Below are 72,089 nucleotides of genomic sequence, written 5' to 3' on the forward strand. Positions count from 1 at the left end.
GAAAAGCACTCTTATATGTTTTAATCCCATCAATTTCAATGTGGTGAAGCACATGCTGAAATGATTTCTTCTTACATAAAGATGCTTTCTCGAATTAGTCCTCTATCCCATACTAGAAAGCACCACTATTTCTAAGACCAGTCATAGTTAACTTACATATTTGGCATTTGAAAGGGACAAAAAACAAAGTTCTGTTTCACCTTTATGAGAGCCAGCTATAAAGAAAAGTGGATCTCAGAGAGAGCCAAGTGAAAATACTGTAAAACCTCTCTGCAGGCATTTAAAATTGTGGAAATGTATTAATTATTGCAATTATCATTAGTTATTATGTGTTATTAGCAACAGATGTAAGGAGTTGGCAGCAGATGGTGGGAGGGGATGAGAAAGAAATTAATCTCATACATTTCTTCCTGGCGGCCCTTCTCTCCAGCTGTCCCATCTGTGGCACTCTGGAAAGATGAGAAGCTGTGCCACACACTTTGCAAAGCTGTATGAGCTACTTGATTATCTTCCCGGCCAGTCCAAAATCTATTGATTATTTATGATCATGGAACTTTAATGAAGTAATTTTTCATCACACATATTTTTGGCCCATGCTCCACTGCTGCTTCCAAGGTATCTCTCATAAATATAGCAGCACTTTTTAATGGATTAGCATACAATGACATCTGACAAAATATAAGTGTGCTTATGACATTATCCTGCTGCAGTCTTCTACTCAGGACAAACATCCATTGACAGCCATGGGAATTTGCCATTAGTCAGCACTGTGGAACTAATCCCTTGCTGTAGTTTCTGATTCATTTCTAAATGAAATTTAATAATCCTTTAAAATTAATACAGAGTTTATTAATATCAGAACTGTCCAGGGGATAATAATTTCTTTTGTGACAACAGTAGAGGTTTTAATTTATTGTTGTTGTTATAAACTGGAACAAAAGCAAAACATTTTTGCATATTTCTGCAAAATGGATTTTTTGGGTTAAACAATGGTTTTCTTGTGGTAAACCTGAGTTTTTCATCTCAGGGTTCTCTCTCCCTCACTCTCATACCATAGATACCTGGACCACCAAAAAATTCCTAATGAAAAATTCCCTGTGAAATAGATCTCTGCAAAACGTTCCATTTGACAAAACAGAATATTTACTTAATTTCATCACTATTCATTGTTTTTAAAGTTTTGTCAAGCATGTGTTGATCTACTTAATATATTTGTATATACTTCATTGAATTTCATTAAACTGACATCATCATATATATACATGGGTGTAACAAGTTGGAGAGACAAGTTGGAGAGACAAATTGTCATCATCTGAAATGCTACGCTTTAGCCTATTCACTAACTTTTATGGAAAATCAGAAACCATTTTTTGGAATTGTATGTCTTTACTATGTTCATAGATAAGGATATCTTTTTTTGTTTTTCTCTAGACTCTTCTTTTTGTGAAATTTCAATCACAGATGAAAAGATATAAGAGGCTACATGAACATCCAACTTGGCATTCTCCTGGTTATTTATGCAAAAAAGATTTCACTGTGTCATTTTTATGTGTCATGGTCTTTTGCTTTTGTATTCAATCAGCATGCTCAGTTTGTGTCTCTCTGTGTATGTGACACAAAGGATACACTTGATATTATTTTCCTCAAGGTGATTCCTAATTGAATTTAAGCAGTGTATTTGTGACGTTCATATTATCAATTTTGCCAAAACCCTGAGACAATGAGAGAAACCTCTATCCATTGTTATAAAGATGCCAATGTAAAGATTTTCCTTTTCCTCCCTAGGCCCACAAAACATATTTGGAAACTAAAAATTAGATAATGAAATAACATATCAACTCAAAATCTGCTGGATTGTGGCTTTTCCCTGTAATATATAAGGGTATGTCTACAGTACCACCCTAGTTCAAACTAGAGTGGCTAATGTAGGCATTCTAACTTGCAAATAAAGCCCGGGATTTAAATATCCTGGGCTTCATTTGCATGTTCCCGGGCGCTGCCATTTTTAAATGCCCGTAGATAGAACTACCTGCCCGCGACTGCACACGGCACAGATTGAGTAGTTCGAATTAAAGCTCCTAATTCAAACTACAATTATTCCTCCTGCAAGGAGGTTTAATGGTAGTTCAAATTAGGAGCTTTAAGTCAAACTATCTAGTCCGTACCGCGTGTAGCCGCAGGCAGGTAGTTCGAACTGTGGGCATTTAAAAATGGCCCCTGCCCGGGAACATGCAAATGAAGCCTTGGATATTTAAATCCCGGGCTTCATTTGCAAGTTTGAATGCCTACATTAGCCACCGTAGCTCGAACTAGAGTGGCAGTGTAGACATACCCTAATCTAGCTAGAATAAATTGATCAGATACTATAATTGAACATTATTTATATGCTCTAGCATAGATTCTGATTTTGCACTGCTCCCAGTAGTATGCACCACACACAAGCCATTCATTGTCACAATGGTTTGCAGTAGTAGTTAATTAATTCTGTTTAGAGCAACTATACACTTGTTTATATAGCCCTGACATGGACTATGGAGGGTGTGAATTACAGCATGCAGGAAAATGTTGCACTGCATTTGCCCTGTGCAGACACTGCTAGTGATGCATAATGTTTGTTTAAACAAAAGCTCACAGTTGCAATAATTATTGCTTTGTCTCTGATATTTTCCTGTTAAAATTTCCTTAAACACATGGGGTATGTCTACACTACCCTCCTCGTTTCACGAGGAGTACCGGTAGTTCGGAATAGGACCCTAGTCCGAACTACCTAGTTCGAGCCCCGTGTAGCCGCGCTACACGGGGTTCGAAGCAGCGGGGATTTAAAAATGGCGGCTCCCCGCTTATGCTAATGAAGCCCGGGAAATTCAAATCCCGGGCTTCATTAGCAAGTGCGGTATGCATACATTACCCTCCTAGTTCGAACTAGGAGGGTAGTGTAGACATACCCATAGTTGTTTTGAAAGAAAGCAACAATGACTGAGAATTGCTCTAGTTTTCAAGACATCCAAATTTCCATTTAAGGTAAGTAGACTTGGGAAAAATCTAAAGATAGGAAGTTGAAGGGCATCTGAAGGAAGGGAGAAATATCAGACTGGAAAAAAACAGGTTTTTTTTAAAGAAACATTTCATGACTTCATTATGAGAAGGAAAATAGAGCTAATAAGTGGATTATTGTTCTAGTCAGGGCTAACTACAGTCTTGGGCACTACAATGAAAACTGAAAGCAAGCTAAGACAGCAAAGAATATTATTAAAAAAAACCCAAAGATTTTGTCAAATCCAACCTTTTTGGGGTGAGGGTATGTCGGGGGCCCCCCCTTGACGAGGGTTGCCCCCCGCCTCTGAGGCATCATCCAACCAACCAGGGCCTCGGCCCCAAAGCGTGATGCCCCCTTCTGGGGGAAATACGGCCTCCCGGCCTAGTCCACAGTTTACAGGCCCAGATGCCTAGTCCACAGTTCAGTGTCTGTTACCCCGGTCCCCACTTGCCAGGGTCTCGGGCAGCAGGGGGAGGGGGGCCCGGGCCCTCCCTCTCCACCGGGCCCCCGACCCAGGGCCCTAGTAGTGGCGGGTGGTTCCCACCACTGGCTCGGCGGGCTCCTCCCCGCAACGCCCCGAGCCCTCAGGGGCTTCTACAGCTCCCTGCCCTGGGTCACTTCCTACCCCCTGCTCTCGGCCGGCCGTGGTCCCACCTGTTGGCATCGGTCGACTGGCTGTAGTGGTACTTCCCCTGGCAGCCTCAGAGTTGGCCGAGTCCGGTCCGGTGCTCGGGTCACGGGGGGTCGGTCGGCGGCTCCGGCGTTGGGGCCGAGCCCGGCGGAGGCCCGGCAGCAGCACGCTCAGCTCCCTTGGTGACTCCCTCTCTGGCCAGTGGTTACTAGCTCCAGCTCGGGTCACAGTCTGCCCTTTCTGAGCAGGCCAGCAGCCTTTTGTACCTGTGCTCCCTTTGGAGCATGCCCAGTAGGGCTATGTGGGTGGGGCCTTCTCCGCCCCCAGCCCCAGGTGGTTTCCCTGGGCTTGAGTGCGGGGCGGGGCCGCCCCGTCACAGGGTATCTGGAATGTTAGGTACTGAGGGTATGTCTACACTACAGCACTAATTCAAACTAACTTAATTCGAATTCCAGGCAGTCCCCGGGTTACGTACAAGATAGGGACTGTAGGTTTGTTCTTAAGTTGAATTTGTATGTAAGTCGGAACTGGCACATATTGTAGGGGAAACTCTAGCCAAACATTTCTCCAGAGCTCAGTTTTATTCTCCCACACCTCACATCCCTCAGTCCTTTATTCTCAAGCTGAGGTGTCTGCTGCGAAAAGCCGCTCCACGTCTCCCTGGTCTGCTGGGGTGAGGGGAGGGGGGTGCTAGCTTCGCGTCTCCCTGGTCTGCTGGGGGGAAGCAGCTAGTGCGGGGTTTCCTCACCCCGTTTATAAGTAGGGATCCGATGTAAGTCGGATCCATGTAACCTGGGGACTGCCTGTAGTTAATTCGAACTAAGCTAATTCAAATTAGTGCATCTAGACCAAAAAACTAATTTGGATTAGCGTTTTGCTATTTCAAAATAGCATGTCCACATTGAGTGGACCCTGAGCCGAAGTTAAGACTGGCTGGAACCAGTGCCGGCAGGGCATCAGGTTAGGACTTAGGGTATGTGTACACCCTAGTTCGAACTAGGGTGGTAATGTAGGCAACCGGAGTTGCAAATGAAGCCCGGGATTTGAATTTCCCAGGCTTCATTTGCATAAAGCCAGGCGCCGCCATTTTTAAATGTCCGCTAGTGCGGACTCCGTGCCGCATGGCTACACGTGGCATGGACTAGGTAGTTCGGAATAGGCTTCCTATTCCGAACTACCATTACTCCAGGTGTAATGCGCGGCACGGAGTCCGCACTAGCGGACATTTAAAAATGGCGGCGCCCGGCTTTATGCAAATGAAGCCCGGGAAATTCAAATCCCGGGCTTCATTTGCAACTCCGGTTGCCTACATTACCACCCTAGTTCGAACTAGGGTGGTAGTGTAGGCGTATCCTTAGAATGTGGAGCTGCTGCCTCAGGCTAGCGGAGGGCTGTGCTTAAAGGGACCCGACCCCCACCCTGGACAGACTGTTCTCAGGGTTCCCCACTTGCTTGTCTACCTTGATGAGGGACAGCAAAGCAGTCCTGTCTTGGAGTGCCCTGAATGCCCACACTCGGCACATCACAGCACTCGGCCATCAGCCCGTCTGCACTTGCCGCAGGCTGCCATCTGGGGGCTGTGGTGTGTCAATCGGGGGGCTGTCAGGATCCAGGAGGCCCTGCAGGAGAGTTTCCACCTGAGGATCCCACAGACCCACCCCAGTCCTCCCCACTGGGGGCTCATGCCCCATTCCTCCCTCACCTCCTTCCACTTACTCCTCCCTAGCCCCTTTCCTGATGTAAAAAATAAAGGACACGTGTGTTCAAAAATACAAACTCTCTTTATTTAACAAAACTGGAGGGGGGGGGGATTAACCTCTGGGGAGACTGGGAAAAGGAGGTGGGAGAGGGGAAGAGAGAGGGTGGAAGAGGGGAGGGGGAAACCTGGGAGGAGGGAGCTGGGAGGGGGAAAGCCGGAGGAAGAAGGAGGAGGGGAAGTATAAAACTATGGTACGCCATATCTTCAGTACTGTGTATAGAAGTGGTCTCCTCATCTCAAAAAAGATATTTTGGCCTTGGAAAGGGTTCAGAAAAGGGCAACTAATATGATCAGGGATTTGGAACAGGTCCCATATGAGGAGAGGCTAAAGAGACTGGGACTTTTCAGCTTAGAAAAGAGGAGACTGAGGGGGGATATGATAGAGGTCTATAAAAGCATGAGTGGTGTGGAGAGGATGAATAAAGAAAAGTTCTTCATTAGTTCCCATAATAGACAGACTAGAGGACACCAGATGAAATGAATGGACAGCAGGTTTAAAACTAATAAGCGAAAGTTCGTTCTTCTTTACACAGCACATAGTCAACCTGTGGAACTCCTTGCCACAGGAGGCTTTGAAGGCTAGAACTATAACAGAGTTTAAAGAGAAGTTAGATAAATTCATGGAGGTTGGGTCCATGGAGTGGTATTAGCCAGGGGGTAGGAATGGTGTCCCTGTCCTCTGTGGAAGGCTGGAGATGGATGGCACGAGACAAATTGCTTGGTCATTGTCTTCGGTCCATCCCCTCTGGGGTACCTGGTGCTGGCTGCTGTTGGCAGGCAGGCTACTGGCTAGATGGATCTTTGGTTTGACCCAGTATGGCCATTCTTATTTAAATCCCAGGCTTTATTTGCAAGTTCGAATGCCTACATTAGCCACTCTAGTTTGAACTAGGGTGGCACTGTAGATATGCCCTTATATATTAAGGTTTTATACAGGGAAAACCACAATCCATCAGATTTTGAGTTGATATGTTATCTCATTATCTGATTTTAGTTTCCTAATATGTTTTGTGGGCCTAGGGAGGAAAAAGAGGGGAAGCTCAGGGCTCAGGGTTGGGGGTCTCACTGGACCAACTTGATTTTCATGCAAACCTGTTCCTGTGTTCGCATATGGCCTTTGGTGGCCAGGCTGGCAGCTATCCTGCCCTAGATGGCCGCATTCCTGTGCCCAGTGCGGAGGTCATGGACGTTGGAGTTCTCCCCCCAAACCTCGATGAGGTCCACGATCTCTGGACTAGACCAGGTGGGCACACGCCTCTTGCGGCCCCGGGCAGGCACCTGGGAGCCTCCAGACTGGTCCTGGGAAGAGGAGGCCTGGGTGGCAGCAGGTGGCTGGCTCATGCCGTGCCAGGTGCAGGGTCTGCTGGCTGGGTCCTGGCAGGCTTGCAACTGGCATGTGCACTGTAGCCAGACTGTGCCCCTTTAAGGGCTCCGGGGCCTGAAAGGAGACAGAAAAGTTTCCCTGGTTTGTCCCAGAGTGGTCACCAGGGCAAGCTAGGAAGGGCTAGCCTCCAACTAGTTTGAATTAAGTGGCTACACAGCCCTTAATTCGAACTACTTAATTCGAACTAGGCGTTAGTCCTCGTAGAATGAGGTTTACCTAGTTCGAATTAAGCACTCCACTTGTTCGAATGTAATTGTACAGCATGTATAGCCACTATTAAAGTTAATTCAAACTAATGGCTGTTAGTTCATATTATCTTTGTAGTGTAGACATACCCTCAGATATGTATTCCTAACCACAAAATGATCCCAGCAGGAGTGCTACACCTGGAAATTCTTTGTAGATGACAATTCAAGGGATGGTGTTAAACAATGTACAGTATCATCAAATGAACAGAGTGCTGGTTAGTTAACAAAACATTCCTACTTTCCTGAGGCAGGGGATTTTTGAAAATAGATGAGCTGCAAACTAGAGATGGGCAAAAATCAATCTGGTTTTGCAAGCAGGCAGAGGAGCTGACAAGATTTGTATCATCTGCAAATTTTGCCATTTCACTGGTTAGCCTTTCTCCAGATAATTTATAAGTATGTTGAATGGAATTGGTCCCTGTACAGAGCCCGTGTAATTATTAATTACCTCTCTCCATTCTGAAAACTGACCATTTATTCTTACCATCATCCTATCTTTTACCAGTTATCACTCCATGAGATGATCTTCCCTTTTATCCCATGACAGCTTGCTTTGCTTAAGAGCCTTTGGTGAGATACCTTGTTAAGGGATTTGCAGAAATTTAAGTACACCGTATCCATTGGATTCCCCTTGTCCATATGCTTGTTGACCCTCTCAAAGAACCATAGCAGATTAGCAAGGCATGATTTCACTTTACAGAAGCTTTTCCAACAAATTATTCTCATCTATCTGTCTGACAATTCTGTTCTTTACTATTGTTTCAACTAATTTGCCTGGTACTGAAGTTAGTCTTAGTCTGTGATTGCCAGGATCACTTCTAGAGCCCTTTTGAAAATTGAAATGATATTAAATACCTTCCAGTCATTAGGTACAGAAGATGATTTAAAGGACAGGTTACAAACCATAGTTAATTGTTCCACAATTTCACATTTGAGTTCTTTCAGAACTCTTGGGTGAATGCTATCTGGACATGGTGACTTGTTACTGTTTAGTTTATCAATTTGTTTCAAAATCTCCTCTAGTGACACCTCAATCTGGGACAATTCCTCAGCTTGGTCACCTAAAAAGAATGTCTCAAATTTGGGAATCTCTCTAATATCTTCAACCATGAAGACCAATGCAAAGAACTCATTTAGTTTCTCCGCAGTGAGCTTATCATCGTTGACTGCTTCTTTAGCATCTTGATTGTCTAGTTGGACCCACTGTTTTTTTAGCAGGCTTCCTGATTCTCATGTACTTAAAAACATTTTGCTATTATTTTTGAATTTGTGGCTAGCTATTTTTCAAATTCCTTTTTGGCCTTCCTAATTATATTTTACATTTAATTTGCCAGAGTTTATGCTCATTTCTATTTTCTTCACTAGGGTTTAACTTCCACTTTTAAAACAATGCCTTTTTATCTCTCACTGATTCTTTTACTTTGGTGTTAAGCCAGAGGGGCACTTTTTGATTCTCTTACTGTGTTTTTTAATTTGGGGTATACATTTAAATTGAGCCTTTGTTATGATGTCTTTAAAAAGTTTCTATGCAGCTTACAGGGATTTTACTTTTGGTACTATACCTTTTAATTTGTGTTTAACCTCATTTCTGAGTAGTTTTCCTTTCTGAAATTAAATGTCACAGTTTTGGGTTGCTGTTGTGTTTACATTTAATTAAATTATGGTCACTAGTTCCATGCAGGCCAGCTATAATCACCTCCTGGACCAGATCCTGTGTTTAGCTAAATCAAGAACTGCCAATCTATTGTAGGATTCAGAATGAGCTGCTTCAAGAAGCAGTTCGTTCGTTCTCTCTCTCTCTCTCTCTGTATATATATATATATATATATATATAACTTTTCCTGCGGGATGACAGAGTGACACCATCATGTGACTCTGCATCTCCAGGAGCCCTGACCATGTTACTTCTCTGTGAATTGGGGGTGGTGGTGGCTCCATTCTCATGTGCCCCCTGGACCAGTATCTGCCTGCCTCTAGGTCTCACCCTCAGCCTGCCCGACCCATGGATCTGCTGTGAAGCTTTGCTTTGTGTGGCCTGGACCAGCCACAGCACTTGGGGACAGTGCTGCAGGTCTCCCCCCAGTATGTGCTGGTCTCCAGTGTGTGCTGGTCCCTTGATGCTAAAAGAGGAGTCACCAGCTGAGGCATGCTCTCCCGGGAGCTCTGTCTCTGCACAGCTCCTGGAGCAGTGTCTGCCTGCCTCTGGGCCCTTCCCCCAGTCTGCCAAGCCTACTCATCTACTGCACAGCTTTGCTCTGTGAAGCCTGGACACATCTCAGGTCTGCCCTGAGTGAGCAGCTCTGGCATATACCAATGACCTGGGCCAGGGCCCTGGCTCAAGTATGCTCTCCCGGGCCTACCGTGAACTGGGAAAGTCTTGGCACCCGCCAGGCCCTTTGGGGGTGGGGCAGTTATACTGTACCCTGACCACTTTCCCAGCTCTCTCAGCCCATTCTGCATTCTGCGCTCGCCACAGAGCAAAGCTGCCCCAATAGGCTCGTTCAGATAGGCGGGGCTGGAGGTGGGCTGTGGTTTTTGCTGCAGTGTCCAGGGCTGTGCTGCCCAGCCTGGTGATGCTCTTGGAGGGGAGGGGCACGCAGCTTGATGAATTTGGGAGAGGGGGGAGGGTGTGTGTATGGAGGGAGGAGAGGGGATAAGGTGTATGTGGGGACTGGAAGTGTGGTAAAGGGTGGATGCTGGGGATGAGGGAGATATAGAAATGGAGGCAGGGGAAGGGAGAGGTTAGGGAAGGATGTGGGGATAGGGATTGTCAGTGTGAGGTGGGGAGGGATTAGGGAGGATGGTGAGTGCATTTCACAGACACTATCACTATCCCGGTCAGGTGGCCTACTGCTATTTTCATATTATTAGAGAATATCCCCCTAATACCCGCCCTTCATCACCAGGTCTTAAGTTTTGAAAATAAATTGTGGATCCAGCTGCCAATTCAAAAGTTTGGTATGTGGAAGGAATGAGCATTTCAGGTAAAAAAGTGTTGATTTTGGGTCATGTCTATTTTAAACACACATGCTCAATGGACCTTTCTTTATCCCATCTATGTGTAAGCAGAGTCTGAATCAGTGCTTCCATTACAGCCATCTGGAATGGGAAGGAAATCCTGGGTGTGGTTATGTAAATACTGTTCACTCAATTTGTTTAAGCTTGCTAGATATTCAACTGTTATAAGGTGTTTTGTCCATTGTAATCAAATTGTCTGTTGTGGGGTCATAAACTGTATTAACATGAAATGTAGGAAATGTAAGATATGACCCCCGATGCTTGCAGTTATTGGGGGAATGCACAAAAGTCAGACTACATTTAATTCAGTTCAAAGGTGAGACCCTGTCAGTGTAAATACACGTAAATGGATACTGGCTCATCTTCTAGATCCCTATAGCTTAAGCTGGGGAGAGATGTGAGTCAGCTAGCTGCTTTCTCTTCCCCCCCTACCCCCACACACACAGCTTATGAGCTGTAAGACTGGTTCAACCTGTTTCTCCCCACTGTTTCAATTACAGAGTTAAAGAAAGAATCCATAGGGAGTCTCTTTGTATGTAAATTCCCTCCAGTGGAATTTCTTGTGGCTGGACAGTGCTTTGGACAAAGAGCTGAAATCACTGAGGGTATGTCTACACTACAGCACTAATTTGAACGAACTTAATTTGAATTAGTTAATGTGAACTAAGCTAATTCGAACTAGTGCATCTAGACCTAAAAACTAGTTTGAATTAGCGTTTTGCTAATTCGAACTAGCATGTCCACATTGAGTGGACCCTGAACCGAGGTTAAGGCTGGCCAGAAGCAGTGCCGGCTGGGCATCAGGTTAGGACTTAGAGCATGAAGCTGCTGTCTCAGGCTAGCCGAGGGCTGTGCTTAAAGGGACCCGACCCCCACCCCAGACAGACAGTTCTCAGGGGTTCCCTGCTTGCTTGTCTAACTCGATGAGGGACAGCAAAGCAGTCCTGGCTTGGAGTGCCCTGAATGCCCACACTCGGCACATCACAGCACTCGGCCATCAGCCCGGCTGCACTTGCCGCAGACTGCCATCCGGGGGGGGGGGTTCAATCGGGGGGCTGCAGGAGAGCTTCCACCCCAAGGAGCCCAAAGAGCCACCCCAGTCCTCCCCATTGGGGGCTCGTACCCCATTCCTCCCTCACCTCCTTCTACTTACCTCTCCCTAGCCCCCTTCCTGATGTACAAAATAAAGGACACGTGTGTTCAAAAATAGAATCTCTCATTATTGAACAAAACTTGGGGAGACTGGGAAAAGGATGTGGGAGAGGGGAAGAGAGAGGGTGGGAGAGGGGAGGGCAACTAAAATGATCAGAGGTTTGGAACAGGTCCCATATGAAGAGAGGCTAAAGAGACTGGGACTTTTCAGCTTAGAAAAGATGAGACTGAGGGGGGATATGACAGAGGTCTATAAAAGCATGAGTGGTGTGGAGAGGGTGCATACAGAAAAGTTCTTCATTAGTTCCCATAATAGAAGGACTAGAGGACACCAGATGAAATGAATGGGTAGCAGGCTTCAAACTAATAAGAGAAAGTTCTTCTTCACAAAGCAAAGCGTCAACCTGTGGAACTCCTTGCTGCAGGAGGCTGTGAAGGCTACAACTAGAACAGAGTTTAAAGAGACGTTAGATAAAGTCATGGAGGTTGGGTCCATGGAGTGCTATTAACCAGGGGGTAGAAATGGTGTCCCTGGCCTCTGTGGAAGGCTGGAGAGGGATGGCACGAGACAAATGGCTTGGTCATTGTCTTCGGTCCATCCCCTCCAGGGTCCCTAGGGTTGGCCGCTGTCGGCAGACAGGCTACTGGGCTAGATGGACCTTTGGTCTGACCCAGTACGGCCATTCTTAAGTTTTTTTTTCTAAGATCAGGGCTCAGGGTCGGGGTCTCACTTGACCACCTTGATTTTCATGCAAACCTGCTCCTGGGAGGCCAGGCTGGCAGCTATCCTGCCCTAGACGGCCACTTTCCTGTGCCTAGTGCGGAGGTCGTGGATGTTGGAGGCTTCCCCCCAAACCTCCATGAGGTCCACGATGTCCGCTCTAGACCAGGCAGGTGCCTGCCTCTTTCAGCCCCGGGCAGGCTCCCGGGAGCCGACAGCCTGGTCCCGGGATGAGGCGGAGGGCTGGGTGGCAGCGGGTGGCTGGCTCGTGCAGGCAGGCTTGCACCTGGCACGGGCACTGTAGCCAGACCGTGCCCCTTTAAGGACTCCAGGGCTGGGAGGGAGGCAGACGAGTTTCCCTGGTGGTGCCCAGAGTGGCCACCAGGGCAAGCTGGCGAGGGCTAGCCTCCCACTAATTCGAATTAAGTGGCTACACAGCCCTTAATTCGAACTAGGCTTTAGTCCTCGTAGAATGAGGTTTACCTAGTTCGAATTAAGCGCTCCGCTAGTATATGTGTAGCGTCTATCAAAGTTAATTCGAACTAAAATCTGTTAGTTCAAATTAACTTTGTAGGGTAGACATACCCTGAGAGCGGAAATCACTAGGTTTGGACCAGAGCCAGCTCCACCACAAGCCAGTGGAAGATGCGAAGAGCAGCAGCAGGGTGGTGATGGAGAGGTGAGAAGCCGGCAGCAGAGCAGTGGCAGCAAGGGGTGATAAATGGAGAGGCGTGAGGAGAGTCCAGCAGTGAGGGGCAATGAATGGCCAGCAGAGCGGTGCCAGAGTACAGCGAGCAGGTGGATGGCAAGTGGCCAGCAGAGTAGGTGAGATGCCTCCTACTGTCTCCCTCCCCTCCCCCTGCACAGTCAGGGTGAGAGGTAAACTCTGCAAATCATCTCTGAACTCTGGCCTGCCCTAACCAAGGGCAGACCATGTGAGTGAGGTGTAGAGAAGGGTTGGGCATGTGAAGGGCACATTTACATTACTGGACTTGAGAGCATGAGAGGAAAAGGGCATTGCCCAACCTACTTGAGTTGAGACGTTCATGGTTTTGGTATGAACTCCGTGTGTGGTGTTTTCCCAAATTAATGCCATCTTACTTCTTTCACCTTTTATTAAAAGTTTCTTTTCCACACTCATCCTTTGTGCTTGTGTGTAGCGAAGCATTGCCTCCCAGAGGTGACCAGGGGTGAATTTCTCATGGTACTAGGTGGGGGCCTGAGCCAGTTCTTTGAGGGATGGATGGATGGAGAGGAACCCCTAGAAATTGAACCCAGCCTTGGCTACTGCTGGTGCTACAAGGCAGAAGGGTTATGTATGACATAAGCTTTTAATGTCTTGATTAATTTCCAACCAGTATCTCCATATTTTGAATGGTTTAAGTTCTTATTTATGTGTTTCTCACATTTTCAGCTGAGATAAAATAGGAGCTTGGTGCTTTCTCGATGCTTTTCCCTGTATAATTTCTTCATATATGATGATGCATTAGATATGTCTCAGTAGAATGTTATGAATGATTATGTGAGCTTCTGGAGAATAAACTGCAAATCATAATAGAAAGTGCTATCTTTATTCCCAACATGCATTGGCAAGGGATTGGCTCACAAGCCATAATAATTGGGAAAAAAGAAAGCGGGAGGAATTTGCAGTGATGTATGACCAACTTGCACTCCTTTAAAGAAGATTCATTTTCCATCAAGTTTAAAAGTCCAGCACAAAGACAGGATTAAAGTGTCCCCCCCCCCCCCGTAAGAAGATACAGCATTCTGATTCAATGAAACATGACCTATCTTCCTCCTCTGTTCCCTTTCACAGTTGTAAGTAACTCTTCTCTTGTACAACAGCGCGGTCACTAGATAACCATTATTGTACTTGGAATATTATGCAATCAAGTGGCAGCCTTTGTTCAAGAGAGTACCCACTTAATCCTGCTTCAGAGCATGTTCCAGCAAGGACAGAAATGCCAATATTGATATGAGATTCATGAAAAAATAGGAGAAATTAAGAGAGTTGTTTGGAGCTCTCTCTCCCCTCAGTCCTTGTCTAAATCCAAAGTGATATGGGCTGCCCCTCCAACTGTTGCATCGAACCTGCACACCAAATGAGGAGAAAGAAAGGATTGGCATTAGGGAATACAGCACCCTAAAACCCAAAGAGAAATCTGAGCCTTGTCTCCTACATGTGCCACTTGAGTGTTAGAGAAGAACCCCCTGCTGCCACAGCACTATTTGCTATGTTCATCGGATCTGAATGATGGTGCATGACACACACATACATATACTTGTATGTGTGTGTACGCATGTGCATGTTTGCAAAAAGCAGTACTTTGAAGATTGAATTACTAATTCTATAATTACCTGTGAAAAGGGGAAGATACTGAAAAGTAGGGAGGGTTGGCATCTCTTCAAGGACCTCTTTTTTCTCATTTTTCTCAAAATTTCTGATTTTGAAAGCCACAGTGATGTGTGTATTTTTTTTTTTTTTGGTGTATCAAAACAATCATATGCTGATTTTTTTGTAGCATATTGGGCCAGGCTGACATATGCTTCATCACAAACAAAAGCACAATGGCTAGATGGAAAATATACACCCCCCAGAATAGCTAATAGCCCAATTGTTAAGACACTTCCATGTGATGCGGGAAATCAAGGTCCAAATTACAGGTCAAACATTCTTCTTTAATGGTGAATGAAATAAATAATAATAAAAAGTATACCTTAATATGCAACAGGTAACAAATGCTTAGAAACATATGTAAGGACTTCAACATATTATTTAAATCAGATACTAACCTGTGAGGGTATGTCTACACTACCCTCCTAGTTCTAACTAGGAGGGTAATGTAGGCATACCGCACTTGCAAATGAAGCCCAGGATTTGAATTTCCCAGGCTTCATTTGCATAAGCGGGGAGCCACCATTTTTAAAACCCTGCTGGTTCGAACCCCGTGCAGCGCGGCTACACGGGGCTCAAACTAGATAGTTCGGAGTAGGCTTCCTATTCCGAACTATCGGCACACCTCGTGGAAGCCTAGTCCGAACTACCTAGTTTGAGCCCCGTGTAGCCGCGCTGCACGGGGTTCGAACCAGCAGGGTTTTAAAAATGGTGGCTCCCCGCTTATGCAAATCCTGGGCTTCATTTGCAAGTGCGGTATGCCTACATTACCCCGCTACTTCGAACTAGCGGGGTAGTGTAGACATACCCTGAGAGACTAAATGTTTCCCAACTAAACACTTTGTGCTTCTCTTTCTTGTTAACAAAATGTTTTCCTTAGAAATTGGTAAAACCTTGGATGACTGAATTGTTGTTTCAGTATCCAGGGAAAAATATCAGGGTGGTTGTTGTACTTCCACTAGGCTGCAACGTCAGCACAAAAAAGTCTTATCAATTTATTTCTCATATCATAATAGAATTTCATTGTCATGTCACGTGTCTCTTTGCTACTGGCTCCCCAGACATAAATAAAAATGAACCTGACCTACATGAATAATTGAGTTTGACACCACTGTCCTAGTCCATTACATTGACATTAGGTTTCTAGGCAAAAGGGAGTTTTGTTCAGATAGTGCATGACCTCACCAGACCTCTATACTCTATAAAGATTAAATAAACTTTACTCATACAATGTGCATATTTTAGGGCCTTGTTTTCAGTCTCCATCACAGAGCAGTCAAGTATTTTTGTTCCCGCACTTGTAATTACAGTTGGTTTGTTTTTCCAAAAGTTCAGTAAGGACCCATCCCCACTCCCTGCCATAATCCCAATCCCATTTGCTGTTTACTATTCTTTTAGGAGGGCTGTAGTTAGCTGAACGGTCTGGATACTAGTGACTGATAAAGAAAGTGATTGTTTTTAAAGGCACCAAGGTAAATGTAAGACTATTTTTTTAATATCTTTAATTTATTATTTTGAACAAATGATCTTGCCCTACATGTTCCACAGTCAAATCCAGGCAGGCTGAGAAGGGCATAGGGATCTCATAGACACATAGACGTTAAGGTCAGAGGGGACCATTATGATCATCTAGACTGACCCCCTGCACAATGCAGGCCACAGAATCTCACCCTCCCACTGGTAGAATAATCCTCTCACCTATATCTCAGATATTGAAGTCCTCAAACAGTGGTTTAAAGACCCCAAGATGCAGAGAATCCTCCCACAAGTGACCCATGTCCCATGCTACAGAAGAAGGCAAAAAACCTCCAGAGCCTCTGCCAATCTACCCTGGAGGAAAATTCCTTCCCGACCCCAAATATGGCGATCAGCTAAACCCTGAGCATGTGGGCAAGACTCACCAGCCAGACACCCAGAAAAAAGTTCTCTATAGTAATTCCTATCTTCCCGTTATTGGCCTATTTACCACTAATAGTGAAAGGTCAATTAATTGCCAAGATCATGTTACCTCATCAAACCATCCCCTTCATAAACCCATCTAGCTTAATCTTGAAGTCAGATAGGTGTTTTGCCCCCACTACTTCCCTTGGAAGGCTGTTCCAGAACTTCACTCCTCTGATGGTTAGAAACCTTTGCCTAATTTTGAGTCTAAACTTCCTAATAGCCACCTTATATCCATTTGATCTTGTGTCCACATTGGTATTGAGCTTAAATAATTCCTCTCCCTTCCTCCCTCTCTTCCTCCCTAAGACCTAATGCAATGAGTTCCTTCCTACAGACCTCCACTAACCCTGCCCTCATTTTTTCTCCCCTGCTAGGTCAGTAGAGGTAACAATGCCTTGGGACTGAGGTATCAGGGCACGTCTATACAGCGGTGCTATTTTGGGATAACACCTTGTCATGGTCCGAGCCTCCCATAAGATCTTTAGGCATCATCATCGGGGGGGATAAAAGGGGAGGTTTGAGGTGGCCGTACCCACCTCACCTCAATTTTCAAACACCCTTTCCCTCCACCATGTCCCGATTTATGACCTCTCTTAGGGTATGTCTACACTAATGGCTTGGTCATTGTCTTCGGTCCATCCCCTCCAGGGTCCCTAGTGTTGGCCGCTGTCGGCAGACAGGCTACTGGGCTAAATGGACCTTTGGTCTGACCCAGTATGGCCTTTCTTATGTTTTTATGTTCTAAGCTCAGGGCTCAGGGTCGGGGGGTCTCACTGGACCACCTTCTTTTTCATGCAAACCTGCTCCTGGGTAGCCAGGTTGGCAGCTATCCTGTCATAGACGGCCACTTTCCTGTGCCTAGTGCGGAGGTCGTGGATGAGGTCCACGATCTTCGTGCTAGACCAGGCGGGCGCCCACCTCTTGCAGCCCTGGGCAGGCTCCTGGGAGCCGACAGCCTGGTCCCGGGATGAGACGGAGGGCTGGGTGGCAGCGGGTGGTTGGCGCATGCCGTGCCAGGTGCAGGGTCTGCTGGCTGGGTGCTGGCAGGCTTGCACCTGGCACGGGCACTGTAGCCAGCCTGTGCCCCTTTAAGGGCTCCGGGGCCAGGAGGGAGGCAGATGAGTTTTTCTGGTGGTGCCCATAGTGGCCACCAGGGCAAGCTGGGGAGGGCTAGCCTCCCACTAGTTCGAATTAAGTGGCTACACAGCCCTTAATTCGAACTACTTAATTCGAACTAGGCGTTAGTCCTCGTAGAATGAGGTTTACCTAGTTCAAATTAAGTGCTCTGCTAGTTCGAATTAAGTTCGAACTAGCGGTTTGCATGTGTAGTGCCTATGAAAGTTAATTCGAACTAACGTCTGTTAGTTCGAATTAACTTTGTTTTGCAGACATACCTTTAGTCCCTTCTTGCCCCAGGCTTCTAGTGTTCCTTAGGTCCAGGAATACCCGGCGTCGGCCTGCTTTGGGCCGTGTTTGCCTAGGCGGTGGATGGAGGGGAGGGGGACCTGAGCCTGCTCTCACTCCAGGTCCTGACCCAGGACCCTAAGGACAGGGACATGATTCCTTGCCTGGTTGGTGGGGCTGCGACCGTAACTCAACAACCCTCAAGTGTCCTCTGGGCTTTGCTGCTCAGTCCTGGGTCACTTCCTCTCCTCCGCCATGTCCTGTCTCCACAACTGCCGCTCCAGCCATCAGGAGTTCCCTCTGGTGAACCCGGCTCTCCTGTCAGCCACTGTGTGTTCCCCTCTCCGGCCTCTCCCCTGCTCCCCCTTCCACACCCTTAGCTTCCTCCTCCCTGGCTTCCTCCTCCGCCCTTCTCTTGAACCTCTCAGGGCTTGCTTTATGCTGCGCTGGGTGCTGGTGCCGGCCATGACGTCATCTTGCGCCTCAGGCCGCCTCCGTGAAGCGGCCCCAGAGCAGGCCGTGCAGGTCTGGTGCGCGGTTACCTCCTCCTGTGGGTTACCTCCTTTATGTGGTAAAGCCACCTCGGGGCCGGCCAAAGTGCGGGAGTCAGGGACCGCGGTGGCGGTGGCACCGGCGGGCTCCACAGCCCCGTCACACGCCTGTTATCCTGAAATTGCAGTCTGTGCATCTTACCAGCATATCCATTATTTCAAAATACCTTTGAAATAATGGGGTACTTATTCTGTCTTTCTGTAAATCTTGTTGCACAACTATTAATGAAGATGCTGGAATAGTAATTTATTTTGAAACTAGCCAATTAGCCCCTCATAAGACGGGATTTTCAGGTCTTCTCTCCTGAGCTCTCTCGCTCTGTCTCTCTCGCTTTCTCTCCTCCTACTTCCTCCCCTCCCACCTCAGCTCTCCTCCGCCTCCTGCCTCTCTCTCCGTCTCTTTCTTTCTCTTCTCCCCCTCCTGTCTCTCACTCTCCCTTTCTCTTCTCCTCCTCCTCCTGCTTCTCTCTCCCCTCTATCTCTCCCCACCTCCCTTCTCCTTCCCCTTCCCTCCCGCCGTGGCGCTTGGCTGAGTGCTGTCTGCTCAGCCGGGATGCCATGAGGGAGGGGGGCGGGGTGGTGATGTACATGGCCAGGGGGTGGGGCTGTATATGTCACTGCCTTCCCTTCCCCTCCCATCCCGGAGGAACCCAAACAGCCCCTTGCGCTGCTGGCTCACCTGGCGGCCGGGCTGAGGGGTGCAGCACTCAGCTGAGTGCCACAGCAGGAGGGGAAGGGGGGCAGTGATGTACATGGCCCCGCCACCTGGCCATGTATGTCACCGCCCCGCCCCCTCCCCCTTCCTCCGTGGTGGCTCAGCTGAATGTTGCACGCTCAGCTGGGCCGCCGCGGGGGAGGAGGGGTGGGGCGGTAACATACACAGCCGGGGGCGGGGCTGTCTACGTCACCGCCCCTCCACCCACTCAGTGTCACGGCAGGAGGAGGAAGGGAAGGCAGTGACATACACGGCCCCGGCCCCTGGCTATGTACATCACAGCCCTGCCCCCCTTCCTGTCCCACCGGAGCTCAGCTGAGTGGAGGGGCACAGCGCCAGCACCAGCGCCACTCAGCTGGGCCACAGCTGGGGAGCAAGCAGTGGCAAGTGGCTGTTTGGGGTCCAGCTGTGGCCAGTGGCTGCATCCCTCCGCCCCACCAGGTCTGCTTCCCACCCCCCTCCTCCCGTCCAGCCCCATGGCCCCCGATCCTCCCCCAGCTCTGCTTCTCACTGGTCAGCCCCACGGCCCCCCGTAAACACCCCCCCACCAGTGCTGCTTCCCTCCCCCCTTCCTCCAGGCCCCCCCATCTTTCCCTCTAGCCCCACAGCCCCCGATCCACTCCAGCTCTGCTTCCCACCCTGCTTCCGGCCAGCTCCGCCCCCTTTCCCTCCCTCTGTGGCAGGCTGCGCCACTCAGATGGGCCCAGCTGAGTGGCTGCTGCTTGCCGCCCTGGGCCTAGCTGAGCGGCGGCGCTCCTGCCGGACCCAGCTGAGAGGTGGCTGCTTGCCGCCCCGGGCCCAACTGAGCGGCGCTCCCGCCGGGCCCCAGTGGGGGAGCAAGCGTCGACAAGCGGCCTTTTGGGGTCTGTGCTCCCTGCGGAGCGTGGACCCCAAAAGGCCGCTTGCCGCCGCTTGCTCCCCCGCCGGGACCCGGCGGGAGCGCAGCTCAGCTGGGCCCGACGAGAGTGCCACTCAGCTGGGCCTGGGATGGCAAGCGGCCGCCGCTCAGCTGGGCCCGGCAGGAGTACCACCACTCAGCTGAGCAGTGCAGCGCGCCACGGAGGGAGGGAAAAGGGGGTGGGGCACCACGCAGGGAGGGGAAGGGGCCGTCTGCTCCCCCGCCGCTTCCCCTCCCAAATGGCCGCTTGCGGCGCAGCGCTCGCCGAACTGCTATGAAGGTAAGGGAAGGGGGGCGGGGTGCTGACGTACATGGCCAGGGGGCATGGCCGTGTACGTCAGCATTACAGAGTCACAGACAATGGGCTACTATATATTTGAAATTAGCACTGTGTAGATAGTACCAAATTTTGAAATAAGCTATTTTGAAAGAAGCTGCACAAATTGCATAGCTCAAATTGCATAGCTTATATTGAGGTACATGCTACTGTGTAGATGCACCCTCAGTCACACCCACGAATCAAGTATTTTTATGGAAAGTTTGGGGAACAGTGTTCCGGAATAAGGACTTATGCCCGGGTGGGAGCAGAGTAGTTTTTCCGGAATAGCGGCTGATTTTGTACAGTAGAGCATCGTTGCTTTTCCGGAAATTCAAGGGCCAGTGTAGACAGCTCGCAGCTTATTCTGGAAAATCGGCTGATTTTCCTGAATAAGTGGCCCAGTGTAGACACAGCCATTGATTTCCTCCTGTGGTTTTTTGTCTTTGATCTAGCTTCTAAAAACCTGAACACAATGATCAGAGAAGTGAATGTGAATGGTGAAAACTGTGAACTCATAGGAGATCAAAATCATCTAAAAAATAAGCACTAGCTGTAATCTATTAAGGCCTTTGATTTTCTAAACAACACCAACAAATGGAGTTGAACCTAACCCCTAGCATATTGGCTCTTTTATAATCTTTAGTTCCCTCATGGATTTTATGATGAAATTTCAAAAGATCTTAGTTTTATCTCAGTGTAGAATGGGAACATTTTTGAAAGCTGAATTTTCCTGGGGCCAGAAAATTGTTACACACCCACCTTTAGGTAAAAATTTAATTTGGCAGAGTTCTTGCTATTGGGTGTTCAAGCATTTAAAAGAGTGAGAACAGGCCAAGGCTAAATTTAGGCTTTATTGTTTCCTTTGCATATGACATTCTCACTCATCATGAATTTTCACACCCTCTCTTGCAAGCATATTTCAGAATTTAAGAAATTTTATTTTTACGAAGTTTTTCCTATTATTGAACCTGAATTTCTGTGTCAGAAGATTAAGTCCATTACTTCTTGTTCCTTTAGTGGATGTAGAGAACAACTGATTGCCATTCTCTTAACATGTTTGAACATTGTTACCAAATTCTCCTCCGGTTTTCTTAAGACTTAAAAAGTCGAGGTTTTTTTAAACCTTTCCTCATAGGCCTAGAGTTTTAAACCTTTATTTCCCTATTTTTGTTGATCTCCTCTGCGCTATCCACAACTTTCAAAGCTTGGCTCCTAGAACTGGACACAGTACTCCAGATAATGCTTCATTGGTACATAGTAGAGAGGAGCAACTTCTTTAATACCTTACATAAAGATTCAGTTAGTAGACCCTAGAATAATGTTAGTCTTTTCCACAGTTGCTTCACATTGTTCATTCATATTCAGCTAGTGATCCAGTATTTATCCTCAGATCTATTTCAGCAGTACTCTCTAGCCATTTATTTCTCATTTTGTAGCTGTGCATTTGATTTTCCCTGTGGAATTGAATTTTAACTTGCAGATTTCAGTCCAGCTTTCCAACTTGTCAAGGTTGCTTTGAATTCTAATCTTGTCATCCAAAGTGCTCACAACGCCTCCCAACATCATTTCATCTTCAGATTTTATATTCATAAAATCCACTCTATTATCCAAATCTCTAATGAAAATATTGTCTGGGACTCATCTGTGTAGAATCTCAATATAAGCCCTCAGGGTATGTCTACACTACAAAGTTAGTTCGAACTAACGGACGTTAGTTCGAACTAACTTTAATAGGCGCTACACTAGCGCTCCGCTAGTTCGAATTTAATTCGAACTAGCGGAGCGCTTAGTTCGAACTAGGTAAACCTCATTTTACGAGGATTAAGCCTAGTTCGAACTAGCTAGTTTGAATTAAGGGCTGTGTAGCCCCTTAATTCGAACTAGTGGGAGGCTAAGGCTTCCCAGGTTTCCCTGGTGGCCACTCTGGCCAACACCAGGGAAACTCTATGCCCCCCTCCCGGTCCCGGACCCCTTAAAGGGGCACGGGCTGGCTACGGTGCCCATGCCAGGTGCAAGCCTGCCAGCACCCAGCCAGCAGACCCTGCACCTGACATGGATCGAGCCACCCCCCGATGCCCCCCAGCCCTCCCCCTCTTCCCGGGACCAGGCTGGCGGCCCCTGGGAGCTTGCCCGGGACCGCAAGAGGCGGGCACCCTCCTGGGTTAGTGCGGACATCGTGGACCTCGTCCACGATCTCCACACTAGGCACAGGAAGGTGGCCGGCTAGGGCAGGAGAGCTTCCAGCCTGGCCACCCAGGAGCAGGAGTGCATGAAAATCAAGGGGGTCCACTGAGACCCCCAACCCTGAGCCCTGAGCTTACAATGGCTGTCCTGGGTCAGACCAAAGGTCCATCTAGCCCAGTAGCCTGTCTGCCGACAGCGGCCAACCCTAGGGACTCTGGAGGGGATGGACAGAAGACAGTGACCAAGCCATTTGTCTCGTGCCATCCCTCTCCAGCCTTCCACAAACCTTGGGCAGGGACACCACTCCTACCCCCTGGCTAATAGCACTCCATGGACCCAATCTCCATGACTTGATCTCACTTCCCTTTAAACTCTGTTCTAGTTGTAGCCTTCACAGCCTCCTGCAGCAAGGAGTTCCACAGGTTGACTCTTTGCTTTGTGAAGAACTTTCTGTTACTACTTTGAAGCATGCTACCCATTCCTTTCCTTTGGTGTCCTCTAGTCCTTCTTTATGGGAACTAATGAAGAACTTTTCTGTATGCACCCTCTCCACCCAACTCCTGCTTTTAGAGACCTCTATCCTGTCCCCCCTCCATCTCCTCTTTTCTAAGCTGAAAAGTCCCAGTCTCTTTAGCCTCTCTTCATATGGGACCTGTTCCCAACCCCTGATCATTTTAGTTGCCCTCCCCTCTCCCAGCCTCCCAGTCTCCCCCAGTTTTGTTCAATAAAGACAGATTCCATTTTGGAAGAAACATTATCTTTATTTTGTACATCAAGAAGAGGGGCTAGGGAAGGGTAAGTGGAAGGAGGTGAGGGAGGAATGGGGCACGAGCCCCCGATTGGGAGGACTGGGCTGGCTCTGTGGGCTTCTGGGGGTGGAAGCTCTCCTGCAGCCCCCCAATTGCCTCCTCTCCCCAGATGGCAGCCTGCGGCAAGTGCAGCCGGGCTGATGGCCGAGTGCTGTGATGTGCCCAGTGTGGGTAGTACAGGCACTCCAAGCCAGGACTCCTTTGCAAGCGGGGCACCCATGAGAACTGTCTGTCCGGGGTGGAGGTCGGGACCCTTTATGCACAGCCCTCGGCTAGCCTGAGACAGAATCTCCACGCTCTAAGTCCTCCTCTGATGCCCTGCCGGCACTGCTTCCGGCCATCCTTAAGCCCGGTTCAGGGTCCACTTAATGTGGACATGCTAGTTCGAATTAGCAAAACGCTAATTCGAACTAGTTTTTTAGTCTGGATCCGTTAGTTTGAATAAGCTTAGTTCGAATGAACTAATTCGAACTAAGTTAGTTCGAATTAGCGCTGTAGTGTAGACACTGAATCATTAAAATTAATTAAAATTCCTAATCTGTTTGATGGAATTGTCCATAGGAACATACTTGAGAATAATCAGCAATCCAAGCATTAGGAACCTATCTTCACCTACCTATTTTAAATAGTTCCTACTGACATTATTTCGTTGGTATATATAGGGGATATTTTTCATATACAGAAGTCCTGATTCTAATATAAAGGATCCTGCTCATATATCAAACATTTATCAACCCATAAAGTCCAAAAATTGACCCCTCTTCTCCGACTCTTCTGACTTTAGTCATACTATATTTAAAGGCTCAGGCTATGTTGATGAAGTTAACTATCCTTTAAAGCAGCAAATGTATGAACTTACTATCAGTTTTCAGAGACACACAGACTCATTTATTTGATTCACACATTTTAGTTAGGCTTTCTTTGTGATGGATGTATTCATATTCTAAACTTTCTATTATTCAAGAGCTGGCCTATAGTCTACAATATGCTGCACTTACAGTGCCCATTAGCAGACCATGCCTAAAATAAAATTCATCCATCAGAAAAACGACTGACCTAAAACAAGGGATTCCCAGGACAAGTATTACAGAGAGTCATCAGTATTCTGACAATATTCCCTAAGTGCTTCAAAATATTTTGCCTGCATCAAATCTGTTTTTCAGAAAACAGGGTAGCTCTTTATTTTAAAGGACACATGTACTGTAAGTCTTTGTTTATATATCTGCTGATCTCTTCAAGTGGCAGTTTGTTTACACAGTTTCTGCATAATAATTTCTGTTTTCTAGCATCACCTACAATACAAAGACAGCAGTATGTGGAAAAACATAATTATTTGGATATTTATTATATTTGCATCAGATGTAGTCTTCAAAGACATTTGTATGTGTATAGTATTTACTTCCAGTTTTAGTCTTTTGTTCAGAAAAGGCAGCCTAGGTGGAAGTTACTTGATGCTGCTACATCATAGAAAAGGGATAGGTCATATGGCCATGTCATTTACAGGTGACTTGAATTATTGAGTGGCTTGGGCGATGAAGGAAGACACTCAAAGACCTGCCATTGACAAGCAAGAGAAACAGATGGTAGCGCAAAGTAGGATAGTAAGCTCCCAGCCTATCTCCACAAAGGCCACACAAAAGGTGAGAAGCAGAGCTGGAGAGGAGCATCATGGGTCATCATTGGGGGAGTGGCTCAAAACTAAGGTCATATATAAGAAATAACCTCCTTAATTGCTCACTTCATCCAGCAGATTGACTAATGCTCTCACAGGCTGCTTACTTCAGATAGACATAAAATTCTTCTTATTTTTATTCTTTAGGATGTTTGCTCTTTACATTTCACTGAATTCACTCTTCAAATTCTACTCCCATTTCCAGTTTTCACTTTACTTCCTTACTTTATGTCATAATCTAAATGAATATGATAGAAAGTATTTCAACTTTTCTAAAGCACACAGTTTTGGGACCACAGTTTTCCTTTACAGGCCCTTTTTTGTTTAGAGTCCCTTTCCTTTATGGTCCCTCTTTTGTTTCAGGATAAACAGAATCTATTACTCTTTAATGGTATGCTTTGGTAGCAGCTATTACGAGTTTAAGGTTTTCAATTTCTTCTGTTTTGACATTAGGATCTTTTTTATTAGTTCCATCATATTTTTAAATTCTTCTTTCCCAAATTTAATCTCAGAGTACTAATTTTAGCCTTACTCCCTCTTTTAAAGATATTAAACTATGTTTAGTTATTTAAAATTTAATCTTAGAGGTTTTTTTGTTTTATATTTGTGGGGAGTGAAATAGGCAGAGCCTATCAGAAAAAGCACAAGTGCTCTGATGGCCATTCTGTGAATGGCCATCAGAACTTTATTGCACAAGAGTGTCCATGCAGTGTGGATGCTTTCTTACACAAAAGCACATCGCTTTTGCGATATGGACATGCTTTTGCGCAAGAAGTTTTTGTGGAAGATCTCTTCTGCAAAAAGCTTCTTGCGCAAAAACCCTGCAGTGTAGACAAAGCCTCAGAGCAAAAGAAGGGTTAGGGCGATCCCCCCTCTGAGATGCTAATGGAACCAGATATGTTTCACACAGTTCTGATGAAATTATTGTGCAGCCAACAGACTATGCAGTCTCTGCCCTTGTGTGATATAGTGAGGACGTTTTGCGAAGCTTATCAATATGGTGGCTCCTAAAACTGCTCTGTCGCCTAGTCCATGCAAGTCTCCTTTTTGTACAGAGACCTATGACAAATGAGATAAGGAAGCTAAGGAATCAGTAGCAGCAGCGCTGATCTGAATCTGATAAACTGTAATGTAAAGGAAATATGAAATCTTATTATATAGCTGAATAGGAAATTAAGAGGGGATTCTGGCTTCCTTGCTTATTTTACAGGCTCCTCAACATCACAATCAACATAGTAGATAGCTTGATGAATTCTTGCTGCTGATTTCCTATGGCAAGTGAGTATTTTTCACTGTGAAGAGTTTTTATTGTAATTGAAAAATTACAATATCATTTCCTAGGTTGCTGAGTTTCAGATAATGTCTAGGAAGTAAGCTATAACATTCCTACTGCCTCTTCCTTAACATATAATTTCTTTCATGTATTATTGCTACTAGTCTTTCCCAGACTTTTATCCTTCAGTCTCATCAGCAGCAAGACAGCTTGGTCAGTTCTGGAATTGATTCAACTTCATTATACCATTGCTCTAATTGGAATGGCAGAATGGAGCAGTGTAAGCAGTTCTCTCCTAGTGAGAGAGAGATTCAGTGGGGAAGAAACCAAAGCAAGTGAGCCAGCTGTCAACACTGCCCAGAATAGTGAGTTAGGTTCCAGAGGTGTCATGAGTGACCTGTCTACGTGCCCCCTATTCTTTTGTATTTTCACTTTTCCTTATGTGCATTTTATTTTTATCTCTGTCTTAAAAGCAGGACAAATTTAACAAACATTTCCTCTTTCCCATGATGGATATGTGATGTTATCACAAAAATGTAAGTGAAAACTCTGCTTAAATGACTTTATGTGAATGCAAAAGCAAGAAATGGAAATTTTCCCAGTACGAATGTACATTTAATGTCGGCTGCTATATTTCATAGATTTTTAAAGCAGTTTTGAAAGGCTTTTTGGATTTGGTTGTCTCTTATAAGAACGCCGCTTCCAATTGCAAAAGCTATTGAAGACCCAAGTTAATTGACCAATAAATATCATTTTGCCTACTAGCACAATGGGGATCTGATCAAGATTTCTGTTTGTATGTGCCCACAGAAGCAAAAATAAATACGCAAACAATAGTAACAATAATTCAAAAGCATGCCAGATTGAGTTCGTACAATAGAACTTGGACTCTGGATTCCCAGTTCTCATTAATTTGCCAGACCCCACAATTTCAGGCATGCTTCAAGGCTCATCTCTTTCCCAAGGGTATGGGTGTGTTGAAGGAGGGACGGGTACAAAAGAAAGACCATTTAGAAACAGTGCTAGAATTTTAAGTTATGGGATCTGGAACGTTGGGGCCCATTTCTTAATTATTATTTTTTTCACATTTCACTGGATAGGTGTATGTTGAGAAACCTAAATCAAAAGGTCTTTGGTTTTTCTGGAATAGCACTGGGTGGTAAATATAGCTTCTTCACTTTCCCATATCTCCCTCTTTCCATCTATCAATAAAATAACCAAGGCTGATGGGTTTGGTTCAGTCCTCTGTTCAGCTTAGAACATGTTTACACCAGAGTACTTACAGCAACATAGGTATACTGATGTAGCTGCACCACTGTAACTCGCTCGTGAAACTGCTCTGTACCAGTGGGAGAGAGCTCTTCTGTAGATCTACTGCTGTGCACAGAAGCCCTTATGCCTGCATTACTTATGTCACTCAGGGAGGGTGTGTTCTTTTCAGACACATGGGTGACGTACATTTTGCTGACATAAGTAATAGTGTACACACGGCCTAATTAGATTAGCTTTAGAATGCTCTATATTTTTTTGGCTTGTAATATCCCTCCAAATCAATCAGAAGTCAACATGAGCAATACCCTCCTCTACCCCTCTTGCTCAAACATCTTATTGTGTGGCTTTATACCAAGTTGCTTACCTGGGAACACTATACACCACATCATGCCACCACTGAAGTTCAAAGGGGACTTAGTGAGGCTGAAAATCTGCTCCCAAATCTTTACATCCAAATAAAACATCTTATCAAATCTTTCACATACTGTTCTCTGCCTCATACAGCACACTGGATAAAATACCACAGAATTATTGAATTAGATAGATTCATTTTTCCACAGAGCTAAAAAGAAACTATATTGTTATTGAATTTTTCACTTTATACTAATGCTGCTTTTAATCTCCCCCCCCCTTTTTTTTACAAAAGAGCAGATTTTAACTCTTGTATTTGACGTCAAGAGCTCAATACAGAGGCATAACATTTAAAAGACAGTATCTTGGAGATCTGAAACAAAAAACAGGACTATGTAGCACTTTAAAGACTAACAAGATGGTTTATTAGATGATGAGCTTTCGTGACCCACTTCCTCAGATCAACCAGTGGAAGAAAATTGTCACAACCATATATACTATATATATGGTTGTGACAATTTTCTTCCTCTATTTGATCTGAGGAAGTGGGTCTGGCCCACGAAAGCTCATCACCTAATAAACCATCTTGTTAGTCTTTAAAGTGCTACATAGTCCTGTTTTTTGTTTCAGCTACACCAGCTACATTTCTATCACAATTGGAGATTTGACTTATTCCTGATAGTCTGAATTCAATACCAGAGTCACCCATACATAAATCCTCCACTATTAAAGGTGACACAGAATTAAATGGATTCCAGATGGGTTGAACTTCATATAAACAGAAAAAGTCAGAAGCCTAACCATATGATAGACCTAGAGGCAACTCTAAAGCTGCCAGTAACTGTCTATGGAGTCTGTCAAGGAGACAGCTGCCAATGCCAACAGTGCATAGATTGGCATCATTTGTATCACATCCTATTTTGTGCTATCTGTGTGCCATTATGCAAAGTACCATTTCAGACAGCTAATATTTAGTAGAGAGCAATCACACAGTATATATTTAGATCATTGCCCACTCCATGTTGTCCACATTAAGTTCACTCCTACCTTGATTGCATCTTAAAATCCAGTGTCTTGTCAATGCACATTCAAGAATTTTCTACGTAAAGCAGAAGTAGAATTTTTAGTCTGCTATAGAATTTATAAAATTGGATCCATAAAATTTGGATAATGTTTTAAATAAGTTGAATTTAAGGATATATCTACACAGCAAAGTTATTTCGAAATAACAGCCCTTATTTCGAAGTAACTTTCCTAGCATCTACACAGCCATTTAGAATTTGGCTTATTTCGAATTTGATAAACCTCATTCTACGAGGAATAACACCAAATTTGAAATATCTATTTCAAAATAAGTGCTGTGTAGACACTTATTTCGAAATAGGGGGCCTCCAGCCTTCTCAGGGTGCCCTGGGGACTACTCCAGCCTCAACCAAGAACACTCCTCTCCCTTCCCCGGAGCCTTTAAAGGGGTTGACTCTGGCCACAGTGCCTGTGCCAGCTCCAAGCCTGCCAGCCCAGAGCCAGCAGTCACTGCCCCGATCCAGTGGACCCAAAACATAAGCCAGCAAGCCACCGGCAACCAGCCCTCTACTGCTTCCCAGGATCAGTGTGCCAGCTCCTAGGAGCCTGCCAGGGCCCGGAGAAGGCAGATGCCTTCCTGGTCCAGGGTGGAGATCATGGACCTTATTCAGGTTTGGGGGTAATGCCCCCAATGTCCATGATCTCTGCACTAGATGGAGGAACGAGGCCGTCTATTTCAGGATAGCTGACAGCCTGGCCACCAAAGGCCACATGTGAACCCAGGAGCAGGTATGCATGACAATCAAGTTGGTCCAGCGAGACCCCCAACCCTGAGCCCTGAGCTTCCCCTCCCCCTTCATCCCCTTGCTTCCCCCTTCCAGCTCCCTCCTCCCATGTTTCTCCCTCCCCTCTCCCACCCTCATTTATCCCCTCTCCTGCCTTCTTTCCACAGTCTTACCAGAGTTTCATCCTGCCCCCCCCCCAGTTTTGTTAAATAAAGAGAGTTTGTGTTCATGAAAGTACGTGTATTTTATTTTACATGAGGAAGAAGGGTTAGGGAGGGGTAAGTGAAAGGACGTGAGGGAGGAATGTGGCACAAGCCCCCCATGGGGCAGACCAGGGAGACTCTTAGTGCTCCTCAGGGTGGAAGCTCTCCCACAGGGCCTCCTGGATACGGACAGCCCCCCAATGGACCTCCCGGATGGCAGACTGCAGAAAGTGCAGCCAGAATCACAGCAACGTGTCCAAGAGAAGCACCAGAATGCCCAAGGGCAGCTTTGGCTCCATGTTACAGAGTGTTGTGGTATCCCAAATGAGGGCAACCAGAGCTCGCAGAGGTAAAATGCTTTGCTGTCCCTCATCGAAGTAGACAAGCAAGCAGGGAAACTGAGAACTGGCTGTCCTGGGGAGTCCCTTTAAGCACAGACCTCAGATGGCCTCAGGCAGCAGCCCCACACAGTAAGTCCTGACTTGGTGCCCTCCTGGAACTGGTTCCAACAGCCTTAAATGCAATTCAGAGTCCACTCAGTGTAGACATGCTATTTCAAAATGCATTTTGTGTGTAGACGCGTTATTTCAAAAAAGCTATTTCGAAATAACTATTTTGAAATAAGATATTTCAGAATAACACTGTAGTGTAGACATACCCAAATATATAAACATTTGGAAATTATTAGCTAAAATAGTCCTAAGTCTTGATTTTCTATATCTTTCAACAGACTATATAGTTTTAGAAGAGTGTTAATTTTGAATTTAAAAAAATAAAAATGTTTGCTCTCTGACCTAATGGCTGGCAGCTGTTAAGATGTAAGGTCAGAACCACTGACAAACAGAGAAGAGCTGAAATTTCCCCAAGTATTTCTAACTAATATTATGATTTTGTTATTGTAACTATATTAGTTAGAAATACTTGGGGAAATTTCAGCTCTTCTCTGTTTGTCGGTGGTCTTGACCTTACATCTTAACAGCTGCCACCCTATAGGTCAGAGAGCAAACTGACACCTTACAAGTAGTACTGCAACCTCTCCTCAACCTTCCCACAGTATTCGAGTCCACAGTGAATGAGAGGAACTGGAAGGAAAGATGTGTGTAGTGGATCGCCTGTGAGAATTTCAGAAGGGAGCATCACTAAAATGTCAGTGGTTCCAGGCTCCATTTAGTGTTCAACATGTAGGCGCAACTAGGTTTTTTGTTTGGATGTTACCTGCATGCAGTTGGGGTATTTTAATAATTTGTTCTGTGCTTATAAATATTAAGCAAAAGTTTAGCAAAAATAAAACATGGTTTTGAGACGGCTCCAATAGTGCTTCAGATCACTACATGATATATGTGATAATTTGCATGATGCTGTTGCTCACCAGGAACATACTTAGTCATAATCATCATCATAACAGAACTATTATTCACTTGAAGGAACACCAGTTCCGGTGGCTCAAGGGTTTTATTGTCAAGAATAATTGGGAATTCTTCTCTGATGGACTGCAACCTTATTCTGATGGGGTACGTCTACACTACAGCGCTAATTCGACTAACTTAGTTCGAATTAGTTAATTCGAACTAAGCTAATTCGAACTAACGCATCTAGAACTAAAAACTAGTTCTAATTAGCGTTTTGCTAATTCGAACTAGTGCGTCCACACTGATTGGACGCAGGGGTGCATTTAAGGGCAGCTGAAACCGGTTCTGACAGGGCATCAGGTCAGTAATTGCGTTGTGTGGCTGCTGTCTGAGGCTATCTGAGGCTCGTGCTTAAAGGGACCCCCCCGGACAGCCGGTTCTCAGCTTTTCCTGCTTGCTTGCCAACCTCACCGAGGGACAGCAAAGTGTTGGTCTCTGTGCCCGTCTGTGTCGGTGCTTCCCTTCAGGGACACCGCCGCAGGTGGCAACATGGAGCCAGAGCTCGCCCTGCACGTTCTGGTGCACTTTCTGGACTTGCTGCTGCAAGCCTGCCAGCAATGGCTCGAGGCTGCCTGGCACCACCTGGTGCACGTCAGCCCCCTGCCTCTCCGCCTGGCCGCCCTGGGGGCCGTGGAGGAGCCGCGGCAGTGCCCCGGTTCCGGCGTGCCCCGCCGCATCTGGTGTCTGGACACCAGCAGCGACTGGTGGGACCGCATCATCCTGGAGCGCTGGGAAGACCGACAGTGGACCCAGAACTTCAGGATGAGGAGGGACACCTTCCTGGAGCTCTGCGAGTGGCTCGCTCCTGCTCTGCGCAGAAGGGACACTCGCATGAGGCCCGCCATCCCCCTCCAGAAGCGGGTGGCCATCGCCCTCTGGAAGCTCTCCATGCCGGACAGCTACCGATCCGTCGGAAACCAGTTCAGCGTGGGGAGATCCACCATCGGAGCGGTGCTCATGCAGGTATGGCACTCGTCGGCCACTGCGCCGGAGGAGGAGATAGGCTGCAAGGAGGGCATGGGCCGCACCAGGGACAAAGGCGGGGCGGGAGGAGGCGCAAGCGCCCCGCACTGGAGGGGTTGGTCTGTCCCAGCCGTACTACACGCCACCAGGGGGGTTGCTTCCGGGAGTGGGGCGCGGGGCACTGCCAGGGCACAAACGCTCCCAGCCACCCGGGCGCCCCACTGATCGGCGCTTTGCTGTGTCTCTCTCCGCAGGTGGTCAAGGCCATCAACCGGGTGCTGCTCCGCAGGGTGGTCCGCCTCGCCAACCTGGACGCCGTCATCCGGGGATTCGGTGCCCGCGGCTTCCCCAACTGCGGGGGGGGGGGGGAGCCATCGATGGGACGCACATCCCCATCCGTGCCCCGGAACACCAGGCGTCCCGTTACGTGAACCGCAAGGGGTACTTCTCCATCCTCCTGCAGGCCGTGTGTGACCACCGGGGACAGTTCACGGACATTAATGTGGGCTGGCCCGGCAAAGCACACGACTCCCGGGTGTACCGCCACTCCTCCGTGTGCCAGAATTAAGTTTGTTCGAATTAGTGCTGTAGTGTAGACATACTCTTAGTTCTTTGAAATCTTTTTGAAGCTTTTCACAGTCTGCTTTGATCTTAACTATCTTGAGCAGTTTGGTATCATCTGCAAATTTTGCCACCTCACTGTTTACGCCTTTTTCTAGATCATTTATAAATAAATTGAGTAGGATTGGTCCCAGGACAGACCCTTGGGGGACTCCACTAGTTACCTCTCTCCATTCAGAAAACTTACCATTTATCCCTATCTTTTATTTTCTGTCTTTTAACCAGTTATCAATCTACAAAAGGACCTTCCCTCTTATTCCATGATAACTTATTTTGCTTAAGAGCCTTTGCTGAGGGACCTTGTCAAAGGTTTTCTGGAAATCTCAGTATACTATATCCACTGGATCTCCCTTGTCCCCATGTTTGTTGACCCCCTCAAAGAAACCATGTTGACTTTCCTCCAACAAATTATTTTCATCTATGTGTCTGACAATTTTATTCTTTACTATTCTTTATTCTCATATTATGTACAATAAGGCCTAGAGGCCAAAGAGCATCCACAGGTCCTTATAGCCAGGATAATACAATCTCGCGTCCAGAGTCTATTCCTCAGTCTCTCTCACTACAGGTAACATGGCCCAGAGGCCAAAATCCGTCCGCAGGCCCTTATATCAGGGTTAATACAGTCTTGAGGCCTAACTCATGGCTTGTAGGCACCTATAGCCAGCTACAGAACTGGTACAGGGATCCGGGCCCTCCCACTCCACTGGGTTCTAGCCCAAGGCACTGTAGGCAGTAGACAGTAAATAGCACGCTTAGTGGGGAATCCTGCCACAACACACTGAGCACTCTGGGGTGACTCCCCCACACTGGCTACTTCTTATTGGGGTCTGGTGGATGTCTCCCCTGTTGCCTCCTCACAATCCACTGGCCCTACAGGTACTACCACTAGGCCTGACTGCTGCTGGAATCTCTGGTGATTCTTCCACTCTGGGGTTATCCCAGTGGCTCCTTCCCCATCAGCACTCAGCCCCGACTGAGCTACCCCAGGGCTTTTAATAGACCGGTTCTACTAGGACCATGCCCAGCAGGGCTGTGGGGGAGGGGCTTTTGCAATCAGTTGAATGGAGCTCACTCCCTGCTCTCCAGTGAGGAGTTGATACCTTCTAGAGGACCTTCTAGTAGTCTGTGGCTGTGAAGATGGATGAGGGCTGCTGCAGAAGGGAGGCTCCTCATTGTCTTAGTTCTCCTTACTAGTGGGTCAGAGCTTTCTTCCTGTCAAGTTTTGCGTGGTTACTGTCTGTACACTGGTTCCCTTACATTAAAAGATTTCACACATAGGCTTCCGCCAAATGGTTCAAACCTGCACAATGGATGAGTGCCAGGGAAGACAGGAACAGTGACTAAGCAGTCCTTTCAAGATCCCAGTAAGGTTGAGGAGGAGCTTTGTCCCACACATTAATAATTGAATCAATTAGGCTTATTTTTGTCCTTTTCCTGAAGTCTATATGGGTATGTCTACACTAGCCCCCTAGTTCGAACTAGGGAGGTTAATATAGCATTCGAAGTTGCAAATGAAGCCCAGGATTTAAATATCCTGGGCTTCATTTGCATCTTCCCGGGCGCCGCCATTTTTAAAAGTCCCTTAGTCCGAACTCCGTGCCCGCGGCTACACACGACATGGAGTAGGTAGTTCAAATTAGGATCTCTAATGGAACGAGGTGTACCGGTAGTTCGAATTAGGATCTCTAATTCGAACTACCTACTCCGTGCCGCGTGTAGCCGCGGGCACGGAGTTCGGACTAAGGGACTTTTAAAAATGGCGGCGCCCAGGAAGATGCAAATGAAGCCCAGGATATTTAAATCCCGGGTTTCATTTGCAACTTCGAATGCCTACATTAGCCTTCCTAGTTCAAATTAGGGGGCTAGTGTAGACATACCCTATAATAGAACAAAAACTCCCTCACTTCCTCAAACCAGGGATAGAATAGCACTTATTTTTTACTATAACTCTTCCTCTCATTAGATTTTCAAAGATTGCATGTGAAATATTCTTTTTGAAATTGAACAAAGAGGCTTTCACAATCATTTTAAAAGTAATTTTTCTTTTGGACATATACTTTGTTCCTAACTGCATGTCTGAGTCCTTGGAATACCTTTCCATCTGGCCCTGTGTTGCTCTCCATATGCAGCATCAAGACCTACTATAAGTACTAATGGCACAGAACTGTACAGATGTGTTAAACTAAATATAGCATCCATATTACATGATGTGTCATGGCACTAGAAATAACCTTAATCTGCTTCATGCAATTGCTGATTTAGATGTACACAGATAGTGGCCATTGTGCTTTTAATACTCAGCCCCTGACTTCATCTTCCATTAAGAGTGCACTGGTTCTTTTTTCCTAAGATGCCTTCTTTTAAAACTCTAGCTCTTAACAATATGAATGTAATAGTCATGAAAAACATGAACACCCTGAAGTTGAGTTATCTTGGTGTTTCTTTGTGGGGAGGTGAATTTAACCCCTAAATGTTTTTAACATCTGTACTTTTCTGGGTCTAAGCCATTGCAGCATATTCGAATTTCTTGCATCTATTGTCATCCAAATGTTTCCATTTCATTAAGAATTTCCCTCCTGAAAAGCTGAGAGCCATGGAGTTAAAAAAAATAACAACTTGGAAAGCGTTTGGAGAGTCTAGTAGTGACATTCATTCTTTTTACTTCACAATTCACAAACCCAATATTTCTACAGCAAAGGTCATGATAATGCAGAGCTGGGCTGGCTGAGACAGGTGGATACCACAGTGAAGATAGTTTACTATTTTAGGATTCATTATCAATGTGGAAAAATCATAAGATCTTGGAAAAATAAATTAGACAACTCTCTCAGCTGTTCCCTAAACAAAAACCTTGACATTGTTCAAGATGGATACACTCAAATATGTTCCTACTGCCTGCTGTTATTTTCCATCCCTTCTGCTGCAATACAGAACCATTTTTGTCAAATACTCAGAGGCTGCATCTACACTGGCATGATTTTGCGCAAATAATTTTAACTGAAAAGTTTTTCCGTTAAAAGTATTTGCGCAACAGAGCGTCTACACTGGCGTGTGCTTTTGCGCAAAAGATTTGCCTTTGCACAAAAGCATCCATGCCAGTGTAGATGCTCCCTTGAGCAAGAAAGCTCCGATGGCCATTTTAGCCATCGGGCTTTCTTGCGCAAGAAATTAACGTTGCCTGTCTACACTGGCCTCTTGCGCAAGAATACTTGCGCAAGAGGGCTTATCCCTGAGCAGGAGCATCAGAGTATTTGCGCAAGAAGCACTGATTTTGTACATTAGAACGTCAGTGTTCTTGAGCAAATACTCGTGGCCAGTGTAGACAGGTGGCAAGATTTTGTGCAAAAGCGGTTGCTTTTGTGCAAAATCTTGCCAATGTAGACATAGCCAGACTCTCTGATTTCCAGTGCAGCATGCATTTTTATACTGAATTCCAATCCTTCCCTCTTGCAAATAAGTGCCGACCCTCATCAACTACTAAAATCCTCTGCTACCACTCTTATCTCATTGAGCAACATTCCAAGTTGTCCCCCTCCCAAATCTTTCCTCACCCCCACTCCATGCTAGGACAATTTTCCTTACCTCAGATCCATAGTCTCAGTTGCTAGACTACGTAAAGATGATTTCATTATCAAACTTCCATTCTGACCTGAGCAGAGATCTTGCAGCACATAAAAAAATATGACCCAGTCTGTCCAACTTACTTTATAGCCACCTGATTTACATATTTAAAAGGTAACCCACATTATAAAGAAAATTATTTGAATCAACATGTTCCATATAAACACTAGAAGTATCAGCAATCTGCTTTACAATTATGACTGTGATACCCTATTATGTATTTTAAAAAGAATTTCACAATTCATCTTATTTAATCCAATTTGCTTACATTCTAGCTTATAATGTGGCATGAGGAATAAATGAGTGATTTAATTCTTCCCGTGTTAATATTTTCTTCCTTGTTTATACTACAATCTTAAAGAAACACAGGATTACTACAAATGACAAGACCTTAACTACCCCCATTATCTGTACGATCTGTTTTCTGTGAAAAATGTGGTATTTTGCATTTTAGAAAGTGTGCTGTCTGATCCTATCCATACTTGCTAATGTATTTGATTTTGTTGCTGAATAATGGGATTTAAAATTACAAGCACCAATGATGTATGGGTTTTTACATTTAAACATTTTGCAAATTATAGCTTATTTGAAATTAATTCAGTATCAGCTGAAAACCAGAAGTCTAGAGAGCTGAAAGAAAGGATGCAATGCACAGCAGAAACCATGAAAGAAGTATACAAAATAATGTGCAAAATAAATTGGGAGCTCCCATTTATCCTCTTTTATAATGCAAGACAAATGGAATGGTAAATAGAACTGATTTTAATTTCAAACTAAATTAAAATATAAACTTTTTATAGAAAGTCTAGTTTACCCTTGGAACTCAGAGTCCAAGTGCTTGATATGCTAATAGTGAGATTGCACACCCACAAACACATACACATACCGTTCACAGTTTTATCAGGTATTATGAAAATAATTCTAATAATATAAACTCATGTCTTCAGTCATTAGAAGAGGTTTTGGAAGAAACTGATACATTTAACAGTAACAAGTCACTGGGACCAGATGGCATTCACCCAAGAGTTCTGAAAGAACTCAAATGGGAATTTGCGGAACTATTAACTGTGGTTTGTAACCTATCCTTTAAATCGGCTTCCGTACCTAATGATTGGAAGATAGCTAACATGACACCAATATTTAAAAAGGGCTATAGAGGTTATCCTGGCAATAACACACCAGTAAGTCTAACTTCAGTACCTGGCAAATTAGTTGAAACTATAGTAAAGAATAAAATTCTCAGATACTTAGATGAATACAATTTGTTGGGGGAAAGTCAACATGGTTTCTGTAAAGGGAAATCATGTCTTACTAACTTGCTAGAGTTCTTTGAAGGGTCAACAAACATGTGGACAAGGGGGATCCAGTGGATTTAGTATACATAGATTTTCAGAAACCTTTGACAAAGTCCCTACCACAGGTTCTTAAGTAAAGTAAGTTGTCATGAGATAAGAGGGAAAGTCCTTTTGTGGTCTGATAACTGGTTAAAAGACAGAAAACAAAGGGTAGGAATAAATGGTAAGTTCTCTGAATGGAGAGAGGTAACTAGTGGGATCCCCCAAGGGTCTGTCCTGGGACCAGTCCTATTCAACTTATTTAAATGATCTAGAAAAAGGGGCAAAAATTTGCAGATGATCTCAAACTGCTCAAGATAGTTAAGATCAAAGCAGACTGTGAAGAGCTTCAAAAAGATTTCAAAGAACTAAGTGATTGGGCAACAAAATGGGAAATGAAATGTAATGCTGATAAATGAAAAGTAATGCACATTGGAAAAAATAATCCCAACTATATATACAATATGATGGGGACTAATCTGGCTACAACTACTCAAGAGAAAGATCCTGGAGTCTTTGTGGATAGTTCTCTAAAAACATCCACTCAGTGTTCAGTGACAGTCAAAAAAGGGATAGAGAATAAGACAGAAAATATCTTAATGCCTCTATATAAAGCCATGGTATGTCCACCTCTTGAATACTGCGTACAAATGTGGTCACCTCATCTCAGAAACGATATATTGACAAGGTTCAGGAAAGGGCAACTATGCTTAGGGGTTTGGAATGAGTCCCATATGAGGACAGATTAAAGAGACTAGGATTTTTCAGTTTGGAAAAGAGGATACTAAGGGGGGATATAATAGAGGGCCATAAAATCATGACTGGTGTGGAAAAAGTGAATAAGGAAAAGTTACTTACATATTCCCACAATATAAGAACTAGGGATTACCAAATAAAATTAGGAGGTAGTAGGTTTAAAACAAACAGAAGGAAGTTTTTTTTTCATTCAGTGCACAGTCAATTTGTGGAACTCCTTGCCAGAGGATTTGGTGAAGGCTAGGACTTTTACAGGGTTTCAAAAAGAGCTCGATAGAGTCATGGAAAAATAGCTATTAGCCAGGATGGGTAGGAATAGAGTCCTTAACCTCTGTTTTTCTGGAGGTGGGTGACAAGGGAGAGATCACTTGAGAATTACCTGCTGTGTTCCTTCTCTCTGAAGTATCTGGTATTGGCTACTGTTGGCAGACAGGATACTGGGCTGCATGGACCTTTGATCTGACCAAGTATGGCTGTTCTTATGTTCTTAAGAGGGGACTGAGGAATAGGCATTGACTGCCTGTCTATATCAACCCTGCCATTAGTGCCTGGTATGTTCTTATGTTCTTATGTAATGAGTTAGAATTACTCTGGGGAGTAATTATTTTGAAATAGTGGCACTGGAGCATACATACTCCCATTACTTCAAAATAACTATTTCAGAATTAGCATTACTCCTGATGGAAATCTGTGGGAGTACAGATCTCGAATTCTGAAGTTCATTTTTTCAGCGTGTGACCAGCTCACTTATAAATTCAGTCTTGGTTGGATTATTTCGAAAAAAAGTCCTAGGCTACATCTGCACTGGCAGTTTCTTGCACAAGAACTGTTTTGCGGAAGAGTTCTTGCACAAAAAGTCTTCCACAAGAGCGTGTCTACACTGGCATGTGCTTTTGCACAAGAAATGTGCTTTTGTGCAAGAGCATCCATGGCAGTGTGGATGCTCTCTTGTGCAAGGAAGCTCTGATGGCCATTTTAACCATAGGGGCTTCTTGCCCAAGAAATTCATGTTGCCTGTCTACACTGCCCTCTTGTGGAAAAGCTCTTCACAAGAGGGCTTATTCTTCATGGGGAGAGGAATAACTCTTCTGGAAGAAGCCCTGTTTCACAACGCTATACTGTAAATTTACTTGTGCAAGAAGACGCGTGCAGTGTAGACAGCAAGTAAGTTTTTGTGCAAGAACGGCTGTTCTTGAGCAAGAAGCTGCCAGTGTAGATATAGCCCTAGTGTAGACCAGGACTTTTGCCCAAACGGGAGCAGCATAGTATTTCCACAAGAACACTGACAATCTTACATGAGATCATCAGTGCTTTTGTGGAAATTCAAGCGGCCAGTGTAGACAGCTGGCAAGTTTTTCCCGAAAAGCGGCTGATTTTCTGGAAGAACTGGCCTGTCTAGACACAGCCAAGATGACTAACAAGCCTGTAACAGTGAGAAAAAGATTGGGAAAGTACAATCAAACTAACTATTATAATAAAAGAGCATGATCTCTTGCATAGTTAAAAAACAATGACTAAACAATTGGCAAAGTGTGTAGTGACCAATCAAAGCTACAGTGATGAAAGGAAAGTCATCTTGCTTATATTCAGACTGATGAAGGGAAAATCTTATGAGGAAACTGTAAGTAGCTCAAGATAACGATCATCTTGGCTATGAGAAGCACAGAGACAGCAGACACACAAGGTGAGAACAATTCACAGTTTGACACTGTCATTAACCAAGACACTGAGTTGTCTGTATATACAGGGATTTGCATAATGAGAATTTGAAATATCGTAGACTGGGAATGTAACTCCCTTTTTCCTTCCTGAATTACTCAGGAGCAGGTCACATTCACAGGTGTGCCTGGGAACCTGATGTTTTTAACATAAAAGGAGATCCTGACATAAAAGGAGGCCCAGTGGTGCTGTTGTTTAGACGGGGATTCCCTATCCATCCTCTTGCTTTTAACAGATTAAAAGTGAACACTGTCGTACCTCGGTGTTCTGTACCTCGGTACCTCCAGTGGTCTGAACTGTCAGCGTCAGCGTCAGCATCAGCGTCATCTGGTCAGGGTCATCCTGGCGTGCTCCTGACGGGACCTCTACTCTGTTGGTGATGATAAACTTTTGGCTGTGTGCGTAACAATCGGTACTCCCTTCATCTAGTGTGTTAGACCCTGTGCACTTGGGTCAACACAGGAGATCTCTGAGAGGCCCCAGAAACGATAGATGCAGGCAAAGTTTGAAATCAGTCAAGCAGGTTTATTGTCAAATGCGAAGCTCTACCAGTTGGTGACAGAGATCACTACAATGTTACACCACTGCGCACTATGGCCCTCATTGACAAGGTACCAACACCAGGCAGGCTATTGCCATATAACAGATATTAACAGCAGTTAGTCAAAGTTAAGCTACTGTGCATTCTGTAAATTTAGGCAATGACACCTGCCATTCAGGCTCCTAGTGCATCCCCCTCCACTCCCCAAGGTTGGCTGGAGAGCACCCTTTGCAGTGTCCTTTTATAGACAGATACAAACAACTTACATCATTTCTTTACGTACTAGGTTACCACCCTCTGTTGCCTATTTACACCCCTCATCTTACAGAATGGGAGCTTACCTTCTATTTGTCATCCTGTCAGTTCCGACCTGGTCCTGAACCTAGGTCGGTATGTGCATTCGTTTTTGGGGAGTCTTTGTATCAAGACATTTCTTATTAAGACATTCCGCTACTCCCCTTTGGTTTACAGTCTGTTCTCGGTGCCTCCCTGTGTCCTTCTATGCTCGACCTAACTTATACAATTACACAGTTATCAGTAGGGCCTCTTTCTTGGCTCCTGTGTTACTGAATCAAAGTCTTGCTCACTAGATTATAGGCCTGTTGCTGCTTTCATGTTACAGGCCTCTATTCAGGCCTGCTGACTCCATGTTACTGACCCTCAACTGACTACAAACACAATCAGTGAACAAAATACACAGAAATAAAAGCAACTTATCTATCTGGCATCTGTGCTGCCATCTTTTATCCCACCCCAGAGTGCACTCCTCTGGATTCAAAGTCTCAGACATTTGCTTGTGTGGCACGCTTGAAGGTATGCAGCTGCAGTAGAGACAGAATTGTGCAGGTTCTGTGTGTGTCAGTCCAAGCAGGCAGCCAACTGCAAAATCCCTTAGCTACCGGAGCAGGCCCCACAAAATGCCAGCAACTTTGGTTCACTGGGCTGGTCACTCTGCCTGTCTTTAGAGCCACAGTCAGTCTGTTTTCTGTGCTCCATCCCACGGACCACTTTCCCAAAGAGCTCAGTTATTCACAGTTACCTCCTGTGTAGGTTTATGTAGACCCTTCTCAGCCACAGGCCCAGCCAAAGTCTTTTCCTTCTAGGGACAATTGACAGCCCCTGAAGCAGCCTGCTAGATCCAAGACCTGGCAGGGCTAGCTGCAATCAACAGCTCCTGGGCTGGAAAAGGCTCCACACCAGCAGCCTGGCTTCTCTCTCCAAAATGGAGGCTACTAACTCTCTCTCTCTGTGCCTGGAAGAGCCACCATTCCCTCCTTTTCCCAAGGGCTCATGGGAGTTGTCATCTCTAGGGCTAGATTGCAGCACAAAGGATCCTCCCAGTAAAAGTCAGAGTTTCCTTTAGTAAGGGGACTAAAGGAAGATTGCACTAAAAGGTTAACTGAGATGTGTTAAACTGTGCTTAAGCTCCCCAAATATTAATAAGTAATTTATTGTATTTGTTGTCGTTTGTAAGCTTAATGTAATAAGTGCTTTAGTGAACTAAAGGAGATTTAAAATGAAAAAGATGTGCTCCAGAGTAATTCCTCCAGGAACTGTGGAGATGCCATACTTCCTGTACACTCTTCCATTTCCCAAGTGATACACTTCCTGATAGGCAGAAACAAACAAACAAATGTAACCCTTCTGCCAGGTAGTGCCAGCAGCAGCCAGGGCCAGGTTCAATATCTAGGGGTTCCTTTTCATCCATTCCACACAGAATTGGCTGAAGCCCCCACCCAGTAGCCTGGGAAATTCATACACCCCAAGCACCTCCAAGAGGCAATGCTTCCCCACTCGCAAGCCCAGAGTCTGAGTATAGAAAAGGAACTTTTAATGAAAGAGGGAGAGAGATAACATGGCATTAGCTTGGGAAAATACCACTGAGTTCATAACCAAACCACCAGTAAACATCCCAGCTCAAGTGGATTCATCAATGTCCTTTGTCTCTCAGGCTCACAAGTCCAGCAATGTAAGTGACCCATTCACATGCCCAACCTTTCTCTGTACCCCACTCACAGTTGCTGCCCTTGGTCAGGGCAGACCAGAGCTCATGGATGGTTATCAGAGCTCACCTCCCACCATTGGGGAGAGATAGGAGACATCTCACCCACTCCATTTGCAATTCGCCACTGCTCCTGCCGGTCACCTGACTAGCTGCCTGCTCCCATCAGCCACCCCATTGGCCACCTGCTCCTACTTCAAAGTAGGAATAAGAGCCTCCGGAAAAGGGCACTTTTTTCCGGAGGATCGGGGCCAGTCTAGACGCTCTTTTCCGGCTTTTTTAAAAGCCGGAAAAAAGCGGCGGACATTTTTATTTAAATGCCGCGGGGGATATTTAAATCCCCCGCGGATTTCCCTACAACGACTAGTGAAATTTACATGCCCCTTCCGGAAAAGGGGCCAGTTTAGACGTAGCCCAAGAGTTTCTTGGCCACAAAATACCAAAGACTCATGAATGCAATTAAGGCCTTGGAATTGATACTTTGGCACTTGCAGAAATGTCTGCAAACATCAGGCTGTAGAACAAAGATGGATCATAGCAGATCACACAGTTCATCTCCAATCTCCTAAAGCTTCTCTATTATTTTCTGAGTGGATTTCTTCTACTTGAATGAGGACCTCAAGATGAGAGAGGATTTCAGGGCTAAACAGGCTCACTAACAGGATTTTTAGGAGTAATCAGTCACAATTACACAGAGAGAACAATACCTGAAACCCTTCATGTAGACTGAAAGCATCTGCCTGGGGGCAGCTCTTTTTAGATTAAGGAACAAACAATGTAGTTTGCTAAGTGTAGGACTCTCTATACTCAGTTCTAGTGGAAGGACATTTTCCCTTTGACTCTAGATTGTACAATATTTTTGTTTCGGTAAAGCCTGAATAAAACCAGGCCTCAGTTGAGAACAATTATAGCCAGCTAAAGTTAAATCCAGACAAAATAGGGAGTGGATCTTAGGCTATGTCTAGACTGCAGGCACCTTGTGCAAGAAGCTTTTTTTCGAAGAAATCTTCCAGAAAAACTTCTTGTGCAAGAGAGTCCACACTGCAAAAGCACATTGAAAAAGTGATGCACTTTTTCGAAAGATAGCGTCCAGACAGCCTGGATGCTATCTCACGTATAAGCAGTGAATGCTATGGACAGAATGGCCACCAGGGCACCTGTGCTTTTTCTTCTTCCCTCTTCTGAAAAAAACTCCCTCTTCCCCGTCCACACGTGCCTCTTTGTGAAAGAGCTCTTTTGCAAAAATGCTTCTTCCTCGTAGAACAAGAATTACCAATTGCACAAAAAGCCCTCTGTTTTTTCGATTTATTGTTGAAAGTATGTGCTTGCAGTGTGGATGTAACTCAAGTTTGGTCAGAAAAATGGCCGCTTTTCTGACAAAACTTTGTAGTTAGACATAGTCTTAGTGAGTCTCAAAAAAACAACTTGATGATGGAAGACTGTTGCTAAAGGTGTTTTCCCACCTTCTCTAAGATAGAAAAAGTAGAAAAGCTTCTGAATTTGTGGCCATTTCTATAGTTTGAGATAAGATCAAGGGCCAGAAGTACCTCCTGTTAACTATAGAATGTCTGGAAGGTTGACAGTGGCTATTTTTTTCAGATCTAAACACTCTTCAAATCACAAATGTTTTGATACTTTGAATGCATACAATATGAGGCTACTTTTAAAACCTAGTTTAAAGTTATTCTTCATGACCAACTTATTTAAGTTTATGGAGGCAACTGCCCATTATTACTAGGAAAATTCTTGTTGAATGAAAGTTAAGACAAAAACCAGATCTGTGGTGAAATTCTCTCAAAAATATTTTCCATTTCTGACCTTTTTCTTCTTGTTACCCTTTGCATGAACTAGAATTTAGAAAGGAATAACTCCTCCATGAAACCTGCAATGAAATAATTTTTCTTTCTTGAAAAAGTGACCTCTTAATTTTCAAATCCTACTTTAAAATTTCCCCAAAATTTATTTTTTTAGCAGAATAAAGCATATAATCAGGGATAAATTGCCTGAAAGTGGAAGACTATGGCCCTGTATTGCTGTGGGGCTCCGACTGCAACCCCTCACTTCTGCGGGCTGCCACGGGTGCTTCAGTCTCATGCTGACCCAGGCTGCCAGGGATTCTGGCCCCAGCCCTGTGCTCCTGGGGGCTGCAAGAGACTCTGGCCCCACACTACTGGGAAACTCCAATCCTGGCTCCATGCTGCCCCAAGCCAAGCTGCCAACCAGTTGGCCTGACCCTAGCTGGTCCTCTTGCCCTTAGGCTCCTAGGCTCTCTGGTCCATGAGCATCCTGTTGGACCACGGATGTTGCCAGACCAGAGAGTGCAAATTTTTGGAGCTACAACCTGCATTATACCCTAGGGAGATTTATGGCACACGATACCAGCTAATTTCTATTATAAAGGATTTGTGAGAGTAATGAGACTTAGGAACTCAGTACCAACTCCATTCCCAAATACCATGATTCCTGATATATATGATAAGGTCTCTGGCAGTGATATTAATGCTAACAACATGGAGCAGCTATTCATTCACACTAAATATATGGACTTGGAATAATAGAATTAGGTTTTCTTGTGTGTTACAGCGCACATGAGCACTAAAGATTTAAAAGGAAATCAGTGATTCTTTAATGCAAGACTTCCAACAGAGGACATACAGAAAATGATACATCAGATAATTGATAAGGGGAAGAGCTTCAGTTTCTATCTATATGACACTCCAGATAATATTGTGAACATGATTTTCATTGACTGCCAAGCATACGTGCAGTTTTGGATGTTCCACTCACACTCTAAAATTCATACTAAATGAAGCTTTACTCAAAACAAGTTTTCTGAGCAAAACATGTTCTTGGTTGGCCAGAAGTTGATAAATTTTTATAAACATTTTTCTACTGCTACTTCCAGGCTCCTTCCACTGGTGGGAAAATAACTCTAGCTATGAAGCATGTCTCTTTGGATATAACCACAAGATAAAATTGGGTATGTATTAGACTGAATCCCCACAAATCCCACTCCCACCCCACAAAAACACCTTCCAATAGTCCCTGAGAATGTTCTGTTCTGGTTATGACAAAAACAAGATTGACTGGCAGGGTGGAATATAACAAACTATGATCCAATTTTTCATGTTCCAGACGTATTTGATGGGATAGTGTTATTTTTATTCTTCTAGTGACTTGATGTATGATCTTGAGGATCATATCCCTATCTATATATTTTAGAAATGTACCTCTGTCTGTCTGACTGTTAGTCTGTGTGCTCAAGAACTCCTTCTAAACAGTAAGAGCTAGGACCACCACACTTGATATGCCGCTTCCTCTTCTTCTAACTTAAAACCAGATCAAGATTTGGTAGTGCTGGGAAAACATGAAGTATGGACAATAAACCTTTTTTTTGTCAAGAAAACAGAAAGGGAGGGGTGTTCGGAGGAACACTATACTGCAGAGTGACAACTGGGAATAGTCACACTGCCAAGAGAGTGGCCAGCTGGGACATGGCTCACCATCTTGACTGTCACTCAAGTCAGGAAGGGCCATGGGGGAGGGAGTGAGAGAGCCCTGGTGGCCCTCCCAGAATAGGAGGGGCCAGGGGGGAGAGAAAAAGCCCTCAGTGCTCTCCCAGACTGGGAGCAGATGAGGGGAGGGAGAGAGATCCTGCCAACCTCCCCCCAAGACCAGGATGGGGAGGGGGTGGGACAGAGACCCTGGTCCCCCCTCACACACTTTTGGAGGATTTTGGGGGGAGAGAGCCTGCACTAGGAGAGGTCAGAATGGAGAGAGATAGCCCTTGGCATTCCCCCCAGACCAGGAGGAGGGGAAAGGAAAAGAGAGACCCCACCAGTCCTGCCCAGACTGGGAGGGGCCAAGGGAAGGGAGAGAGCCCCTGCTGGCAACCCCCCCACTCTGGGAGGGGTCATGGTAGAAGAAGAGAGCCCCCAGCAGTCCCTCTGCCCAGAAGGGCCAGAGGGGAAGGATAGACCCCCCAGAGCCCTACCACATCCCAGGAATGGCCAGGAGGGAAGGAGAGAGCCCCCAACAGGCCCTTCTGCACCCCACCATCCCCCCCCCCACTTCCCTAAGGCCCTGTCCTGACTCCTGTACCCCCCACACTGTCAACTTTCTAGCCGGAAGTTAAGTCTTCTAGTATGATACTTAATGTGCTTTTCAATCCTCAACTGACAAGTAATAAGAATGCATGTTTGCAAAAGAAACATTAAATGTGTCCCTTAGGCCTTAAGTGCCAGGGATTCGGCATTCACAGCATCAGGTGAAGTCAATAGTAGTTGCTGGTGCTCTGCACTTCTGGAAATCAGGCCCAGTAAATGGCCTACTGATAGAATAGACAATGAAGTCAATGGGAGTTTCACCATAGATTTCAGTGGGGCCAGGATTCCACCCTAGCTTTCAATAACTGTCTTGCACTTGACTGTATATTTTATTTGGAAAAACAGAGGGTGTAATAAAATGTTTACTCTGCTTACTACTTAAAGATTTGTGATAGAGCAGTTATTATTTAGACAGGTTTACAGTTAAAGAAAATGAATGACCTACTACCTACATTTTAAGAGCTCAAGAATTCTTTATATAATGCTTTCTTTCCCTAGAAAACTTTTTATCAATATTTTTCATACTTAAGATATTGATTTGTAACTTCGAAGCTCAATACATACATACATACTTATATAACCAGCTGGGACATAATGGGGTACTGCTGCCATAGAGCCAACAATAGAGAGGAAGAATAAATGAGAATGAGAATAAATGCTTAGAGGGGGGAATCCTATTTTAACTGAAAAGAAATAGAAAGCTGTGTTTTGAAGAACTTAGGGAAACAGATTTCAGAAAGTGTTTTACAACCAAAAGTACAAATAGGTGGCTAGTGACACTTTCAGGAGTTCATAAACAGATTAGACACCTGGGCCCAGATCCTCAATGTGACTTAGGCATCCTAAATATTTTTGAGGGTCTGGGCCCATAGCATTCAGACACTTTCGAAAATCTTACTAGCTGTATATCCATATCTAAATGCCTTTGAAAATCAGGCCTGCCCTAACTTGAATCTAGAAGAGGTAAACAAAGAGTGGAGAAAATGAATGTATCACTCTCCAATCTATACACAAATAGTGATTAAATCATCAGTAAAAAGATATATTTTAAAATCTATAAAGCCTAATGTTGATCAAGTTTATATATTATCCCATTCCATGTTTTCAGTCAGATGCAGGATATTAACTATAAATATTGATTCAGCTCTTTTGATTCATCTCTTAAAATAATTATTTGTGTTAGGTACAAATTCAAGTTGTTTATTAATCTCTCAAATATGTCAAATGGATTTTTAATTGGGAAGTAATTGCATTTTGCCTTATACAGCCTTTGTTGATTTCATGAGCTTATCATCAATCCTTTGGTGATTTCTCACCTGATATAGAAATAACATATCTAATTAATCAAGTTGTGTAATAACAAATCACCTATTTAGAGGTACAATAATTAGATAGGGAAAATGCTAGGAAATCAAGAAAATGATTCCCCAAGGTGGAGAGATTGTGGGTTCAACTTGCATTTTGTAAAGTTGATTAATTAGTTTTAAGAAGGTCTCAGAAGGTTTAAGACTTTGAAGTATGCAATCAGTTTGCAAAAACATTTCTGAGCTACAAAGATACCTTGTACCAACTTTCAAAATATTATCTGTGGCAAAACACAACATTTGCTTTGCTTCATGAAAAACCTGTTTTCAGTTTTGGAGACACAGTACGATAAATTTTGGCAAGCTCTGTGATTTTCTATCAGTGATTCATTTGGCAAGGCAGAAATGCTGAAGAAGTTTGCCTTGAATTTACGTACTCCACTCACACAACTTCAGCTGCTGCAGCTGAGAGCGAGGAAGATTCTATTTCAAGTGAGAAGTCTATTTGGAAGTCAGTCAGTAATAAATCACAGTTTAAATGTGTGGTCACTCACCAGTGTGTGTTTGAGTTTTATTAAGTGTCCTGAAAATGTGAAAATCTGCTTTATTAAGTGAGGGTTTCTAAATTCCGTTTTGACAGCTGCAGTAAAGATGGATAGGCCAGTTTTTTTAAATAAATGATTTGAAACTGACAACCACAGCAAACGATTGACCAGAAATCTGCGGGCAAAGATGCAGTGGCATCATTCTGGAAATGTGATGCTCCCATATACTAGCAATTATGCAAAATGTTTACATTTCATAAATGAAACTATGGTATCTCAGTTCAGGGGACGGGTTATAAGGGACACTAGAGAAATTAAAATATTTACTTGGGTACAAATGTAGCTAGAAGTCTCTAAAGTACAGAATGCCTTCAAAGGATTTTCCTTTTTAAAAGCCCCAAAACAGAGAAAATGCCCTCTGGGGACTTATGTTCCTGCTTCTGGGCATTCAGTGTTGCCTGCTGTGACGGACCAGGCCGTGTCTGGGCACAGCTTAGGGCGTCCGCTCAGGGTGAATTGCTCAAATCCGGGGCTCTTTACAGTCCCCCTGACTGGCGACCTCTCCACACAGGCCACAAACCAGTCTCACAGAGCGCTTCAGCTGCCTGCCTGAAGCCTCCCGAGCAAAACCCCTCTGACACCCCAGCAATATCCGTGCCCCAGATGGCCCCGGGCCTATACACAGGTGGGGGGTCCTAGCACCCAATCCCACCTACCCCGAACAAGTTCTGTCCGGTTCCAAGAAACCAGCCACAGATCCCTGGTCAATTTACCCTCTGGACCTTACCCACAAATCACGCTGGGCCAATCCTTTAGAATCTATATCTAAACGCTTATTATTACAAGAAAGAAAAGCATGAGAGTAAGGTTATTAAAGTACAGTACGTTACATGCACCGAATCTCCCAGTTCTCGATGCAGGCTCTAGCAGAGATGTTGCAGCTGCTGGTTTAAAAGTTCTTATTGCACATCCTACGATCAGGATGGGTTCACAGGTCTTCCGGGCTCTTCAATCCCTGCAGTGCTGCCTCTGGGATGAAGTGCTGAGCTGAGAACAAAATGGCATCGACCACATGACCTCTTTATACTCCTTCCTGGCCTCTTCTAGTATGTAGCAGGTCACCTGGTCCTCAGCCTCTCTGTGTTCCCTGCTGGCTGCTCTCAGGACAGCCCCCATTCTTTGGGTGTGTCTTTGGCCCATTGAGAACCATTGTCCCACAGGTAATTAGCATGTCCACAGGCTCCACAGGCTCGGCCCTGCCCAATGCTTAACCACATGCAGGGAAATCTTCAGTTTCCACACAGATTACAGATCTACACACACAGACATTATATACTCACATAAACAGTGTACACAGGATCAGAAAACAACAAGCTCCCATTCAATACCCCACATGGCTCCCTTTCATACAGATTTCTGGGGCCAACACCCCCACCTAGGGGTGCAGCAGCGATCTGGCTGCTTCCCTCCAATTCGGTAATGTGACACCTGCCTCTCAGCTCCATGATGTCTGATCCTCACTTAAGACCCAGGACTAGTAATGAAACAGGGAAAGGTGGGCACTGAACTTTATTCTTTTAAAAAAATCACATCTTCCTTTCTTTCTCAATTACCTAAGAGGTTAGGCATGTCTTTTTGAGAGGCCTGAGTCCAACCTTCTGTTTTGTACCTTTAATTGCTTTAAGTATTTTCAATGCCACTCTTTTGGAGTGTTGTCAAGCATATCAGAAATATATATTTTTCATAGCATATCATTGTTGTGGACTCTCTGTACTAGATTCTATGGCCTAACTTGTCAGCTCAGGTACCCTCTCTGCAACTGTGAAATGACTTTACCCGCTATCCCCTCTTCAGTTACCCATCCAGTAAACTCTTTGGGTATGTCTACACTAGCCCCCTAGTTCGAACTAGGGAGGCTAATGTAGGCATTTAAAGTTGCAAATCAAGCCCAGGATTTAAATATCTTGCTCTTGATTTGCATCTTCCCGGCTGGTCGCATTTTTGAAATTTACAACTCCATACTCACTGCCCGTGTCTACACGCGACAGGGACCGAGTAGTTTGAAATAAAGCCCTAGTTCGAACTACCTGTTATTCCTCCTGGAATGAGGTTTAACAAGTAGTTTGAACTAGGGCTTTATTTCAGACTACCACGTCCCTGCCGCGTGGAGATACAGGCAGTTAGTCCGGACTTGTAAATTTCAAAAATGGCGACCGGCCAGGAAGATGCAAATCAAGCGCGGGATATTTAAATCCTGGGCTTGATTTGCAACTTCAAATGCCTACATTATCCTCCCTAGTTCGAACTAGGGGGCTAGTGTAGACATACCCTTCCTAACAGCCATAATGCCTGTCATTTTGAGGAGCCCTGTTGAACTGCATTATGCCATAGTCTATATACAAACCCAGTGTTACCAGCTTCTGTGATTTTGTTATGAATCATGAAATATTTACTGTGTGTGTTTGTAAAGTCCTAGCCTCTGGAGTCCAGTTGCTATGGAATAATATGAACTTTCTTTAAAAAAAATAATTTCGTAACATTTGAGGTTGCAGAGAAAAAAAAACTTGAAAATGTGACCCTCTAAAGATTCAGAAAAAACCCAACCCCATAGGCAAATTAATGCCTCATAAGCCATACTTATGATTTTTGCTGGCCTGGGTCATGATTTTTTTGAATGCTCACAATTAGAAATACTGCAGCTCACTAGCTATAATAGGCAATATGTCTTCCAATAAGTGTTTGCAAGATAAAGCACTATTTTGCATGTTCTACTCTAATTCACTTTTCGCTGATATTACATATATGTAGTTTTAATTGCCATCCCTTTTATGATTCAAATTCTGAGCATGGACCCTTGTCTGACTCTACTTATCAGAGAATTGATTCATATATTAAATATTTTATTTATTCTAATATAGAAGTATTTTGCTCCTGGTTATTCCAGAAGCCCTTTAAAAATCATGCATTCCTGATTACTTCAGTCAAATTCTTGTTCTATTTTACCTCTAACAAGTAAATATTCCTTGACTTTTCTTGTCACGTTGCTTTGAACATCTGTGCTCTTGATAAATCTGTTTAGAAATTAGTTTAGATCTGTTAATATTCATCTTGTTTGCTAATTTTAAACCTTCTTCTCTCAATTTAGTTGTTTCTTCATTCAGCTATTCCTGATCCTCTCTTATTGGCAATTACAGTAACCACCAGCAGCTGGCATAATGAATTTATTCATATTTATCTTAGAAATGGACCCAGGCTGCAGAATTTCAAGCCAGGTGAGAATTCTTGCTGAACTTGAAACTGGTGAGAGGAGAAGATATAAAAAATGTGAGTGTTAATAAACAACTAGGAATATTTTTTAAATGTATAGGCAAAGAAATCTGTATGGGTATGTCTACACTACCCCCCTAGTTCGAACTAGGGGGGTAATGTATGCATACCGAACTTGCTAATGAAGCCCGGGATTTGAATTTCCCGGGCTTCATTAGCATAAAGCCGGCGCCGCCATTTTTAAAAGCCACGTGGAACGAGGTGTACAGATAGTTCGGATTAGAAGCCTAATCCGAACTATCTAGTCCGTGCCGCGTGTAGCCGCGCGGCACGGGGTTCGCACTAGCCGGCTTTTAAAAATGGCGGCGCCGGCTTTATGCTAATGAAGCCCGGGAAATTCAAATCCCGGGCTTCATTAGCAAGTTCGGTATGCATACATTACCCCCCTAGTTCGAACTAGGGGGTAGTGTAGACATACCCTATATGGGGTAAGTTAATAAACTTGTCACCTTCCTGGTATTTAACACATGAGTGACAAGTAACAGAAATAAAATTCAATTTAAACTTTCTCCACATTTTGGGTTATTTCTAGTATTCCTCCTGCTAGAGTGTTCAGCTCACATCCTATATATTCTCCAGAAGTGCTCAACATTTCTTATATCTGGGTGAAGTAAACAGCCAGTTATACCATTGAATCAGAGAACCTAGACAATGTTACTCACAGATTACACACCCACTAATAGAGCAGTTTGTTTAGCCTTGTACATTATCCCTAAATTGATGATAATGTGCCAGTTCAGTAACAAATAGTATTTATTTTCTTTTTCCCTAAACAATCCTCTGAAATAGAGACTGACTGTTAGCACATGGTGTATCATAGCATTAGATGGATTTGCCTAATTTTTAATGATTTCTTTTAAAGTATCTCCCAATATTTGAACTAGATGTGCAAGGGAAGAGACCTTTGCTATTTAGTACCAGTTTTGAACACAGAATGATGTGAACAAGCTCCTCTGGAGTCACAGGGATCTCATGTATTTATGTGATCCTGATTTACCTGGTAGATGATAAAGGTGAGGAGGGATGGAAGGAGAGAAGAGTTGCAGAGACACCAAATGTTTCTCAATATCCAGAGCCCTGCCGATGGAGGGGGAAGGGGCAAAGCAGACAGTTGCCCTCAGGCTTGGCAATTCAAAGGTGCTCTGGGCTCTTTAAATTGCCACCAGACCACTGCTTGGTGTACTCCGTGCGGCTCTGAGAACTAGCTGGAGGGGGGTTGTGCTCCAGGTGGCACGAGGGTGGACTGACCCTGGCCCCACCCCTTCTATCTGAGGCCTGCCCCTTCTGGGAGTGCAATACCGCCCCCCCCCAACCTTGCCTAGGGGACCATGGAGACTGCCAGCTCCCCTGCCAGCAGGTACTCTACTGAGAAGATAAAAGTACCCTGCTAGATTACATTTTCCATGGCTCTGTAGCTTGACCGTATTTCCCTATGCTGAACCTGGGACACCTATAAAATTGCTCAAATCAAGTGAGGTCAATGGCAGTCAATCAGAACTATGCAGTATCCCCCTTCCCCCTCCCCCCCCACAAACACACATGCTATACAAACTCCAAGAACCAGCATGTGAGAGGCTTAGGCATAGACATAGAATAACTTCTGCTTTGGGAAGAGAGGCCAGCAGAGCTCAAGCCTTCCCCATATGGTAGATCTGGAGACGGAGTGCCACCTGTATCCCATGATTCACCTCAGCAGGCTACCTAGCTGGTTTTGGTAGTGGTAAGGAGGGAGTGTGGAGGAGAAGCAACCAAAAGCATAATTCAAAAGTGGGGGGGCTCAGCTCAAAAAGTTTGAAAACACCTCAGGGTGCTTCCTTCATTCTCACAAATCCCACCTTCAGCTCTATGGGGGTCACTGGGGTCTGAGCACTAAGTCCCACAGCTCTTGGCATCAGATTGGGGGAAGAGGGAAGACAGGATTGGGGTTTCAGCCCAATTGAAGGGGCAATGATTGAGTCTTCAGCCTCTTGGCTCCTGCTTCAACCCCAGCCTGAGGCTACTCTGTGCTCTCACCGATGAGCCGCCACGTGCTCGCACTCACCCGCCAGCTGCACATAAGATGTGGCTGGGGCTGCACCTGATTAAGCAGTGGAGGAGCAGATAATACAGGACAATTTGTCCATTTTTTTCAAAAGGTGAGACATATGCAAAAGGACTTAATATGGGACTGTCCAGTTAAAAATGATCACCTGAATTCAGTGGAACCCCATAATGGAAGATTTGCCAGTGTAACTTCAGCAAGACCACACTATCAAGGAGTTGATAAGAACCAAAGAAGTTCATAGCATGGGTGCACTGGATTTTCTGAAGAATTCTCCTGACTGACTATGGTGGATGCCAAGATCATACCTTTCTTTCTGTGGGGCTCTTAATACATTTAAAATGCCCCAAGTATGCATTAACCCAAAGAACTGTCATTGCTATTATGGTTTATGTGCCTGGAGTATATTTACAAGGTCATGTCTATATTTTATCTTCCAGAAACTTCCTAATCACAGATTTACACTGTGAAGACAATAGTCCAATGTGCATTTGGATTTCAAGGAAATTTACAAATATGTTTTATCTTTCAAGAAATAATAGAAATAAAATGCAGTGGTGCAGTAACAGACTACCACAGTAGGCAACCCAATATGGTGAGGAGGTGGGCAACCCTTAGTGTAGAAAGAATAGGTTAAGAACTATTTTGAAAATTTGGACATCCATGGGGCCGCATATAATGCATCCAAGGGCACTGAGGGAATTGGATGATTTGATTGCAGAGCCATGGAGGTAGAGATAAGGGAAGGTCCTGGAAGACTGGGAAAAGGCAAATGTAGTGCCCATCTTTTAAAAGGGGAAAAGGACAATCCAGGGAACTACAGACCAGTCAGCCTTACCTCAGTTGGAGGAATCCTCTAGGAATCCATTTTGAAGCACTTGAAAGAGAGGAAAGTGATCAGGAATAGTCAACCTGGATTCACCAAGGGCAAATCATGCCTGACCAACCTCATTGATGAGGTAACTGGCTTTGTGGACATGGGGAAGGCGGTGGACATTACATATCTTAACTTTAGCAAAGTTTTTGATACAGTCTCCCATAGTATTCTTGCTAGCAAATAAAAAAATATGGATTGGATAAATGGGCTGTAAGGTGGTTAGAAAGCTGGCTAGATTTTGGGGCTCAATGGGTAATGGCTCAATGTCTGGTTGATGGTCGGGGTCAAGCGGAATGCCCCAAGGGTCAGTTCTAAGGCTGGTTTTGTTCAACATCTCTATTAATGACCTGGATAAACTAGTTTGCAGATGATACTAAACAAGGTGTGTTGGAGGGTAGGGGTAAGGTTGAGAGTCACCTAGAAAAATTGGAGGATTTGGCCAAAAGAAAACTGATGAGGTTCAACGAGTCCTGCACTTGGGATGGAAGAATCCAAAGCACTATTACAGGATGGGGACCAATTAGCTAAGGAGCAGTTTGGCAGAAAAGGACCTGGGGTTACAGTGAATGAGAATCTGAATATGAGTCAAACCTGTACCCTTGTAGCCAAGAAGGCTAATGACATATTAGAGTGCATTAGGAGAAGCATTGCCAGCAGATCTAGAGCAGGAATTATTTCCCTTTGTTCAGCACTAGGGAGGCCACATCGGGAGTACTGCATCCTGTTCTGGGCCCTAATTACAGAAAAGATGTGGAAGCATTTGAAAGGGTCTAACGGAGGGCAATGAAAATGACTAAGGGGCTGGAGCACATGACTAATGAAGAGAGTCTGAGGGATTTGGGCTTAGTTAGTCTACAGAAGAGTGTGAGGCGATATGTTAGCAGTCTTTAACTACCTGAAGGGAGATTCCAAAGAGGAAGGAGAGAGGCTTTTTCTCAGGAGTGATAGATGGCAGACGAGGAGCAATGGTCTCAAGTTGCAGAGGAGGAGTTCTAGGTTGGATATTAGGAAAAAACAGTTTAATAGGCAGGTGATGAAGCAATGGAATGGGTTACCTAGTGAGGTAGTAGAAACTCTATCCCAAGAGGTCTTAAAAGTCCTGGTTTGACAAATCTTTGGCTGGGATGATTTAGTTGGTCTTGGTTCTGCTTTGGGGAGAGGGTTGGTCTTGATGACCTCCTGAGGTCTATTCCAGCACTGTGATTCTATGCTTCTATTATTTAAACTATGCTATGATGTAAATGATAAAAAAGGGATTTGAAAATTCAGGATGAAAATTTTCCTTCTCTTCGGTTTTTCCCAGACACCCTGTTAACACATGCTGTTAAAAACCATAATATATACATAAAACATGATGGATTAATTGTAGCATACTGAAAATTTGTATATCTAAAGTAGCTGCTGCTATACTATACAGGATTCTAGGAAAATCTGCTGATCAAATCTGATATATCAAAAAATAGACTTCAGTATTTTATTGCCTGTGGAAAAGACACTGCTGGATGGTTGCCTGAGTTATATTGATCTTCTCTGGAGATTTCTACGCACATGACGCACTAGAACCAGAAACCTATGAAAGTTCCTCCAATATGATCAACACAAAGGAAGATCAGCTAATGGAAAACTACATTTTCTTATTTTTTCCATGCAACAAAATGACAACATGCAATTTACAAAAAATGGCTTCCTCCTAATGAGTCTTAAGTCTGAATACAATACAAGTGGTGACAGTAACTGCCATGACTTTGTTAAACCAAATACAGCTCAAGACCAAATTCTCTCTTGATTTAGCGCCACTGAAATTAGTAAGGGCACATCTAAACTACATTGCTCTGTTGAAAAAGGAATGTAAATGAGGCAAATTGAAAGTGCAAATGAAGCACGGATTTAAATATCCCACGCTTCATTTGCATTTTCGCATCCAAGAGCTTTTTCGAACAAGGGTTTTGAAAAGTGAAAGCGCAGTCTGGATAGGGTTCTTTCGAAAAAAAATCCTGGAGGGGTACAGGTTCTTTCAAAAAAGGATTTTTTTCCCTGAAAGTACTCCGTCTAGACTGCACTTTCACTTTCAAAAAAACCTTGTTTGAAAAAGAGCTCGGATATGAATATGCAAGTGAAGTACTGGATATTTAAATCCACACTTCAGTTGCACTTTCGATTTGACACATTTACATTTCTCTTTCGAAAGAGGAATGTAGTCTAGATATACCTAAAATACACCAGCAGAGAAGACATTTTTTCTCTTTAAATTCTGCTAACATTGGAATGATATAATTTGAAGAAAACAAACAAGTAGAGGCTTCTTCTTTTCTTTTCTTATCACAGAAAGACCATCAGCAGACTTCATCTTGCTACAATTTATTAGACCTGCTGTATTTCATACTAATTCTGAAATGAAAATCATTGCTGTTTTTCTGATTCAAAAAGGAGGCCTATTTTACACATGCAAATGGGAAGATTAAGATATAATGGGGAAGCACATACCCTTAGCAAAATACTAATCAATTCTTCCAAAACACTTTCACCATAATAATTATGCATGCTTTGTAATTTATCTACTAACTTTTATACATTCTCTAATTACTGCTCATCAACTTTCAAACTAAGAAGACTTCCTTGTAGCTTATGTATAGGAGCACATCCACTAAGTGCTTCTATTAAAACTGAGCTACAAGTTGCACAATATCAAAAAGCAATATTGAAGCTATGGGCTTTTCCCATATTGTTACATACAGAGACACACACACTTTAAATTACGAAGAGTGCCATGGCACCTTAAAAACTAAGGCTACGTCTAGACTGACACCTTCTCCGGAAGAGGCATGCTAATTTTTCACTTTGGAATAGGGAAATCCGCGGGGGATTTAAATATCCCCCGCGGGATTTAAATAAACATGTCCGACGCTTTTTTTCCGGCTTGGTAGGAATAAGAGATCCTCCGGAAAAGGGCTTTATTCCGGAGGATCGTGCCAGTCTAGACGCTTTTTTCCGGCTTTTCCCCAAGCCGGAAAAAAAGTGGTGGACATGTTTATTTAAATCCCACGGGGGATATTCCCTATTCCAAAGTGAAAAATTAGCATGCCTCTTCCAGAGAAGGGGCCAGTCTAGACGTAGCCTAACAAATTTATTTGAGTATAACATTTCATGGGTAAAAACCACTTCATCACATGCATTGGCCAAAGCATCTGGCAAAGTAGTTTCTACCCCATGAAAGCTTATGCTCAAATAAATCTGTTAGTCTTTAAGGTCCTACATAACTCCTTGTTGGCTTTTTTTTTCAAATAGAATAATACAGCTACCCGTCTGAGACTTAATACTTTAAATTGACAGAATTGCAATAATTATGGGTGTATGCTTCTGAAAAAAAGTTAGGTTGCAGGCATTTGTTTTGGAATGTAAGCCAGCTTCAAAAGATACATGGAACTCCCAGTGATATCAATTATATTTTGATGCTCCAGAAAGACGGCAAGGTCAGCTGAATTGGAACTTGTCCCTTGAAGATAGATAAGTAGTTCCATGCAGCTTGCTCTGTGTGTGTGTAAGAAGAAATTTGTTGATGAAATCTTTAAAGTGGAGATAATGTGAAATGTACGTGCTTACTACTGACTCTCTGGCACTATTTTTTTTTTAAATAAGAGTAAAAATAGGATTTTGGACAAAAATTATATCCCCACCTCACTGGGCTGTGTCTAGACTGCATCCTTTTTTCGTAAAAGGGATGCAAATTAGACATATCGCAATTGCAAATGAAGCGGGGATTTAAATCTCCTCCGCTTCATTAGCATAAAAATGGCTGCCGCTTTTTTCCGGCTCGGAGCTTTGCCAGAAAAAAGCGCCAGTCTAGATGCGGATCTTTCAGAAAATAAAGCCTTTTCTGAAAGATCCCTTATCCCTCTTAAAAAAAGCTCCGATCTGGAAAAAAGCGGCAGCCATTTTTATGCTAATGAAGCGGGGGAGATTTAAATCCCCGCTTCATTTCCAATTGTGATATGTCTAATTTGCATCCCTTTTACGAAAAAGGGATGCAGTCTAGACACAGCCCTGCTGTTTAGCCAGGATTAGCTATAATGGATGTGTGCGTAAGCACAAAACATACAGACACACTTAGTCTCTCTCCATGCTTTGTAAAGGTATGGTAGTATGATCTTTTTACCAGATTTCCAAATGGGATCAAAGAGAGGAGTCCCATTCACATCCATTTAATCTTTCAAGGTGATATTTTTCTGCTCTTTTTCCTTCCCTCATTGGCTTTGTAATATTACATTGATGTTTTTGCAATATTCAGAAATGCTAATCTAGCACTAATAGAGACATCTAACACATGTGGCCTGCACTACATCGATTTAGATAATTTATCATAAACTAATTAAAACTGTCTTTTTCTTTTTAATTATTGGTCTCTGATGATATTAGATAAAGACAATGTATTTCTCCAGAAGTTGACAAGCCTTTACTTTCTGGCAACAGTCATACACTTGGTTTCAATTTTATTTCAAAATTATGCTGGAGGAAGCATTTCTGAAATGCCTTGAGGAAAATAAAATAAAAAAGTAGAGAACATCTGCTGATATTGATTCTGCGAATCTGAAACTTTATGAAACCAGAGATGGGATGCATTTGACAAGCATTTTTCTGGAACACTTTCAGTCTTAAGCAAACAACATCTGTTAATATTGATTTTTATGTTACACTGAAACTTTCAGAAGAATTACAAAAGTGAGCTGTGTTTCTATATAAATTAGAAGACCAAATGCAAAAAAACAAAACAAAACAAAACAAAAAAAACCCACCACCCAAAACTTAAAGGGTCTGCTTTCCTTGTTAGTTTACATGGTAAGTGCAAACTATTCTTCACTTTCAACATGAATGAAAAGAGAAAACAAGTACTGTTATCTATCAGGAAATATATTAGAATTAACAACAACAATAAACATATCAAAGGTGCCAATTAATGATTCTGAGATAAGAATTATTTTTCGTAAATTCTCATAAATGAATGGTGTATTATATTTGAAGAAATGTCTGGTGTTTAGAGAAAAATGAGCATTTTCAATGCAGAATAAAGTAAAACACAGACTAGTTTCAAATCCACCTGATTTTCAAAACTTGTTAGTAGATCTCTCTGTTGCTGTGTACCTTGTGCAATCACTTATAGCAGTAAATAGGGCATATAATACATTAACAAGTGAGAAAGACATCACCTGTCATTTACTGATTAAAAACGATTACTCATGGTTTAGTGAAACCAAAACCTGTATCTTAAAGCTGTATTCTCCGGGTATGTCTACACTACCCTCCTAATTTGAACTAGGAGGGTAATGTAGGCATACCGCACTTGCAAATGAAGCCCGGGATTTGAAGTTCCCGGGCTTCATTTGCATGAAGCCGGCCGGCGCCATTTTTAAATGCCGGCAGTTCGAACCCCGTGCCGCGCGGCTATACGCGGCACGGAGTAGCTAGTTCGGATTAGGCTTCCTAATCCGAACTAGCTACTCCGTGACACGTGTAGCCGAGCAGCATGGGGTTCGACGTGCCGGCATTTAAAAATGGCGCCGGCCGGCTTCATGCGAATGAAGCCCGGGAACTTCAAATCCCGGGCTTCATTTGCAAGTGCGGTATGCCTACATTACCCTCCTAGTTCGAATTAGGAGGGTAGTATAGACATACCCTCCTTTACTCTCTCTCTGGGTATGTCTACACTACACACTTAATTCGAACTAGTGGAGCGCTTAATTCGAACTAGGTAAACCTCATTCCACGAGGACTAACACCTAGTTCGAATTAAGTAGTTCGACTTAAGGGCTGTGTAGCCACTTAATTCGAACTAGTGGGAGGCTAGCCCTCCCCAGCTTTCCCTGGTGGCCACTCTGGGCACCACCAGGGAATCTCGTCTGCCCCCCTCCCAGCCCCGGAGCCCTTAAAGGGGCACGGGCTGGCTACGGTGCCTGTGCCAGGTGCAAGCCTGCCAGCACCCAGCCAGCAGACCCTACACCTGGCACGGCTCGAGCCAGCCACCCGCTGCCACCCAGCCCTCCGCCTCCTTCCGGGACCAGGCTGGCGGCTCCCGGAAGCCTGCCCAGGTCTGCAAGAGGTGGGCGCCCGCCTGGTCTAGTGCGGAGATTGTGGACCTCATCCACGACCTCTGCACTAGGCACAGGAAAGTGACCGTCTAGGGCAGGAGTGCTGCCGGCCTGGCCACCCAGGAGCAGGTTTGCATTAAAATCAAGGTGGTCCAGTGAGATCCCCGACCCTGAGTCCTGAGTTTAGAATGGCCATACTGGGTCAGACCAAAGGTCCATCTAGCCCAGTAGCCTGTCTGCCGACAGTGGCCAACACTAGGTACCCTGGAGGGGATGGACCGAAGACAATGACCAAGCCATTTGTCTTGTGCCATCCATCTACAGCCTTCCACAAACAGAGGCCAGGGACATCATTTCTACCCCCTGGCTAATACCACTCCATGGACCCAACCTCCATCACTTGATCTCACTTCTCTTTAAACTCTGTTCTAGTTCTATCCTTCACAGCCTCCTGCAGCAAGGAGTTCCACAGGTTGACTCTTTGCTTCGTGAAGAACAACTTTCTGTTATTACTTTGAAACCTGCTACCCTTTCATTTCATTTGGTGTCCTCTAGTCCTTCTATTATGGGAACTAATGAAGAACTTTTCTTTATGCACCCTCTCCACACCACTCATGCTTTTATAGACCTCTATCATATCCCCCCTCAGTCTCCTCCTTTCTAAGCTGAGAAGTCCCAGTCTCTTTAGCCTCTCTTCATATGGGACCTGTTCCAAACTCCTGATCATTTTAGTTGCCCTCCCCTCTCCCAGCATCTCTCTTCCCCTCTCCCACCTCCTTTTCCCAGTCTCCCCGAGTTTTGTTCAATAAAGAGAGTTTCTATTTTTGAACACGTGTCCTTTATTTTATACATCAGGGAGGGGGGCTAGGGAGGGGTAAGTGGAAGGAAGTGAGGGAGGAATGGGGCACGAGCCCCCGATGGGAAGGACTGGGGTGGCTCTGCGGACTCCTCGGGGTGGAAGCTCTCCTGCAGCTCCCCGATTGAGCCTCCTCCCTGGATGGCAGCCTGCGGCAAGTGTAGCCAGGCTGATGGCCAAGTGCTATGATGTCCTGAGTGTGGGCATTCAGGGCACTCCAAGCCAGGACTGCTTTGCTGTCCCTCATCGAGTTAGACAAGCAAGCAGGGAACCCCTGAAAACTGTCTGTCTGGGGTGGGGGTTGGGTCCCTTTAAGCACATCCCTCGGCTAGCCTGAGACAGCAGCTCCATGCTCTAAGTCCTAATCTGATGCCCTGCCGGCACCGCTTCCGGCCATCCTTAACCCCGGTTCAGGGTCCACTCAATGTGGACATGTTAGTTCGAATTAGCAAAACACTCATTCAAACTAGTTTTTAGGTCTAGATGCACTAGTTCGAATTAGCTTAGTTTGAATTAACTAATTCGAATTAAGTTAGTTCGAATTAGTGCTGTAGTGTAGACATACCCTCTCTCTCTCAAAAAAAATCTTTAAAGTACAGAACTTTAAAGGATATTCATGGGTTGCAGGAGAGAAACATTTGGGGCTCGTCTACACTGGCCCCTTTTCCGGAAGGGGCATGTAAATTTCATGAGTCGTAGTAGGGAAATGCGCGGGGGATTTAAATATCCCCCGCGGCATTTAAATAAAAATGTCCGCCGCTTTTTTCCGGCTTTTAAAAAAGCCGGAAAAGAGCGTCTACACTGGCCCCGATCCTCCGGAAAAAGTGCCCTTTTCCGGAGGATCTTATTCCTTCCTTCCTTTGAAGTAGGAATAAGATCCTCCGGAAAAGGGCACTGTTTCTGGAGGATCGGGGCCAGTGTAGATGCTCTTTTCCGGCTTTTTTAAAAGCCGGAAAAAAGCGGCGGACATTTTTATTTAAATGCCGCGGGGGATATTTAAATCCCCCGCGCATTTCCCTACTACGACTCATGAAATTTACATGCCCCTTCCGGAAAAGGGGCCAGTGTAGACGTAGCCTTGGAGGACAACCGTGGAGATCCATATTTGGGCTCATGGCTGAAATGCTATCTCCAGATGCCACATGCTTGTAAAAAGCTCTCCTTAAAAAGTGCCAGTTTAATTTTAGAAACTTGGAGTTTTCCTTCCCCTATATTCTTACCCAGCACAAGGTGCCTGAATAAAAGTTTAAGTGGTAAATTCATAACAGAGCGAGCATCTCTTCTCAGCATTATTAATGTTGGAATTTAAATTTAATTTATTTAAGTACACATCACATGCATGTCAACAACATTAATGAGTCCCTCATTAATATTTGTCCTCAGAACTTGCAAATTTAAGGTAGTGCCTACTTTCCCACAATATTTAAGGTAGGATTATATTCTACGCAATATAGAATACCAACATATAAACAACAACTACATCAATATCATGCAATAAGAAAATTTGATTAGAGAAAGAGAGAGTATCATTGTTGCTTGAACTTGAAATGTATCAGCCTTCTAGGACCAGCAATATCAGTCCTGTAACAGAACAGTTCTACTACAGTTTCCAAAAAAAATTTCTTGCTTAACATCAAGTTTCATATATCTGGCATATCCTCTTTCATCCCAATATGCAGTATTTATGAAGTACAGAAAGAGCGTATATCATGATGAACTGAATAACCAGGAGTCTGATGGTGAATTCATGGCCTCAAGTGTGCTGTCATGAAATGTAATTTGCACTAATCCAGCTCAACCAGTGAAGTGTAATAGTTTTCACAAAATTGGAAGGCAGGCATGAAATTCATCCCTATACCTAGCTCTTAGTATATCACATTGCCAGGGGGAAAAAAAACCCTTTATTAACCAGGTCCCATTTGTTTAAATGTATGATCAAAATTAAGTTATCTAAAATGGACAAGATGGCTAAAGGGGCAGATAACTGGACATGAAGCCTTCCCTTCTAAGTATCCAGTATGAATTCAGCTTAGGCTGGAAGTGACAAAATTGCATTGCTGTAATGAACAAGTTTGAGACTCCTGAGAGAGACTATCAGCACCTCATTCAAAGAAGCAGCTTTTTTCCCTTCCGAAAGCATTCTTTCTTTAAAAACAAAATTAAAAATAAAAAAGCCCTGACATTTGCTAGATGCACCTGGACTTGAGAAACATCACTCAGCAGGCTAAGAAGATAACCAAGTGCCAACAACTTCTCTCATTCCAAACACATTTTAGGCCACACTAAGGAATAGGAATTGCACTGCTCTTCCCCTTACTTTAGCCCCTGAAAAAAGGAATTTTCTCATGAGAGATTTGAAGTTAATTGTTGTATTTTCACTAAGATTGTGCTTTTAAACTAGCATTCGTGTGATTTTAAGCTGGCCTTTAGTTACCTGTATGCATGTAGTGTCCCTCATCTCAAGTAAAATGCATATTGCCCTAGTAGAGAGCTTGATTAAATTCAAGTTAAAAGGGAAAGTAGATTAAGCTTGTTTACATGGAAGTTATAGTATTTCAGTATGTTTAATTAAATGTGTTTAGTCTTTTATGGAAATGAACATAACAATTTGTCTAAAAAGTGGGATCTCAAACCCTTGTGTATACTCCATACTAATGGGCTTCTTTTTGGCTCAAGAACATTGAAAATAATGTATTTCATCAGACTAGAGAGCAATGAGAACATTGTGTCATCTGTTGATGCTTTTGTTTTCACCAACTATTCAAAGTAATTGAAGATGGCATTTTGAAAAGCTAGTCGAAACCTTGCACTGAGTAAAAGGAGCAAAAATGTCTTCCTACCCATCCCAGCGACAAAGCTAAATATGGTTTCAAAATAAGAGGAGAAAGATGATTAATGGACCTACAGAGATAGATTATGCAATAAGCTTCAGATCTGGCTCCTATCATAAGCTGCGTACTGCTAATAAGCGAAAAAGGTCGAAGTAAGGAATTATTGTTTCATATCAAATGCTCTCAAACAAATTGATTAAGAGCCAAACTCCATACAAATTTTTCTGGCCCATGCTCAAACCTTTGCAAAGCTGGCCAGATTCTGAAAAAAGTAATGTTCTTTGGCATTGCATAGTGTGAAAGACAGATGGACTTTTTATTGAATTCGGCCCATATTCTGTTAATGATGAAACATATTTGAAATTGTTGCACTAGGCTGCCATCTATTCAGCTGGCTTAACCTAGTACACTCTGAGCAAAAGATAATGCTGGTAATAAGGTATTGTACAGGTGGAGAAGTTATTTTTATCTATGTGCAATTTCTGCTGAACCCAGTAGAACATCAAGAGTTTGAATCACAAAGGGTGTGTCTACACAGCACCCTAAACTCGAAATAAGATACGTAATTTGTGCTATGCAAATTGCATATCTTATTTTGATAGTATTTAAAAATAGCTTATTTTGAAATTTGGCATTTCTACACAGCACCAGGTTTTGAAATAATGTGCTATTTCAAGACATCCCTTAGCCCTTTTGGAACAAGGGTTACAGGAATGCCAGAATAATGCACTCATTATTTCAAAAAATATTTTGAAATAATAGGCGTGTGTCACAGGTCGCACTTCCCCTCAGAATCCCAGGGTCATCATCGGGGGTGCATCTGGCCCCTTTTTGGGCGTCCAATCAATGCCTACTGTCTCGAGTCCCCAGTACGCTTTAAGAGCCGGATCCCCTGGCGCTAGCCCCAATCCCACTTGGTTAGTCTCTATCACGAACGGAGGGGAGGGGGACCTGGGCCCACCCTCGCTCCAGGTCCCAACCCAGGACCCTAAGGACAGGGACATGCTTCCCTGCCTGGTTGGTAGGGTGTGCCGTAACTCACCAACCCTCGAGCGGCTTCCTGCCCCTGCTGCTCAGTCCTGGGTCACTTCCTTTCCTCCGTGCTATCAGGTCTCAGCATCTGCCCCACGGTCATCCCGCGTCGACCCGGGCTTCTTCTTCCCTGGCTCCTTTTACACCCCGTTCCTCTCCTACGGCCTTCCCCACTTCTCTTCCTCTCTTACCTCCTCCCTCCCCTGAGGCTTCCCAGGGCCTCCTTTAAATGCCACGCCATCCTCTGATGTCACACCCAATCGGCCTACAGGTCGGGCTGTGATGTCATCACTTACCTCAGGAGGTTTCCGCAGAGCCGCCCCAGAGCAGGCAGTGCACATCTGGGGTGCCGCCACCACCTCCCCCCACAGAGCCGGCGCCGGATCAGCTGCACTGTGGGGCTCGGAGCCCGTGACAGAGCCAGCACCAGCGGGCTCTGCAGGCCCATTACAGCGTGTTTAAAAGATGCAAGGCAGCCATTTGGGGATACCTCCAGTACCCCAAAATAGCCCTGGGCTGCGTCTGCACCGGCAGCTTCTTGCGCAAGAACTCTTTTGTGGAAAAGTTCTTGTGCAAAAACGCTTCCAGAAGAGAGCGTCTACACTGGCATGTGCTTTTGCGCAAGAGCATCCATGCCAGTGTAGATACTCTCTTGCGCAAGAAAGCTCTGATGGCCATTTTAACCATAGGGCTTTCTTGCGCAAGAAATTCATGTTGCCTGTCTACACTGGCCTCTTGTGCAAGAACAGTTGCACAAAAGGGCTTATTCCTGAGTGGGAGCATCATAGTTCTTGCGCAAGAAGCCCTGATTTTTTACAGTAGAACGTCAGTTTACTTGCGTAAGAACACACGGCCAGTGTATACAGACAGCAAGTTTTTGAGCAAGAGTGGCCGCTTTGGTGGAAGATTGCGCCAGTGTAGACACAGCCCTGCTGTCTAGACGTGCCCAAAGGAACTTGTTCCATCAGTGTGGAAGTCAGAGGTGTTTGTTGTTTTAGTGCAACACATTAACAAATAAATAATGAACACAGTAATTAGCAAAAAATAACACTTTGCATGTAGATGACACTTCATGCCTCAAAAGTTCAAACTGATTTAACAAGCATTAATTAATGAAACTTTACAATAGCCTTATGAAGAGAGATGCTGCTCCTATTGAAATTGATAGCAAAAAGTATATTAACTTCAGTGTGAGCAAGACTGGACTGTAAATGGAGCTGGTTAAAAAAAAATAAAAGCAAAACAAAGAAAAAACGTTGTGAACATTGTTCCTGGTTTTCCAACCATCTCTACCTCTAAGAGGCAGGCTGAGCTGAGCTGCTCTGCATATGTGTTTGGCATTTCTTCTTTGAGTATGTAAGGACCCATTTCCAGGACTGGGGCCTTAAGGTCCATCTGAATGTTGAGATCTTAATAAATGGTCTGTTGCACTTAAGCTTGTTGAAACTGTGATAACTGGAGTGCTAGGACTTCAATAATTAGACCATTTAAAAATATTTTAAATTCGATTAGTACCTGGAAAGATGAGGAGACTCAAGTGGGTTCTCTGAAGATGCACAATTTGAAATCCTCCTCTGTACCTTGACCCACTGGTACTACTTGTGTGGCTCCAATGACCATAAGAACTGTGCCAGCATTGGTTCCAAACCCTGGTGAGTGCACCCATGCTAGACAAGTGAAAGGGTCGGGACCAAAAGAAAAGCAGTCTCACTGGTCCTCCAGGTTGGATATTAAGCAATAGGACAACCTCCCATCATCATGGGAAAGTTAAATTATAAACATTTAGCAATGTAGCCTTTCTAGCAAACAGCATGACAGACAGGAATGGTGGAGCATTGCTTGTGCCCAAAGCAATACCTGATAGAACAGAAAGGATTCTGAGATTTAAACTCTAACCAGCATTCCCTGTAAGCTGTGTGCTTGCATTGCCACTCAGGAGATTTAACTACCACCCAGATAATAAGCAGAGTGCCCATAATTAGGTTTTTTGAATCTACTGGTGGTGCACATTCACACATGCTTTGATGCACATAAAACATTTATTCCTCACATGGCTGGAAGAAATCCACACATGGATGGAAAAAATTAGAGAGAACATTGACTTTGATCCCCACTTTATCTTATAAGAGCAATAGAAGATTTACCAGGCATTGGCAGATCCTTCAAGATAGGGGGGACTCAGACCATGGGGATCAGGGTAGTGGGCTGGGAGGCTGGGGGAGGGGTGATTACCAGGGTGCTCATTGTGAGGGTGGAGTTGCTCCAACAGTGGTTACTCTTGGGAGAGGAGATGTCTGCCCCTGCTGCCAGCAGCTGCTTGTGGGGTAGGGAGTGTTGAGAGCTGGGCTGCCTAGCCCTTCAGGCTGGCTGGTCTGCCTGGTTCCCCCAGTGACTCCATGGGCCAACCCAGTCCTCCTGCCTGTTGGGAGGTGGGTAGGGTTCTGCGGGCTGACCCCAGCCTCCACCTTGTCCGGGATGGGGGAGGTTCTTTGGGCTTCCTGCCTCCTGCCTGTCTGATGGGCAGAGGTGGGGATCTGTGGGCCAGCTTCAGCCTCCTGCTGTCCAGGGGGCTGGGGTTCTGTAAGCCATCCTCATCTCCAGCTTGTCTGGGAGGGGAGCATGGGGCTTGCTGCCTGTTCCTTGTCTTCATCTCCTCTAGGGCACGGGGCTGCTGGCTAGCAGTGGCAAGGTGGTCAAGGGCCTGGGGAGGGGGTTTTGGAGGAGGGAGCCACTTACCTGGGCCAGCAACGTGGAAGCCCTGTCCCCAGGTGGCCATCCTCTTTTTGGTGCAGCCTCCCCCCAGTTGTCACTCTGCAGTATAACTGTCTCTCATACCAGTCCCCGGGTGCATCTAGACTGGCAAAAACTTACCAGCTGTCTACACTGGCCACTTTAATTTGTGCAAGAGCACTGACTTTGTAATGTACAAAATCAGTGCTTCTTGCGCAAATACTTTCACGCTCCTGCTCGGGAAAAAGCCCTCTTGTGCAAGAATACTTGCGCAAGAGGGCCAGTGTAGACAGGGAAGAACTGTTTTGTGCAAAAAAGCCCTGATGGCTAAAATGGCAATCGGGGCTTTCTTGCGCAAAATCGCGTCTAGATTTGGCCACAGATGCTTTTGCGCAAAAGCAAATCTTTTGCGCAAAGGCACTTGCCAATCTAGACATGCTTTTTTGGAAATACTTTTAACGGAAAAACTTTTCCGTTAAAAGTATTTCCGCAAAATCATGCCAGTCTAGAGGTAGCCCCTCAGTCCCCTCCCTTTCCATATGATGGAAAACAGTCGGATTCCAGGCACATTCTGTTTTTCTGGCACAACCAAACTCTAGCTTTGCTTTTAAGTTAGGATAAGAGGAAGCTGCATGTCAAATTTGGTGGTCCTAGCTGTTACCATTTATGAGAAGTTTTTGAACATACAGATTCACAGATAGATGGGTGTACAGACTCACAGACAGACAGACAGATTAATTGAAATCTTTAAACCATGATCTGAGGACTTCATTAACTCACTCACAGGGATAGGGATCTTTTACATGAGAGGGTGAGGTTCAGTTCCCTGATCTTGAGAGCTAGTTCCAGCCAGATATTAATTAGAGATGCTGATGGGCATATCTAAGCACACTCCAAATGTGAGGCCCTAGGTGGAGTTCTGCCATGCCCCTCCCACCTGTGATATGCCCACTACATTTGGGGTGAAGGTACAGACCCAGTTATTTCCATCAAGGAGTTTTTCTTTACAAAAATTCTCTCTGCTAGGCATTTGCAGCCACATTAGGGTTTCGTAGTGACACTTGGATACCTCAGAGCAGCCGCAAATCTTTGGAGAATATGTTTGTATGTGTTGAAAATGAGTGCAAAACCTTTGATAGTAAGCAGGGAAAATGGAATCTGTTTGTTTTATGGGTGCAAATCCCCCTAGATCTCCCTTGCTGTGTTCCAAACCCAATCTCACAGATAGTAAGTATTACACAGCCTTTCCATAAAGACAATATCCTGAATGAACTTTGTCGAATTAAGCTTAACATCTTTGAGGTCCCTTATATTAAAAATGAAATTGTGTGTCACATGGGTTTGTAAGTATGTACCTTCTTTAGAAAACAAACTAAGGCAATCTCGGGAAGGTATCAGGAACTGAAAAGGATTTTTGGAACTATATCTGTGAAGTAGATTTCCTAGGAAGTAACTGGGGAATGCAAATGACCCACTTTGAATATTCCACTTTTTAAACCATGCCTTGGGGAGCAAGATCCATTATCTATGGGCTACCTGTTCCTGAAATTCCAAAGCAAAGATTTCAGAAAGCATGAAGGATTGATTAAAAATATTATGAGTATGCTGGCTCTGAGCTGAAGCCGTGATAAACATGTAACTATGAAAAATCCCCCTTTGCAAGAGTGTTTGAAGGCTCATCTTGCCAGAATCTGTATTAGGGTTGGGCACACTATGGTAGTTGTATTAGCATGTGTGCAATTTCTTTTCTTGTTTTAATGTTTTCTCCATAAAGCCCTTAATAATAAAATAGGCTTGCATAAGAAGTGTTGCGTAGTGCCTAACAAGCAATAAAAAATATATCTGAACTGTCTCTAAAGGAAAAGGAAGTTGGTTCTGCTAGTGTATGCAGAGATGTGTGCAGCCTGGAAATACCCCAATCAGAAAGCAGAGGGGCATGCGTCTATACCAAAGAGACATGACAGCTGTGGAACTGGAAACCTGAGAATAGGTGCCCTTCCTGCCAGAGTTTCCTGTTACCCGTGTGCATGTGTGGCTGCTCAGGAGCCCAGCTGATTAGCAGAGCACCCACAGCTAGGTATTTTGTTTCTACAGGTGATGCACATTCTACATGCCTCAGTACACATTCTGGTTAGAGGGAATATTGCCTGCACAGGGGAAATACAGGTGCAGTTGCCCTGAGGTGAGAGGGATGGATAAATTGTTTTGCTAAATTTTGAAACTTGCTCTGAAACTCAAAGTGAAGCTTAAGAATCAAGTTTTGTTTATAGTCTGTTAAAAAGGAGCAGAGAGAGAAAGAAGGTATGTCTACACAGCAAAGTTATTTCAAAATAACAGCTGTTATTTTGAAATAACTTTCCTAGCATCTACACAAGCCAACTGTTATTTCAAAATTAATTTGAAATAACGGAGGGCTTATTTTGAAATTGGTAAACATCATTCCACAAGAAATAGCACCAATTTCGAAATTGCTATTTCAAAATAAGTGCTGTGTAGACATTTATTTCGAAATAGGGGGCCTCCAGTCCTTCCCAGGGTGCCCTGCTGGCCGCTCTGGCCACAAGGTAACTTCTGACCTGATGCCCTGCCGGAAACAGAATTTAAGTTCCGGCTGGCCTTAAATGCGATTCAGCATCCAATTAGTGTGGACGCGTTATTTCGAAATAGCAAAAAGCTATTTTTAAATGCATTTTGTGTGTAGACGCGTTATTTCAAAATAACTATTTTGAAATTAGATATTTCAAAATAATGCTGTAGTGTAGACATACCCAGAGAGAGAGAGAGTAAATCTAATGATAGGATAATGAAAATGGAATAGAAAACATGTAGGTTTTAAAAACTACAGAGGGTCTGCCTACGTTGCATACATGGGCCTGATCTATACTAAACCAGGCAAGTCAGTTTATGGTACAGAACTCCAGCTACACATTTTAGCTTTTCATACTGAGGGAGGCCAATGGGAGCAAACACTCCTGTCAGCTTCCCTTACTCCTTGCAGAATGAGGAGTACCAGATACCAACAAGGTCTGCCCTCAGCATTCAATTTACAGATCTGCATTAGACCCTCTAAATTGAATGCTAGAAGATTGACCTCTGGAGGGTAGAAATACTTATGTGGTGTAATTGTGGCACCCAAGTCATGCTAGCTTTAATTTAGTAGCAAAGTACCAATAACAGAGAAATGGTGGCTGGCTGGAGTTCAGAAAGGGCTAGTTGCCCAAATACATATTTTCAGTCCAGGGCCCAAAGTGCCTAAATCAAGTATGCCCACATTAGGTTCCATTGCAACTTGTAACTGTAGTCTAAACATCCATGGAGTGAAAGAAAAGTTACCAGTTGTAAGGAGGGTCTGAATCAATGCTTCCATCACAGCCAGCTGGAATGGGAAAGAAATCCTGGGTGTGGTTATATAAATATAAATACAGTTCACTCAGTTGCTTAGGCCTGCTAGATATTCAATTGTTAGAATGGTAACAATTCTAGAATGGCCTATTGTAACCAATTTGGCTGCTATGGAGTCACAAACCATGTTAACCCTAAATGCAGGAATTATAAAATATGACTGCCAAGGCTTGCAGTTACTGGGAAAGCAGAAAAGCAGATTGTATTTAACTCAGTTCCAATGAGGGACACTGTCAGTATA

This window comes from Pelodiscus sinensis, chromosome 13 (assembly GCF_052426305.1).
Source record: "Pelodiscus sinensis isolate ZL-2025 chromosome 13, ASM5242630v1, whole genome shotgun sequence".
In the NCBI taxonomy this organism is placed as follows: Eukaryota; Metazoa; Chordata; order Testudines; family Trionychidae; genus Pelodiscus; species Pelodiscus sinensis.